We start from the raw sequence: 64,192 nt of genomic DNA on the forward strand, positions 1-64,192 counted from the left end.
CCACTCTCCCCTCCACCCCCCTCCGTATTCACCAACAACCCGCGCCTAGTAAAAACATAAACCACCGAATCCACCAGCCCCGACAACGCCATCAAACACCCGGCAACCGCAAAATACGCCCGACTGGGCACCACATGCCGCGCCGTACTCATCCGCCCCGCCGCAAGCGGCAGCGACAGCACCACATACGACAGCGGATACACGACCATGTAGACGACGACGCGGTTGAGGCGGCGCAGGGCCTGCGCTTCGCGCGGCGAGCGGTTGTAGGCGTGCGTTTTGGTTTTGAGTTTCGCCTGCCTCATCCGGCGGCGTAGGTAGAGGGTTATCGTCGCGTAGAGGAGGAGCGTGAGGAGTTCGGAGAGGAAGATCCAGATGTAGTGGGCCCAGAGGCGGGTGGATTCGTGGGTCGGGCTTAGCCAGCACTGTTTTGATAGAACCTCGTTAGTTGTAAAGAGCAGAGAGAGAGAGAGAGAGAGAGAGAGAGAGAGATGGGAAAGGGAAGGGGAAGGGGACAAACCCAGCCGGCTTCGGAGATCACAAAGGTGTCTTTTGTGTATAGTCCTACGGGGATGAATCCTAGGATCAGGATGAAGATCCAGAGGGCGATGACACAGGCGACGAAAGTGTGGTAGGGGAGTTGGCGGCCGCGGAGGACGACCGCGCCGGTGTGGATTGCGATTGCGATGACGAAGAGCCCGCTGCCTGGGTCGGCGGTTTGGATCCACCAGCCTTGGAGCACGCATGCTGCGCTCGGGTACCAGATCTCTTTCTTGACGGCCCAGTGCAGGCAGAGCATGAAGGCGGTTGCTTGCTGCATGTCGACGAGGAGGAGGTTGTAGATGAGGACGACGTATTGGTTGCGCCAGAGCGGGCGGGAGTAGTAGCGGGAGCTGAAGAGGAGGCGGTGGGTGAGGAAGAGGAAGAGGGTTGCGGTTGTGAGGAGGGAGAGCAGGCCGCAGATGCCCATGGCGATGAAGCCGGCTCTCTCGCTGCCTGTTACGGGCTCGTGCGGTGGTGGTGGTGGGTGGTCATCGCGGGTTTGGAGGTGTGAATGTGGCCCTGGGTGTGGTGGGTTGGAGAGGAAGTAGAGGGTTCGAATCAGAGCGGCCATGGTCCGTCTCTTCTCTCACCCCGGCCTTTGTTGAGCCATGTGGCAGTTCGGATTGAGGGACAAGCTTTGTGCGGAGATGGCGAGGGGCTGGCTCTTATTCTTAAAGAGAGTTCAGCCTCGATCTGCGGGAGACTGCGAGATTTAACGCCGTTCTAGCTGTGTTCCATGAATCTAAAAAGATTAAAAATTGGGGGCGATTGGGCAAGGAGCTCCACAATTGGATTAGTGGATGCACTTGGCTGGGTCCGGCCAATTTTGCTGTGGCGAGAGACTCGAGAGAATGGCCTGGGCTATTACCGCTTCATCGCGTAGAAATATCTCTATTTCCTGTAGTTATATCGGTCTATGGCTTTCGTATCATGGTTATCTGTACGATGCATGCACCTGCACCACCCCAAGGAATACAGGAACTGCCTGCATCGACGATCGAGATCGAAGTGATCGTATGATATCCCGAAATAGGAAAACAGACTGGCACCAATGCAGCTAGCTCGGAGCTTAATCGACTCCACATGGCTCTTCTCTTACGTACTAGTAGTCTAGTAATCTACTAGGAAAGTGAGGCACTGGCAGGCTGCAGCTAACTGTTCGGTGGGTACACCGTCAGCTGCTGCTTCCTAGAAATACTGAGCTGGATGGCCACTCCTCCCGCCGTGGCCGCCTTCCGGTTGTCCTGAACGGAAGCGTACAGGCTCGCCGCGAGATTGTCAACAAGCAGAGTCCGAGTATCCTCCAGACCAGGCTCTGTTCCCCAAAGATATACAACTCCCGGGCCAGAGAGAGTGTCGGGTGACGAATCATGCTGCTTGGTACGAGTCCAGCGATATGTCCTAGTGGGCTCATCAGAGTCTGGAACAGAGCCATCGCCTGGCTTGAACGAGATGGTAACCTGGTTCTCGTCAAGCCTCTCGCCCACGCTAAAGGATCGTTGGTATCCAGGCTGCGTGAAGGTCACTCGATAGGAATCCGAGCTAGGCGGCTCACTCAACAGACAGAGCAGTATTCCTGGGCCGATAACTTCATGCCGGACAACTGCACACGTTGGCGTTTCGGTCGCAGACTCAATAGTAACATTCATATCGGGGGACTGCTCTACCACAGTGGATCGCAGGAGGAAACCGTATGCAGGGACTTTGGACTCTCCATGCTGCGTCCGAGCATACTGTTGAATAGCCTTATGCAGGATATCTCGCGCACGATCAAAATCCCTCTCAACGTGGTTTGCAAGACTAAGAGCGCCATCTATCAGAGCATGCGTCCAGTTTCTATCAACGTGGAAAAAGCGCAGGCTCTCCTGTGGTAGTGCTGACGGGTCTGTCAAGAGGTAATGCGCAGGGACTGGACGGAGGGAAAGCAGGTTGAAGACGAATTGACGCACAGTTGTCCAGTCTTCTGACTCGGGTAATATATCTCTTTCCTCGCCCGCTTCGTCTGTGATAGAGTGAGAGGCAGTATGGTCCAACTGAGTCGAGAGAGTACTGTCCTTGATATCATCAGACGGTTTCCAACGGTTTCTCGAAGGCAGGTCAGCAACACCTGGCATCTTTCCCAACCGCTGCATAAGATCGTCCAGGCTCGATTCCCGCTCGCGCATCCTCTGAGTTTGCGGTTGCAAGATTCTCCTGCGCAGCCGGGACAGCGCCGCCGTAAATGCTGGATCAGCTATAGCTAAGCTTCTACCTAGATCCCACGCAGCCGAATATGAGATATCTACCAGGCCAAGCTTCTCGTCCAGTCTCTGCAGCGACGAGCCGTAGTTGGCTTGCGTATTCTCCAGCGTGTACTCGACAGCAACCGGGGCCAGCGGTCCTCTCGTGAAAGCGGCGGTTTCCTCGCCGGTTATTGTGCGCAACCTCACCATTGAGTAACCGTCTTTTAGTCGCTGAATCATCTCAGCAGGCATTGTGCCGTCTGGCAGAGCTCGTCGCAGCATCCCACTTTCGTTCCCGAGATGGTCCATCGATCGGCTGTCATTCTCGCAAGGCACACACCAATGAGCCCAACTGTACAAACTCGGCAGGATGACCCTCTTCTCTGGATCTAGTGGGTACGGCATACCAGCTACGCCCTCGATCGACAGGAGATGCGACACCAGCATAGATGGTGCCTTGCAGTTTGGAGGTCCTGTCCGGTGGGAGATAACAATTCCAAGATCGCGATCAGACATTTCACTCCGTGTACTGCTTTTGCTTTCCCGATCACGCCTCACATGCGCAAGAAGGGCGTAGCGCGAAGGGTCGCAGAATTGCTGACCCTGTTTTGGGGCCCCGTTGAGGTCGTATGCTGTAACGAGGCTTGTGAATAGGGCGCCCGGAATAGCGATCACGCTGGTTTTTGGTTCGGTGGTGTCGTCCGTGCCAACATGTCTCAATACTGGAGCTATCGCTTGAGAGGAGTTTATCCGGAGCATGTCGTCGATATTAATCTCGACTGCCATTGTCGGAGACTGCATACGCTTTTCGGAGGGATTTGAAGGCGCCGGGAAGATGCTTTTAGGCCCGTTGAGTGCTGCCTCCGTAAGGCGTAATTCCTCTAACTCAAAGGTAAGGCATATCAGCCATGGTACGCGATTGAGCAGCGCAGTAGACTCAATGCTAGCTGCATACTCCCAAAGTAGAGCGGCATCGTTCAAGACAACATGCGGTAAACAGGTAACAGGCGCGCTCGCACCGTCGGCGGGAAAGGTGGAGTGGATGGAATCAGGCGGCAGGGTGAATCTGGGGGTAAGGACATTGATTCTTTGCGTTTCTGTGTCGGAACTATCCATGCTCGTAGAGGTGGAGAGTGCACTCTGCTGGATTGGCACGTCGTACGTGCCTGCTTTCTGCATCGCTCGTCGGTAGCTAGAGTTGTTACTCTGCGACTCGACAGCTGAACAGTTGGAGACTGTGGAGAATAAGTACTCGTTGGAGTGCAGCGCAACCCAATCGGCTGATATGCCCTAATTCATGCGGAGCTCCATGTTTCCTTGCCCTGCACTGCAGCATGGCAGCTGAAAAGGATGGTAGGTAATATTAGGCGACAAGTGGCAAATGTTTTCCTACTGGTTATTGAAGCGGCTGTTCTAGATAGAGGTAGCTGTATAGTGGCGATTCCTTCTTTGACCAGTCTCTTTCCTCGCTCTCGCCTATTATGAACGTAAATAAGGCTTACTACACCTTTTCCTAGGTCTGACACTTGCACCTCAGCCATATCATCAGGTACAGGGACACAGGCCTATATAGCGGTCTGTATGCTATCAATAGGGCCTTGAGAGACTATCAGACAGCATGTTGCACTCGAAAAGACGGTCTAAGAGGTGCCGTAAACCAACTGATATAAGACATTGGTGGTCGGTTTAGAGAGTGCTCGCACGGCAAGATGGCGCATTACTTGGAGTGATCTCGCTATAACAGCGCTTGCCAATTGCTACCGCTCAAGAATTAATAGCAGACCTGCCTGGTTGCTATGCATGAACTACCAAGTACACCATTCGATCAACACCACTCATAAACTCCATCCTACTTCGACCCCCCCACCTCAACAGCCACAACATCCTCCTCATCCCCCTTCTTCCCTCCCCCCCTCTCCTCCTCCTTGACAACAACCCCCTGGATCTCCGTAATCCTCGCCCCCACACCAACAGTCCTATACCCCTCAAACCTCCAAGCCTTAACCCCCGCCTGAAACATCTCATCCAGCTCCTCAAAGCTCCTCCCCGACGCCTCCGGCAAACAAAACCAGATAAACGCCACCGCAATCACCGAGAACGACCCATACACAAACCCAACTTTACTCCCGAGATTCCCCGGCTCATTCTGCACAAACGGATTCACGTAGCTGATCACCAGCACCGCGAGGAAACTGCACGACGTCGCGATGCTGATTGTGCGCTCGCGCAGCTGCAGCGTCGGCATCTCCGAGGTTACGATCCATACGCACGCGCCCCACCCCAGCGAATTGAAGACCATCCACAGCAGCACACACGCAAGATTCACCTGCACGACAGACTGGGTATCTGGTCCCCAAGCCGACAACCCGGAACTCAACCAGAGGGTAACCCAGTTCCCGATCGAGCAGGCGAGCATGAGCGGGCGGCGGCCAAGCCGGTCTATGAGAACCAGCCCGATCAGCACGCCACCCAGCCCGCACGCCACGCGGCCCATCTGCGCCTGTAGCGGATCCTGAATGCCCAGCTGCGCCATGTAGATGACCGAGTAGCCCGAGAAGAAGGAGTTCCCCTGCAGCTGCTGCAGGACCTGGGTGGTGGCGGCGATGAAGGTGCGGCGGCCGTTGGAGCCGACGAAGCAGTCCCTGTAGCTTGTTGCGCGGTGGTGGGTGCGCTGTTCGTCGATGGCGGATTCGAGGAGGGAGAGCTCGGTTTCGACGTCAAGGGTGCTTGTTGCGCCGGCGCGGATGTAGAGGAGGGCGGTGCGGGCTTCGTCGCGCTTCCCGCGCTGCAGGAGCCAGCGCGGAGACTCGGGGAAGAAGAAGACGGCGCCGAGGAGGAGGAGCGGGATGAAAACTTGCACGAGCATGACGACGCGGAAGGCCCATTGGCTGTCCGGGGTGTTGGTGAAGGTGTTGCGGCTGCCGAAGACGGTGCATGTTGCGAGCAGGACGCCGATGAATTGCCAGAATTGGTAGAAGCCGACGAGGGTGCCGCGGATGGCTGGGGGGGCGAGCTCGGCCATGTATGCTGGGATCACGTTTGCTTCGATGCCCTGGGTGGAGTTAGTGGTGGTGTCTTGAGGGGAGTGTGGGTGGCATACCATGGAGATGGCGTTGACCATGCGTCCGGCCATGACGGCCCAGTAACTCTTGATGGCGTTCTGGATGACCATGCCCACGAGGGCGATGGCGACGAGGAGGACGATACTCCATTTCCGGCCGAGCTTGTTGCCGCATGCTCCGGCGATCATGCAGCCGATGACGAGGCCGGCATTGGCGGTGCCTGTTCCTGCGGACTGCCAGGTCGAGGGGATGGATTCAGAGCCGGGAGGAGCGTAGTAGCTGATGAAGGCTTCCAATGGGAGAACGCAGGCCCACCAGCCATTATCGAAACCGAAGTTGAGAGCTCCAAGCTGACTTGTTAGAGTAGATCTGACTGAAACAGGAGGGACTTACCGAGATAAAGATGTACAGGGTCAAAAGACGAGGGGTGAAGGGGAGAGCCCCCACCTCTTTCTTGAACTTCTTGATCGTGGCAAGCATGATTCCGCAGTTGTGTATAGAGAGAAGAAGGGGAGGAGTCAACGAGCTTTAAGAGCCACCTTATCAATATGCTTTATCTTTGGCATGATTGGTATCTCTACCCCAGTCTCCACTGCTACCCCGGAGTAGTTTAACCTCGATAGCTGCTGATAGTCATCTTCTCCAACTACTTGCGCCGCGGCCAGCTTGCGCCGCGCGGTCTTTGCGCCGCAGATCGTCGTCTCCAACTCCAAGAATCCGCGGCGAAAACAGTGTCAGGTCTTGCCACTACGAGGAGCTCGATATAAGAAGGTAAACAGTAATGACTGAGGCAGCTGCTGTGTAACAAACTCATTCAGTATGTCTACCACTACAACGACCTTCACCGAGATCAAGGCCGCACGCGATGTCCCTCAGCCCGTGCGTCTAGACGAGCGCTTCGCGGCACTAAAGAAGGAGATCATCAAGCCAGAGCACAGGGCCGCCGTTGAAGCCTCCTACAAGCGTCTCAAAGCAGCGCTCGCCGAGGAAGTCGAGCGCATCGACCGTCTCCAGCAAGATGCCATCCCAGAAATTCCCTGGGCAGAGATCAAAGCCAATGGTACGACCCTCACCAGACTGTCTCATCCCAACTAACCCTCTAGGCGGCCGCATCCCAACCGAAATGGCCACCCGCGCCAAAGAAGCCGGCTGCCTCCTCATTCGCAACGTCGTCTCGCGCGAGCAAGCCCTCTCCTGGAAAGAAGAACTGCGCCAATACACCATCGACCACCGCAAAACCGGCGGCAAGCCCCTCCACAACCCAACCTTCTGGCTAATGTATTGGACGCGCCCACAAGTACAAGCCCGCTCACACCCGGAGATCCTCGCCGCCATGAACGCCGTCACGCACCTCTGGCACGTCTCCGACGCCTCCCTCCCCATCGACCTCGACAGCCAAGTCAACTACGCCGACCGGTTCCGCATCCGCGCCCCAGGCGACACAGAATACACCCTAAAGGCCCACCTCGACTCCTCCGCCATCGAACGCTGGGAAGACCCCGTCTACCGCTCCTGCTACAGGGAGGTCTTCGAAGGCCGCTGGGAAGACTGGGACCCCTGGACCATCGACGCCCGCCCAATGGCCAACGTCGACCTGTACAGGCAGCAGGGCTCGTGCAGTGCCTTTCGCGCTCTGCAGGGGTGGCTCTCCCTGTCCACCTGTTCCCCAGGTGAGGGAACTCTCCGGTTGTTACCGAATCTGAAACTCTCCGTCGCGTACCTCCTCCTCCGCCCGTTCTTCGTGGATAACGACGACGACGTCGTCAACACAGACCACCCGACCTTCCCCGGCGCAACACCGGGAAAGGGCCAGCTGTTCCCAACGACGAAATTCCACCCCCACTTACAACAAGACCGCTCCATCATCTCCGTGCCTACCGTCTACCCGGGAGACTACATGTACTGGCACTGCGACCTGGCGCACGAAGTCGAAGATAAGCATAAAGGGGCGGAAGATAGTTCCGTCTTCTATAACGCGTCTACGCCGCTGTGTCCGTATAACATCGAGAACATGCTGCGCATGCGCGCGAGTTTCCGGGAGAAAGAGCCGCCGCAGGATTTCTTCCTGGATTGCGGGGGACCGTATGAGATGGAGAAGCACCATGCTGATACGGGGGCGAGGGAGGAGAATATTCTTTCAGTGGCTGGGAGGCAGGCATTGGGGTTGCAGGCGTTTGATGTGGAGGGCGAGGGGTTGAGTGAGGGGCAGAGGGTTGTTAGGGAGATGGCGAATGAGGCGATGAAGAGGAGCGATGAGCGCTATACGGCGAGGGCGGTTTTGGGGGATGCATATAGGTCTTGAGCCTAAGGCTGTTGTATGCTTTGTATATAGTTTAGGTCTTCCTACATTGATTTGTTCGTTCTGGCTGCTTTCTGATGATATCTCCAAGAATGCCATAAGCTCACAGAACTCCATACTCGAAGGACTGAAAGTCGACAAACAGATCTAGTCCCTCGCCGCCGCCGAAGAGCTCTGATAGACTCCCAATCCCCATCCCCATTCCCATCCCCATCCCCAGCTCCGTGCCCATTTCAGGCGATCTCGGCCTCGGTGGCACCGCTTCACCACCAGTACCCTCTCCTCCATCTCCCACACCAGCCCTCCCCTCGATAACACTCGCAATCAGCCCCAGCCGCTTCACCGCAAGCTTCGTAACATCGAATGTAACCGAATGCATCTCCAACAGCCCCCGATAGCGGGCGATCTTCTCCGTCCAGAAGACAATCTCCTCGTTATCCGTCGACGAGAGCAACATGCTCACCATGAAACTACCGGCTATCGCGAAATTCGTTCTTGAAAGTGGCGCCCACCAGAACGCACGGAGGTGCGAGACACGCAGATTCGCAATGAAGGAAATCAGCTCCGTGCAGAGCGTCTGTGCTTCCTGCCGGAGAGAAATCAAGCGTGGATCAGCAGGGTCGGAGGTAGAGTGAGTGTTTGTTCGGCGCAGAACAGCCCGGTAGAGAATTATACGCAAGGTCGAGAGGGCGAGGGTTAGAGTTCCTTTGCAGTCAGCATATTTTCATATCCCCATCCAGATACAACAAGGGGAATACCAGTCGGATCTCGTATATGCTCATCCACCTCCTTCATAAACCCCATATCCCTCTCCACCACCTCCTCAATCCTCTTCAGATACCCCTCCAACCGCCCAAAGCCAGCATCAGTATCCCTACCATCTCGACCAACCCCCCTCATAGCCCTCAACGAATAAAACTCCCCCAACAGCTCCCCCAGAATCACCGTAACCCGACACATAGCCACAAACACCGCCCCTCCCACCCCCCCTCCATCTCCCTCAAAATCCCCTACCTCAGGAACCGGAACATCCCACTCCCCCTCAACAACATAACTCGGCCGTCCTCCACCAAGCGCATTCCACTTATCCGCCATATAAACGCCCCACCAAATCCTGACTCTCCGCTTCCTCTCGGATTCTGAAATCGGCCACCCCGTCGGGTCAACGTTTAAGCCTAGTTCGTGCGCCATGCCGACCATCGACCCGATCTGCGGCCAGAGACCCGGGAGGTTCGGCGCGCGGTGCGTTTCCAACGGCCGGTTCGTGAAGAGGAGGGCTGTTTCGAGCGTTGAGAGGCGCGGGGAGCGGGATTGCGCGGTTAGGGTTTGGTGCAGGTAGGTGCGCCAGGGGGGCCAGGAGTATTGGTTTTTCGCAGGCGGTTCAGTTTCAGACGTCGAGGTGATGGTTATGGGCGAGGAAGGAGAAGGCTCGGTAAAGTAGAATGGGGCGGCGAGGCGGCAGATGATGCCTATTAATGCTGGGTTTTCGCGAGCGAGGTGGAGGGGGTCACCGTGGAAGGCGCCTGGGTCAAGGAGTGGGTATGAGGCGTGTACGACTTCGAAGAAGGTTTTTAGGAGGTTCTGCATCGTTTCGCGGGGGTAGTTGGCTGCTGGGACAACGGGTAACCCGTCGTGTCGCGTGTCGAGGTGCGAGTCGGGGACTTCGGAGAAATGCATTGGGATATCGGTTCCGCCGTACATGCGTTTGCATTTCCAGTCCGGGCGGTTGAAGTAGTCACCGGTGAAGTGGCAGTGGCGCAGGATATAAGGGTCTTGGTCGCTGCTGAAGCCGATGAAGAGGGGGGTCCATTCTTCGGCAGTGGGTTCGGATGCTTGGCTCTGGGTTGAGGAGGGGGATTCAGCTGGAGGCTGCGGCTGTGGCTGGCGCCGTCGGATGTTTGGCTTTGAGTTGTAGGTGCAGGTTGTTGAGCGCAGGGTGCAGAGGGAGCATGCTGGGCTGTTGGCTTCACGCACGCAGCAGATCTTGCGCCGGCGGCAGGCGTCGCAGCTGGGCGTATCAGTATCTTGCCGGAGGTAAAGTGAGAGACTTACGGGCGCTGCTTCCGTGATCTGTAGACTCTTCTTGGGGATGAGGCGTCCATTTCGACTCTGGATTGTGGTTATCTTGTCGGACTGCGGGGGCAGGGGTTTAATAGGGTTGGTCCTCCGGTTACTCCAACTACCCCGCTTGATAGCATATATAGCCTTTATTATTGGAGAATGAGGTGCTCTATCTGAAGGATCATCGACCTGCGAAATAGGTTAGAGTGTTGGAGTTGGGTTCCAGTTAGGGTCCAAGCTGGAAGATCTGCTATATAGAAGCAACTCTGCTGATACTGAGGTTTTTCCGAGATAGTGTATATTCCAACCATATTCCCAGGGTATGGGAGACGCATTGTAGTGTCTGCTTGCTTGCGAGGAGCTTTGTAAAGGGAGGATTGCCGCTCAGTAAGTGCTTGTTGCAACAGAGAGAACCTGCAGCTGCACCTTTGATGCAGAGACTCTCTGAGTAAAACTGGAGTGTTACTGTTTGCATGACTCTGTAGTCACCACAGAAACATTCCGAATATGAATACAATCCTTCTCCTCTCTCTTTCTTTCTTTCTTTCTTTCTTTCACTACCCATCATCTGGAACTCGCCAGGTATCTCTACTGTCAACCGTCACCTCCAGTGTACTTACCTCCCGCACAGGTACCCTCCTCATCAGATCAATACATACTCATTCGAAAACACTAACAGTTCCAAGACTCGCCCCTCAAGATGGCGCGCAAGAAAACTTTCTCAATGCAGCCCTATCTCCACGCTGACGTCGCCGACCTCCTGGAATCCACACACCCGGAGCTCGACTTTACTTTCTATCCCCACGATAGCGATGCCGATTGCATCAAGGCCTGCGTCACAAACATCATGGGTTCCTTCGGCTGCTACAACCCCTCTTGTTTTTCCACCGGCTGGGGGAGCAAGAAAATTGCCGTTACCATCCGCCTGTACGAGGGAGAGGAATACAATGTCCGGGTTTACCACCAGCGCTGCATGAAGTGCAACTTTCTCGGCAGGCCAAAGTTGGACGCTGAGTGTTATGCTGAGCGTGTGGTGTACTGGTTGAAGAAGTGGAGTGGAGTGCATGTCAAGCATCCTGGCGGTCATGGAAAGAGCAAGAAGCCTCATCAGAAGAGGTTTTGTGAGGGGTGCAAGGTCGGTTGTTGTATTGGATAGACATGTATCTAATAGAGATAGACAGACTTGTTTTCTTGGAGGGCATATCTATGTCGCCTGCTGAGTTCTTGACTGCATGACTTGTTAGACACCAAGACAAATAGAAACAAGACTTCACAATCCAGTGTGCCTTGTGTTTACTGTGAAACTTGCTCATCTGCTGCGTTAAGCCCTCCCACAGTCTGCTCTTCCTCTACCTTTCCTGCTTTCTCTCTCCTTTCTTTCTTTCTTTCTTTCTTTCTTTCCTCTACCACCACCACCACCACAAATCTATCACAACCAACACCAACCGCAACCATGACTCTCAATCTCCTCCTCCTCACCCTGCTACTCGCAGTAATCTTCTGGCTCGCCATCAGCGCCAAACAGAACACCCCCAAAACCTCCTCCATGCACCCGGACCACCACGCCTCCATCTCCACCGGCCTCGCCAGCAACACCCCGACCCTAAACTTCACCTTCCACCCCATCGACACCGACACCGACTGCATCCACACCTACGACACCTCCATCATGGGCCTCTTCGTCTGCCTGAACCCGGACTGCGGCTGGCGCTGGTCCAGCAGGAAAGTTACCATCACCATCCGCATGTATCCCGGGATGAAGTACAACGCGAGGGTTTATCACCAGCGGTGCAGGATCTGTCGCTGGGTGGCGCAGCCTAGGCTCGACCGGTCGTATACGCAGCGGGTGGTTTATCGGCTGAGGAAGTGGAGTGGCATTAGGGATGTGGCGGTGCCGGATTATGAGGAGTGCTTTGATGGGCATCCGGTTGGAAAGGGAGAGCATGATAGGGAGTTGTGTGAGGGGTGCAAGGCTGGTCGTTGTGACTGAGAAACGCCGATGCTGAGCTATGGACGGTGTGATGTATTTCTGGAGACAACAGTGCTTTATTTGGTAAGATCCTCGTTTGCAATATCTACAAAGCTCATATCTTCCTGCTGCAGTCATCTCAGAGTACGCGAAGATACGACCTCGGATCTCCAACACATTCTTGTTTCAATTGCGGGTATTTGGCATACGCTGGTCTATCTGTCTAGGTTCTTTTCAAGATTCAGATATTGAATGCTACAAGAGCTATCGCTCCATTATCCAAGACTACATTTACTACTTCTCTCCCAGCAACGCCTCGACCTCCTTCAGAATGCCCACACACTTCTCCTCCCTCAGCCTTCTACAAACCAGCTGCACCCCCACCGGCGCATTCGCAAACACCTCCGGCCCCGTATAGACCTCCTTCATCTCCTTATCCCCCCAATCGTATGGAAACCGCTCCTCTTCAATCCTCTCATATACCTCCCCCTCGTACCACTCCCTACTCGCAACATCCTTCTCCAAATCCACCGTAGTGACCGGCACACTCCCCGTGACATAATCCAGCATGTTATAGATCCCCGCATACGCATTTGAGATGTATTTCCCATGCGGCGGTGCCGGATGCGCCACCGCCGGTGCAAGGATTGTGTCGAGACCATACCTCGTCCAGAGCGAGTTATACTCCCGCGCAATCGCCGCGCGCTCTTTATGGTTCGCAAAGACCTCATGCGTCGTCAGCAACGACGCCGCACTCCCCGTCGCCGTCCGCGGAACAACCGGCTCGCCAGAAGCATCAATATGCCTCATAATCCCAACCCCACCACCCTGCACATTCGCCTTCATCACACACGACGTCCCCCTCCGATGCAACCTCTTAATCTCCTCCGCAGGCAAGTCAACAACCGTATGTCCAGCCCTCCGCAACACCTCCACCACGACCCCCACAGCCCTCGTCACCGGCGGCGTCGGCTTCACCACCCCATCATCCCAAACAACCCCAACCACCAACCGCCCCTTCACCCTCTCCGCGGCCTCCCCATCCCAAGCCATCGGCACAACATTGAAATCCCACTCCCAAACCCTCCCCTCCAACTGCGCCGCAATCCACATCTCACACCCGGACACACTCCGACCCACCGGCCCCAACCCAGCATTCGTACTCTCATTCCCATCCCCCGGACTCTCAATCCCCATCGTCCCAATCCGTCCCTTCGAACACTTCACCCCCCACAGCCCACAGAAAGCAGCCGGAAACCGAATACTCCCGCCCCCATCCGTCGCAGACCCAATGATCGACCCCAGCGCACCGACAAGCGCCGCCTCCCCGCCAGACGACCCACCAGCCGATAAAGAAGCGTTAAACGGGTTCCCCGTCGTCCCGAAGACATTGTTTATCGACTCGACCATCAGATGACCCTGCGAGACATTCGTCTTCGCGTAGAGCACCCCGCCGGCAGAGAGGATGTTCTTGACAACACTCGAGTCTTCAGTTGAGATATTCGGGATCCATGAGACGAGCCCCGCTGTCGCGTGCACGCCCTTCACGGCGAAGAGATCTTTAAGCGAGATTGGGATGCCGTGGAGACTGCCGATTGTTTTTCCTGTTCTTTCGAGGTACTCATCCAAATACCGGGCTCGTTCGAGCCCCTCGTCATACAGGATCTCCGTAAGGCAGTTTATTGTTTGCTGGGCTATCGATGCGCGTTTCGTGTATGCCGTTAAAACGTCGACGGCGGTGTATGTTCTCTCTGCGATTCGATCGCGTAATACGGCTGCGTCGTTGATGGAGGTGATTTCGATGTCGAGATCCGTTAGGATTCCGCATTCCAGAACCTCGGGGGAAGAAGGCAGGAGGGTGCCCTCTGCTGCTCGTTTGGCGAGGTGAGGCGGGAGGAGGTGGGATTGGGGGATCTTGGAGTCGCGGGTTTGGCGCTTCGTGGTTGCCGCGGAGTGCCAGTCTGGGATTGCGTAGGGGGGTGGCATTTTCTTTCTCGATTTGATTCGGTGCTGGGTAGCGTTGGATGGGGTAAAGTGAAGTAGGCGTGTGAGGGGTGTTTTGTCCTTATACGTTTTGGGGATTTGGAGGTGGAGATGTTGGAGGTGGATATGCGCTGCGGCGCAAGTTGCCCGCGGGTTAAGCACGGGCAGATTGGTATAAGTTGGTCGAGAGAACTGCAGGGTGGGTCGAGAGATAGGGCAACTTATTTGTTTGATAGTCTGGGCTAGTTTAGGGCTCTAGGTTGGATTAGAATGTCTCCAATCTTTGTAGCCACCGGATAAAGACGGATTTTCAGGTCTTATGCTCCTGGAGATAGACAGATGGCTTCAATTGACGCATGCAAGATTGGTCTATTCATGATCATATCATATATACTCATACCTCATATACAGCCCAGCTCTACTAGCTCCTCCACGGTACGTCCACGCCTAACATATCAGCAACCCTGATCGCCGAGACAATGCACCCCTCCAGCATGACCATTCCATCCCAGCACCACCCGCCAACAAGGTACACGCCACCATCGCCGTTCTTCCAGCTATCCTTCTCACTCCCACTATCCTCCAGCTGCCTCTGAGAGCCGAAAATCCCATTCACAACCCCCCGACTCGCGACACTCCTCAGCACCCTAACAAACCGCGACCTATGCAGCACATTCCCCTCCTCAATCCCCCCCTCAGCCAACGGATACGTCGTGATCAGCATCCCTGATGGATGTTCATGAATCGACTCCGTCCTCGCCGTCCGCGTATCCGTAACCATGTGAATCGCCGCTGAAATCCCACCCACACCATCATACGACTCTGTCTTCGCTCTCCTCCGGAAGCGCGACTGCGCATGCAGATGCGCACTGGTCGTTGAAATCCGCGAGTAATCCCTATGCACGATTGACGACACGCTCGTCGTAGGTATCCCGTTCATTTCCTCCTTCAACGGCGCGAAGATCTTGCCTACCACATCAGGCGTCACGGCGATGATCACCTTGTCGAACTCCTCCTCTCCTTCATTGTCGCCAGTCCATGAAACTTTTACCTTCCCGCCCTCCATGCTCGATACGTCCGTTACCCTCGTCCCGAACCACACGTCAACCCCCTTCGCTAGCTTACTCTCTGCCTGTCGCACGCCGCCCTTGATCGTGTAATGCGGTCTTCGGAACGTCCGTCTCGCGTACGTGACTACATCGACGGCAGGAAAATCCAGCAGCTCGGCGTGCGTGCACGTCGTCACGGCGGACATGAGCGGGAGGAAGTAGCGGGATGTGTAGTAAGTCGGAACCCGGAGACGGGTGAAATACTGGCGGAGCGTTTCGTCAGCGGGAGCAGCACGCAGCAGAGGCGTTTTCTCAGTAGCATTCGACGCTGTCGGTTCTAATGTGGCCGTCGCCGTCCTCGGCGCAACCCAGAAACACGCCATCGTAAAGACCGTATACCAGAATAACAGATACGCGACCTCGACAACCCACCGGATCACACTCATCCCGGGCGGTCGGATCGGCGGGAGAATATGGTTGTTGGAGCTGTGGATGAAATAGACGTCTCCCTCCTCCTTGCCTTTCCCACTCTCTTTCTCCCCAGCAGCTCGAGACGAGTCAGTCGTAGAAAGACTATACACAAACCGCGGCTCCTCGAACCGCACACCGAGATAGCTGTACATCTTCCGCAGGTTATCGTAGTACCCCGCCGCGAACGCGCGCATAGGCAGGTCGACTCGCCGTTCCTCTTCCGCCTCAAACTCATCGCCCTGCTGCTCTTCTTGTTGTTGAGAGAGTTTCTCGTCGGCTGAGCCACCTGTGCTTTCTCCACTGGAATCGTAGCCCGAGTCATCTTTTCGTCTTTGACTTTGACTGTGCCGTCGCTGTCGCTGATTCCGGCGCGGAAGCGTGTAACTCGCCGAGTCAAGCGAAAGGCGTTGTTGCTACCTCTAATCAACCCCATCCTCTGCAGAAGGTAAAAAGAGAGAACAGACATACCATCTCCAAAAGCACAACCTCGAACCGGCCCCCATTCCCATTCCCATTTCCATCTCCATCTGCATTTCCATCCCCATCCTGCTGGCTCTGACTCTGACTCTGACTCTCCCTCTTATCATTCGCCAGCAAATAAGCCGTCACCAGCCCCGCCATCCCAGAGCCCACGATCGCGACGCGCTCTTTCTGTTCATCTTTCCTGCGGTGTTTCGAGGCCATCATCTCTCTCTCTCTTGTCCACAGCGTCGCCGTGTTATAGACAGGAAAAAGAAGGAAAGAAAAGGAAAGAGAACAGAAGTGACGTCCGTCCTCAACACGAACACGACCTCAACGAAAAAGCTCAGATCACCCGCCGATCACGAGTCAGGCCAGCCCAGCAGGCGCAGGCAAAAAAAAAAGCTGGGCGTTTCTTGGAAAGATTGGAAACTGCATAATTCCCTCTACGCTGATTGGTGGCGAGTCAGGGACAGTGCATAAAACTGAATTTTATGAAGATGTGCCACACAGCAGGAAAGGGCTGGACCGCGGTTCGAGAGCGGCAAGGATCCTGCTCGGATTGGGTCGAGCATGTGGCTAGGTAAGGTTCAACTGTCAAGGTCCCTGTATTCACTATCCAATGTTGTGTTCGTCAGAGAGGGGCAGTCAGTTTTAGAGCTGGGATTATTGAGAGGAGAGACGACATCATCAGAATGGAATAAGAATGAATGCAGAGGCAGGGCAGGGAAATGTGGAATGATCTCATCGGGTTGCTTTTGCTTTTTCAGGGAGCACAACTGGAAGCCATCACCCCTTACATACTTGCCTGAGGCATCGAGCTGGGACCGAGAAAGCCGCCAATTCCAGCTCACTCTCTGTCACTTGCTGGTAAGAGTTGAATTCAATTTACAATGTACATCATGGTGGTATTAATAAGAATCGAAAGGATAGAATAGATCGGAGACGAGAAGGGCTGAAGAAACTAGACTCCACCACTGCACTGTGGATCGACCGCTAGAATCAAACTACGCCAGGGTCCTGCTCAACTACGCGAGTACGGCAAGTCTACAGGAAACAAAAGACTATTGTAATCCATCGGATTCAGCTATATACAGTATACACGCTAAGCCTAGCTCAGTTCAATAACTCCTCCCAAGGTCCTCCCAATTCCATCCAGGTATCCCAAAGCCAATTCCAACCCAAACAATTATATCCAGTCCAATAACAAACAGATGCAAGGCAGACAGGGTCATCAGGCATCCCTCATGACCGCTGCCTATATGTAACACAAAAGGCGAGCCGCGAGGCTATAGACCATATATGTATGTCCCATCCATACTTTTCAGACCCAAGGAAATCCCTTTTTCCCGCTGACAGTCAAGGAAAGCGCATCGCAAAGAGGGTAATAAAATAGAGACAGAGAAATGGTATCCACAATGACGGACTGGCAAATATATCCAAGAAGGTAAACGCGCCGTTAAAACATGAGTAGAAAGCAGGTCATTAAATCATAAGAAAGGTGTTGTAAAGAGTGGTTCAACCATTGGTCGCGACCGACTTGGCCTTCGAGGTGTTGGTCCACGATAAGAAATCGAATTTGTCTTTGGCGTTCTCCAGGAGCGACGACGAGCTCGACTCCACTTGCACCACAGGGCGCGGTTGCGCCGTTTCGCGCGGCTCGAGCACGAGCGAGCGCCGGTAGAAGGTCTGCAGGCTCTTTTCGCCGTTCGACCGGACGCGCACCAGCTCGCTCTGCATCCACGCTTGCAGCTCCGGAACCTCCGTCAGACGGTAGGGGATCTGGAAGCGCTGAAGCTCGCTGATAATGCGCGCCGTTTTGACATGCTTGTCAAAGTTAATGACTGCCATCTCGCCATCTTCGGTGGGGAGACTGCGGAGGGCCTGGTTGCCGTGATCCACAAAGGTGAGGTCGGTGAGGTAGGTTCCGACAAACGGCAGGCAGGGGGGGACATGACCCTGCAGGCGCTGGCGGAGGACGGCATAGTTGCGGGAGACGTCGACGATGCCACGGAGATACTCCAGGGTGGTCTTGGTCTTTTGCGACACTATCTCCCAGGTGCGTCGAAGTCGCGAGATCATCGACGAGTTGAGGGAGCAGATGATGGCCATGAGGGAGTCGTAGTTGTTGAGCTCAAGGCACTTGTTGGCAATCTTGACCCAGTGCTTGATGATCGCCGCGCGCTTCTTTGGCTCCTCAAGCTGCAGGATGGAGTCCGCGACGAGGTGAGCAAGATCGGTGGACAGAGTGGACATCGCGCGCACATTGACCGCGAGGGAGCCCGTCTTCTTCATCCACTCGGTCGCAAGCAGTTCTTCAGGGAGAATCGCACAGAAAATACGCGACTCCTTGATAGTGAACTGCCGCGCAAGCTCAAGCGGGTCGAAGTCGAGGATGGTAATGACACCTTCACCATTCTTCCACCGACCAAGTAGGGCACTCTCCTTCTTGCCAAGCACTGGTGCTGGGAGAGGAGTGTCAGGGTGGATGTATTGGGCAGTCGCAGTGTTGGTCTTGCCCATGGAGGAGACAAGACGAGGAACCACGGGTCCTTGAAGCTTGGAGACCTTGTCGGTCAGCTCCAACAAACGCTTGGCCGCACTTGGCAGGCTTTGCATGAGGAGGCTGTTGGAGAAGTCGGTAATGAAGTCCAAAGCAGTATTGTCGCAGTCGTGGCGCCAATGAGACTCGAGCCATCCCTTCATCACATTATACACGCGAAGGCGGACAGGCGATGCAGCGTGAGGAGTGTCACCGATGTAAATGAATCGGTCGACCAAAGCCTCGGCAAACTCAATTGGCGAAGCAAACAGACGGAAGGTGAGATAGAAAGTGGAGACGAACATGGCGTCGGGGGTTGATTGATGGGCAGTCAGTTTCTCAACTAGCGCCCGGAGGCTGCCACCCATCACTTGGCCATCCTTGAAGATGAGCTCATGGGCATATGTTTTTTCCAAAACATTCGCTTCAAGCTCCTCGTTCTCCTCGGCGAGGGTGGAGTGGCTGACACTGCCCTTGAGCGATGGCACCATGCCGATATCAGGTGAGGTCGCCCGAGTGGAGGTCTGGGAAACGCCGCTCATCTCCGAGTCCCTGAGGTTGTTGTAGGTAAAGCTGCTAGCGTTGCTAGTCACGCCACGGCTGTAAGAGTCGCTGATCTCAGACTTGGCCTGGCTGTCGCGACGGAAGGAGTCTTCGCAAATGGCATATTGCGGAGAAGAGGGGAAGGAAAGCTTGTCAAAGCTGGGGGAGAGGATGGAGGATTGGAAGGAGGAAGAAGGTTCGGTGTTTGCAGGGGTGGTAGCGCCCGCACGAGATTGGAAGGAACAGGGGGTGTTGTCTTCAGTGAGACCGGGAGTAGAGGGTGAGGACGTAGATTGGGGGATCAGCAGGGGAGGTGGGGGCAGTCGTGCCATTTCCTGAGGACGCTCTTCGCCCACGTCAGCCGTCCGCTGCGGCTGTGGGGTAGAGTTCTCCTCGGGTAGCGCGGTTGGAAAGATTTCATTGCCAGCATCTTCATTGCAAGCCATGAGCTCGAAGTCGCCGCTCTGCTCGAGCACCAGGCGAGCTTTGGCCATGCAGTTGCCTGCAGCTCGGACGCAATCGGTTGCTGCATCGACGAGGCGCTTGCCTTCGTCGGGCATGAACACGAGTTCGTCGTCTGGTTGGGCTGGGCGGAATGCGTCGCGAGCAGCAAAGACTAGTTCAGACAGGCGCTCGTACATGGTATCCTTGGCCTGTTCCAACATAGCGCTTCCTTGCGGGTCATGCTCACACACAGCTTCGATCACCGTCAGAAGCCCACGACACGACCGAACGGCCTGTTCGGTTGTAACGACGAGCTCTGTTGATGATCGAGACTGCAAATGCAGACCAATGAACGAACCCAAAACTCCAAGGAAAGCATCGTAGGTAGCAGTCAGACGTTCGGAAGCAAGGTTCGGGTTTCGGGCGGCGGCCGCAGCTGGGCCAGTGTAAGAAACCCGGTGCGAGACAGAGATGCGTTTGGTGCTGACGGAAATTGGCCGCGGCTGCGAGTCAAACGCATCCATCCGATTGGAAGCGCGACTCATCTCCAGCCGACTTTCCAATCGGCTCTCCAGCCGGCTCTCTAACCGGCTGCCCATTCGACTGCGGCTTAGCAGTCTCGACTCGTTTCGCTCGGTTCCAAGATCGGAGTTGTCTGAACGGGAGAATGTATCGGATGTCGGTGTCGGAGGGATATCGTGAATGGACTGCTGCTGCTCCAGCTCCGCAATCGCACGGCTGAGACCAACCTCTTCGTTCCACACGTCGAGGAAGCGCACACCCCGAGTCACGATGCGGAAGGCTTTCAGCAGCATCTCATCCACAATGTACTCCACCTCATCTTCCATTGGCTGCCCACCGGAGAGTTCCTGAAACTTCTTGGTCACGCGCACCAATGATGAGAGATCTGCAAGCAGTGCCTTGCGGTTTCGTCGAAGACCTTCTTGGCTCTTTACGAGCGCCGAATCACGCGTCAGGCATTCCGACTTTTCCAGCAGAAACCGAACACCAGCGATCAAGCCACGGACGAGATCTTGGTTCCCAAAGTCAACCAGAGATGAGCCACATCCACCGCGAATGATATCCCAAAAGTCAGTCAACGCCTTCAGCAAAGGACGCATGGGAACCTGGTCGTATGCTTCGCAGTAGTTAGTGGGTAACCAGCCCCGGGCGCCTGAGTCCAGAAGCGTTCCATCGGCCCAGCCATTGGTGTGAACGGAGTGTACAAGAATGATGTCGCCTTGATCTAGTGGGAGTGTGACAGTTGACGGAGAAACGTCTCCAGCCGGGTGGAAAGGGTAAAAGGCGCGAAGGTAGTTGTGGAAGACGGTCCTCGGTTCTGAGCGATCCATGACGCTGTCTTCTGTCGTATGAGGTGTAGCTGGGGGAGTGATCTGGCGATCCTCCCTCTGAGGATAGAAGCGAGTGGCAGCGGGGCGAAAGTTGGAGTGTCCCTTTTCAATCTTCAAAGGCGCAATGTGAGGCTTCATTTGGTCCATTTCGTAAAATCCAGTATAAACACGTATATATGCAGGTCGAGGTCGCCAAGGACCAGTATTCAAGACGCGATGCAATCAATGAGCATTCTCACAATCGAGTCGAGCGTAGAGAACTGTGCGAACGTAGGCAAAGAGAGGTTGAGGTTGGGATATCGAACCGGGTATCATGCGACACTGTAAACCATTTCGTCAATAACGACGTTGTTTCTTCTTTCAGGCGGCTGGGCAAGTGTTTGGAAAGGGGTGGAAATGTTTTGGTAGGATCCAGCACGGATCACCGGGGGGAATGCCGGAATGGATCCTAGAGAGAAAGGAGTGGAAGGAATGCTGGTAGGGCAACCGGTTGCTAACGCACCTAAAATAGATCAAAATAGAAGAGAGAAGCTCAAGCCCACCTGCAGTGTTCTGGTACTTCGAGAAAGAAGCACGTTCCTTGATGCCGGATCGAACGAGGCAGCAAAGTCGTCGACGGGCACGAGGACGGTAAACTGGCGGAGGATAGGAGAGCGGGAGGTAAACAAGCAACCCGAATCGTAGAATAGCCTCCAATGATAGAGTGTAACAAGTATGGCCTGCCCCGGGGGTTGTGTGTTCCGACGCAAGGACCGAGCTCTTGAATCAACCAACAACCGGCTTTCTGTCGATTATCCGATCTCGATCGACGAGGGTGCAGACACAATGACCGAACGAAGGAGTAAAGGGCGGACTCGAGGTCGAGAGCGAAGCTAAAGTGCAGCGGTTGCAGGGTCGAAAGCAAGGGCCACCGATCGGCCCAAGACACAACGTCTGTCGCAACGGCGAGCGAAGGAATGCGGAGGGGGCGGATTGTGAGAACTGGCTCGCAATTGGCAAAATGCTACCAGCAGCAACGAAGGAATGACTCGAAAGGGCGATGATAGTGAAGTGATGTCACTAGGTGCTGGGGAGGGAAGGGAGGGGGGGAGGGGGAAGAAGTCAAAGGGAAGGGAAGGAGAAGCAGCGAGGTGAGGTGATTCTCCGGGGCAGCAGGGAGGATATACTCGAGTCTCCAAGAGTCAGTCAACTAAGAGTCTAAGAGTAGCCACCCGCTCCACTCCCTGTCCCTATTTCCCTCCTCTTGTCGCTGTCGCCTGCTCGTCCTGTTGTTTTCCTTAGCAATTCTTCTAATAATAATACCTCAATCAGATGATGACTGTGGCAAGATCTATTTACTTTCTCTCTCTCTCTCTCTCTCTCTCATTTTTCTACTTCCATCGCACAATACCCAATCTTGAAGAATAACTCTTCTCCAGAGACCGAGCTGGGGCTTGTGTTCAGCGAGAGCATCTCTGCCGTTGGTTAGCGTAGCCCGAACGGTAGATGATCTGCCATCACATCCTCGAAGGCTCAAACTATCCTCCTTTTCCTTTTTCTGATTTTCGTATTTTGGGATTTCTTTTTTACTTTTATTCGCGCGGAAGCTGGAAAGTGGCCGCTGAAGAACCTTTGCTTTTTCTGTCATCTCTTACTCTCCCACCGCAATGCTCTCTCTTCTCAATACTCTGCACTGCTACCTCAATTCCAGATACACCCTCCTATCTTCAACGGTAGAATATTAATTAATTAATATAATTGAATAAAAAAAAATGTGCCCAACCCGCAGCTGCGGCAGCAAACAACAGGGGTTCATGAGCCAGTCTAGAAGCACCAAATCCTCCATTAATGAGTCGTGTTATTATTTTAGCGTGGTTCGCTAGTGCAGTGGAGACGGGAAAATCCACCATATCACAACGCTTTTATATTGTTTTTTATAAGGGCAATTTATTTTTCCCTCTTTTCCGGCCAAGACACTATCACCTGTTGGTGGCAAAGCCACTGAAGCCACTCACCTTACACTGCAGCCTCTTCTCTTTCATTTCACGACGCGGGAGACGACTTTACTGTTGATAGGAGTAAACGTGCTTGATAAAGCAGCCTGGTTCCGCGGCCAAAATATGGGCGATCGGCGGAACAACCAAGGTTGACAGGAGCCCGAGCCAAAGGTTAAGTCCATCAGGCTGTCATTTTGATATTGATTTTAGCATGTTCGCGAGCGACGCAGAAAACTTCTGTTTGGTGTGTCTCGATTCGTGATTCTCGACTCTGTCAGACTTTCGGGATTTCGCACTGTCTCCAGCCGTCTCCGTAGATCCAGTACAGGCTTACCTATTATGTTCTAGTGCACTGGAAAATAGAGCTTTCGAGCCAGTCGGAAAACATCCCACTTAATCCAAAAGTCCGTCTCTCTGGTAACTGGGTGGATGGGGGATATAGCTCAAAATTTAGGCCACCTTGCTCCCCAGTCGTTCTGAAGGACGGATGCGGGCTGAATGAACTGTGGACACTGACAGTCTTTCTGGGTCCGGGAGAACGTGATCAGACAGCATGGCTTGTGCCACGAAGGAGTTCCATGTCTTCGAGGAGAGCATCATGATAACCCGGAACATGGAACTGCTCTGGGTGTCGACTGCATGAGCGAGCGAGCGAGCGATCTTGTTGTTGTCTTCGGCCACGCGAATGAGCTTGAGCCAAGATTCCCAGTAGACGGTACAGATATATATCTCGAATCGAGATCGTGTGCTTCATGTCCGTTCAACTCCGGTGTTGTACAGCCGCTTGCCACTCGAGTCATCGAATCTATCGAGTTCAGCCACCCTGCTTACAATTTACCAAGACTCAGACAGCTTCATAGCTCGAATGCTATCTCACTTCATGTGAGCTCGTCAGTCCCATACTGATGGTTCGGCAGATCGTAATCCATGACGCAAGGAACAGTCCCGCCGGTCAATGCTCTGCATGAAGGACAGCACATCCCGACCCCTTGATCGCTGGCGTCGCTCTTCATGCTCCTCATTCTCCTACTTGGGTATATCATCCGGCCACTCTTGATAAGCTTGGAGACGATGGTGGGGACCGACCCCAATTTCACAGTTCACGACTCGCCCTTTAACCCACTGGAACCCGGCATCAGGGTCCCGGGGCCCTAAGGATCACGGTTTACGGAGTATACGCGTGAGCAGGTTACATTGCAGTATTCGATTGTGGAGGCTAGGATGGGAGCTCCAGCCTCCATTCCGGAAGGGCTCTCCAGACATTGAGGAGTGTCGAAACTTGATAGAGATTGACAGCAGTCTCTTACAGGCCGCTTCGTTCCTGCAGAAATCGTATCGCCGGAGTACGCCGCGAGACGAGATTGGATCTCAGAAGACGGGGGTCGTTCCAGAGGACTAAAGGAGACTTAAGTTCCGAAACCCGTCGTCTTCTCCGAGAAACCTGGAGAGTACGGAGTACATGTCCTCCCTCAAAACAAGGAATGATTTCATAGCTGGAAACATATTTCACAGCGCTCGTCATGCTTTGTTGATTCAAGATTGCCACCGCAAGATGTCGTTGTCCCAGGTTTATCAGTCATCATCATTCATGGACCGAAGTCGGAATTCAGGGGGCCACTGGTCAGGATCGAGGCCCACCGTCCCAGAGTTCTGGCTCTGATCGGCGATGCAGATTGGAGTTCGAACTTGGCGGCAAAACGATGGCTTCATGACAGGCTAAACCTGCAGTAGTACGACGTAGAGTTGTACCGGCACAGAAAGTAAGCAGGTTTGGGGTCGTGGATGCGTAATGCCACTTTGAGCAAGCGTGAGGCCAAAGGATTCACCAAGATCCACCAGAGCTCGACCATTACCGATGGAGGAAGGTACATAAGCTTCAAATAAGTCCCCACCTGCCTGCGTTAGAGCGAAACGCGACGGACAACGACGGACAAAGAGACTACTTAAAGTCTGGAGCCTCGACCGGCTTGACGCCAGAGTGGCAGAGTCAGACAGACTGAGTGGACGATAATATCAAGCCCGAAGTCTTGTTTTCAAGACTTTTTTTCTCCCAGCACCGCCTCCGAAAGATGCGGCAAATCGCGGAAGTCGCGGGTCGTGCTGTGGCGTCTAAGGCGGCACGCCAACCGCTTCATGTTCAGTTAAGATTCGAGGCCTGAGAGCTGTCAAGCGTTAACAAAGGACGGGATTCGACTGATCGTCGACTTGTCCCGCTATCGCTGGTTAATTGAAGCATATGTCGGCTCGTCAAAAGAACAAGGCCCCGGCTGTTATGTTCTTTGTTGCTCATGCAGCTAGGAAAAAGTCTGTGAGGGGAAGGTTCGCGAAGCCGATAATCGCTCAACTAGCGAAGCTAATGACACCGTTGGATCTGTCAACAAAGAGACTGCTGCCGAGTCAATCGGTGATAGGAATCCAGACACCGTCTCCATATCTCGACAATGTTGGGGACAATGGCACGTGCTTGAAGGTATCTGCGGGCTGCTGTAGGAACCCCGGCTTAGCCTGACAGGCTGCAGGAGTAGTGCTTGGCTAAAGAGGTAGTGCCGTAAGGGGCAGATAATGGCCTGTGTGCTTTTAGCAAGTCGTGAAGAGTTGATAGGCCATGGTCCTTGTCCAACTTCAGATTCCAACAATGACAATCCTGGAGAGTCGATAAGAGCATTGAGAAGGCTCCCGTTATGGAATCCAGAGCGAGCAGCCAAGAAATCATAACCTTCCATAAAAGGGATAACGGTGGATCGGAGGATGACTAGTAGTGGACGACAGCTCCTTCGGTACCAGACTCTGGGTGAGGATATATCACGCTCTTGGGCAAATCACAGCGGCAACGCCTCGGAAAGAATCCTCCAGGTCAGCATTCTCACACGGGACGGCACGGTACGAATTGGCCTCAGCGCCGTGTGCCGTGTCTGCTCCAGATGAAAACGATGAATGGCCGTGCTCCAACGGTCGCAGGGATTGTTGTTGGTCGGCGACCAGTCGGGATTCACTCTCTTGGCTCAGGCACTCAGGCTACCAGGCAACCCGTGACTCGGGGACACGTGGTGCACCATCCTTTTTAGGAAGGTCGTGGCCTGCGCGGGCATCATCATCAAGCATCATCTTCGCCGTCGTCAATTGTCGTCATTCGGCCTGCAAGTCGTGCTTTAGACTGCAGTCCAGATGCGATCTTCCATTCCCTCCTTCGAATCAAGATCAATTGATCTCCCTCCCAAGCACGAGGATCGAGTTACGACGGCGCGTTTCATTCCTTCTCCATGAGGTCCACAAAAGGGAGGAACAACGCCACTAAGGTCCTCGCATCATTGTTATTATTGGACTGAACTTTGGCCTTCTTCCGATCGGAGCAGGAACAGTTTTATGAACGGTGGGCTCCAGAGTCCTAAGTCCAGACTCCAGACTCCAGGAGTCCAGAGGGATGGTTCCCGGGAATTGTCCAAATGACTATGCACTACCCACTTGAAAGTTGATGATGCTTTTGATCGTCGGCCTCCGGAGATGATATCTTGTTCTATGGGCACTGAGAGCTCCGGTACTGCACTATCGACTCTCGAGGAATGTTCAAACAACAGCCTACGGAGTACTTACTCCGTACAGTTTGCTCTTTCATCGACCCTTCTGAAGCTAGTCCATGACTGACTTTGCGCTCAAACTCCAGATCCAGTTCATTCCATCGTGCTCCGGAAATCTCTGCAAGTTGATAGATCGAATTCTTTCCACCCTTGAAGTGGGTGCTGTGCTCGAGTGGATCTCCTGCAAGCTGCCTAGCACGAGCCAGTAGTGCAGCCGTGATGCCCAAGAATAATCCATCAGGCGGGATTTGCGCGAGTATCCGACTAGCCGTCCGATCAGGAACCACCAACTGCTGAGTAACTGCGTTGGATATGCACTTGCCACTGACAAATTCTCCGGTGTATGGAGCACTTTCTCGAGCTTTCTGAAGACGCAAAAATACCTTGTCACCGTGAGAACCAGGACCAACAAGCGTTCAGCGGCTTTCTTCCTATTGGACCCCGATGCTCCAATCAGGACTTTCTGCACGCCAACCACTGCAGCCCGGAAATCCTGCGGAATTATACACACTAGTCGCTGTCACAGACCGTGCTGTGCGCCGTGGTCTACCTCTGCGCGAACTGGAGGTCTGGATAACATGACAGGAGGATTGCGGTCTGACAGAGTGTGATGTGTTATCTGATCAACTCACTCGCTTTTCCAAGTGCTCGTAATCTTTCCTCTTCCAAGAACCTGTGTTCGAGCCATGACATGACCCATCTCCTCTTCCAAAGTCCCTCTCGCACATTAACACTTGTCGTTGAGTTTAAGCGCTTTGCCATGCACTCCTTGTCGCTTCATGCCGGTAGTCAGATTTTTCCTGTTCCACGCGCCAATCACCGACGATGGTAGAGGTGATGACAGAGATCCATTCCGCATCTGTTACACGATCCAGGCCAGGAGGGCAATGCCAGATTGCCGGATGTAGTCCTTGTGGCTGTTCAAGTACACCCAGATTCCCGCCAATATACATCGCTGCCTTCCGCCAGGCCTTACAGAACTGACGAACGTGGATGTTTTCCTGCTCATGTAGTCTCGCAAACAATCGACTTGTCCTCTGCAATGCAGAGTACATATTGCAGTTGCAGCTGCAGGCGCAGATGCAGGCGCATGCAAATGAGAATCTCCTCCACTGCGAGTCCTCGAGCTCGACTGGCAGCTCCGCCGTCAGCATGACGGAGTCGGCAGCCTGAACTCCGTAGATTTTATCCCGCAAGGCAACGAACCGTCCCGTGCCCACGAGGTAGTTGTCTCCGCCTTTCCTCCAGGGAAACACGAATCAGTTACTCCGGCATCGTCAACATACGGAGGAAGCAAAAAGCAAGGTGAACATTGAAGCACACGAGTTTCGTGCGATCAGCTTCGGTCTTCTTACCAAGGACCGACCCCCTCCCCCGCACGCCTCACTGACAAATACTCGCAAATCCCCAATCGCATCAGGCCACACTCACAGCTCCGCTACGAAGCCCACAGGGATTTGAAGTACCTGCAGTCTGCATCCGTCTCAGGGATGACAACCTGCCCAAAGTCGGTATGTGCAGGCGGAGCGATCAAAATCAAATCCTGCAGAAATGTTTGCTTTTTCTTTTCTCGCTTCCGCTCTAGACTCCGATCCGTGACTCGTGGAATCGAGATCTGGTTTCACCGCGTTTTCCCCTACCCGCAGCCAATGGGGATCGCAAGCTGCACGTTCCTGCTGACATGGGCTACCCTCTTAACGATTGGTCGCACGTGCAATGTGACTGACCTGCATTCCGAGCAATCACAAGCCCGGCACGCGATATCGGCCGCCGTGGGTGAATCCTCCTTTCTTCAATCAACCGGACGATGTCGTTGTTGGATGCATGAATGCTCTCAGTGGACAATGAAGAGAACAATGGCGCAGGCATCGGTCTTCTGACCATAACGGGAGCTCTCTGCATTGTGCGTCCAACCCCTGGGGAACAGGCGCATGATGCATGTTTGCTCGACGGGAGACCACCTCTACCGCGGGCAGCGCGAGCACAGCCCTGCGGCTTTTGCTTCACGATGGCCAATCGATCCGGTAGGGCTTTGCTCGGCATGGGGGTTCAGCCGGGGTGGAAGCAGTCGGGATCTGGGCTCGGCCAGTAAGCGTATGCGTACGAGTTGTGTCGAGGGGGATGCATTGACTCAAGGTGTTCGTGGCGGCGTTGGTTGTGCGTTTTGTCAGGCAGACGTCGGTATACAATCGTAGTGACCTTCCCCAGAGCTATTTATAGTGCAGGTATAGATGTAACCCTCGCTTTTCGCTACTTCGCCTTTGTCCCGGAGTAACGTCCATGGCCGCTCAAGGAGAGGTTGGGAAGGTGGACGAGAAAGATTCTTCCTAACTTTCTAGGGCCTCTGGCAATATGCTATGTGTGTATTACACTGGGAGCTATATTGCAGTTATTTGATGTGCAGGAATTCCAGTTCATCAGGATAGATCCGAACAGCACTTTGATAATATAGCTGTGCAAGAGTAGTGGTGTGTACTCATGATATATATATCTCTTGTCTATCAACATCACCAAGCATCTGACCTACATTTGACATGATCGCCAAATAGCTATGACTGGTGAGACAGCTCGTATCCTCACGAATATATATTCTTGCTTGGAGAGGTATATACAGTCACCTACTTTAGACAAACAACAGCCCCGGCGTAGATCTATTTGCTTCCCTCAGGCATTATTTGCCAGTGACTCTGTATCCCCCAGACCACAGTGACCAAGCCATTCTCTATCTTATTTACAACCAAGAATAGCTTGTTGTCATGATGGTGGATGGAAGTTGTCTAGGTCCGCCAACGAGCCTCAGGTAAACAGAACATCTCAACCACAGTCTGTTGAAATTAAGGAAAGCCAATTGGTTATCATCAAATTAGATAACAATCGACCAGTTGTTATATGAGCCTTGCGAGTGAGTATCTACACTTTATATGGTATGAGGTCAAATAATTACTGAGTTACGAAGCAAGCCGATGGCTGAGCTCTATATCATAATGAATGAACACCAAGTATGGCGAGAATAGGATCCGGGGCGCGTACAAAATATGAACTTGCTCTCGGGAATACAAAACTGACTACTATACTCTGAGGAATTGACTGAAGGAAGTACTAGTTGATAGGTACTTGAGGTCGTTCAGTCCGCTCACGCGACGCGTCTACCCCCGCCCCCTGGATAGGAATTCTCAGGAGGGGTTAAGGAGGGACATTCCACCTGTGTACATTCCAGTCATGCTCAAACGCATCTACCTATCGAAAAACGACAATAGAAACGCGTTGAAACGCGTCCAGCCAATTCCTCCTCTGTGTCAAGTATGCCTTGCGTGTAACAAGGCAGATGTATATCTGTAGCCCTCATCCTCCACCTCCACAACCACCCCTCCCTACTATTCCAACTATCCAGTCCCAATCTCCGTCTCGCACAGAGCTACTAGTATATACCTGCCTATACAAGAAGCCAGATCAAGCCAAGCCAGACCCAAAATGAACCTCACCCTCACCTCCCTCTCCCCCTCCACCACAATCCTCTTTCTCCTCCTCTCGACTTTCCTAGCACTATCTACCGTCATCGCCGCCCCGATCCCATTCCCACTTCATACGGTTACTAGATACTACACTCACGCGCCGCGACAACTCGAAGCCCTCAAGCTGCTGAACACGGTTCTACCTGGGAATGGCGTGCCCGAGAGTGTGGGCCGGTTGACGGGGGATTTGGCGAAGCAGAAGGCTGGTGGGTTGTAAGGGATATTGTATTTGATTGGTTTGTATTTGTATCTCTTTGAGGGCTGAAGATGGGGCTGATGATTTCTTTAGACTTGGGTACATCGCGCTGGGTGGGTTGGTATGTTGTTGGCGGATTAGGGGAGTTGATCGAGTTTGACTATGAATGGGCATGTTACGACTTAATGGATTAGAAGGAGATGTTTTTTTTCTTATCAACTGGATTGAGATTCAGAGAGAATTGGCGTGGGGTGACGGTGGATGCTGGCTGTTTTTGAAGAATGACCATGATTTTGATGTTGATGTTGATATCCCAAAAAGAACCCCGAAAATAACAATAGCAATGACAACCTACAACACGGACACATCCAAGAATAAACAAAACCATTAACTCTAGACCGAGAGGCTAGAACATCCCCTCCATATCCAGATCCAAAAACTCCGGATTCATCTCCGCCGCATTCAACACATCGTCAATACTCTGATCCAACCCCCCTCCCACACCAACACCGACTCCCTCCCCCAACCCTAGTCCCCCAATCCCGCCCATCCCCTGCTCCCCACCCATATCCACATCCATCCCCACGGCCGCCGCTGCATTATCCATGATCTGATTCAGGTTCGCTTGCTGCTCGTTTCCTCCGTCGCCAACAACACCAGCTCCCGACGAAAGATCCATCCCGCCTTGCGCGTCGACGACGCCAAGCTGCATGTCCTCGATGATGTTGTTCATGTTCATATTCATGCCCATGTCAAGGTTGGCGACTTGCGCGGGGGGCTGGAGGAGGACGTTCACGCGTCTGTAGAGACGGACGAGGAGTGAGGCGCGGATGGGGTCCTTCTCTGACATTTTGGGGACGGATTCATGGTGTAGATTCAGTGCGTCGCGGAGGGTTAGGATCGAACAGCGAGGGATCGGTTCCTTGGATGGGTCGACGGGCGGGTGGTGGGTGTGTTGGTCGACGGCGTAGGACTCTGACAGCGGGGCAGCGATGAATGTAGCTGCGATATCGAGGGCAAGGTCGATGCTTGATCCGTTTGCTGACTCGGACTGGAGTTTCAGCTCGTCGAGGAGCGCGGAGACGACGCGGGGCGCACCGAGAATGCGGATTGCGGCGAGGAGTTGGCGGTGCGTGTAGCTTGGCGGCGCCATGCTCACGTCTGCTGTTGTGCTCCACATCACTAGCGATTGGAATGTACTCCGGAGGCTTCCTAGGTAGGCGCCTGGGTTGTGGCTTGTCCAGCTCTCGAGCTCGGATTTGTGCGCGCTGCCCGTCCGCTGGAAGCTGAGGCAGGGATCTAGTGCGTCGAGGATGGGTTTGATGTCTGGGCGGTTGGGGTGCCGGGCGCGGATGTCTTTGAGTTGTTCTTCGAGAGAGCGCGCGGTGATGTTGAGGACTGTGAGGTGGATTTCACGTGCTTCGCCGGAGATGGAGGTTGGCGAGACGAGGGACTGGAGGGTTTTGAGGGCGATGGTCGGGTCTTGTTCATTTTCCCAGATGTGGTTGCCCAGCCAGGTCAGGGCGACGATGAGAGAGGGGAGGAGGAAGGGTTCCAAGAGGTCTGTATTCTTAGCTGGGTTGCGATAATAGGAATGGTTGTGACTTACATTCAAAACCTCCTTTCAAGGTGTCGAATTCGAGCTTGCCGGATTCGCAGGCGCCGAGGCTTTGGTGGAAGAGGGTTGAGACGAGAAGATAAAATTCCTGCGGGCTGCATGCTGACATGGTTTCTTCGCTAATGCCTTCGGCGATGAAGAGCGCTGCGATCCATTCGCCTAGATTTTTGTTTTGTTTCTCGCTCAGTTCGTCGAGCTTCTGGCTGGATGAGCCTCGTTCGATCAACTTCGTGATGAAAGAGTTGTTGCTCGTAATCCCAAGATCGTACGGTCGGAGATCATAGCGGTATTTGAAGGTCAGCACCAGCAGTAGGATGCTACCGAACTCATCGTAGACCGGCTGACTCTCGCCTTGATCTTCGTCCCAGTGCCATGAGTCGAGCAACGTGCAGAGCGGTTGTAGAATCTGCTTCGGGCTGCGGAAGAGGAGCATCACGTCAAGAGCTTGCGGTCGGCGGGAGAGCGATATACAAATGTTCTTCAATGTCATCGTCTCTTTTTGAATACAAAGATTGTGCATAACCTACATCATTAGCACCGTTGCTGTTTTAAAAGGTGGAACATACCTCTGTGATAGCACCGACAATAGCACCCGCATTACCCTCCGTCAACTCAATCCCACCGATCAACTGCTCCGCCCGTTCATGATTAGCGCTAATTTGCGCGACAAGGTCGTCCTTGATGTATCCGACAGGCAGCGCCTGCATGGGGTTCTCGCCGAGCAACCGCTCGATACTAGATTCAGGGATCAATTTGTGCGACGCGCACGAGAAGAGAAACTCCTGCCGCACGTCCGATAAGGCTGTATTGTTCTGCATCGAGAACATCTGCGAGAATGACGGGAACGTATTGGGGTCGATTCGGCTGAGAGCATGGCTGATGCACACTTCCATCGGCAGCGTAACCATCGAGACGGACAACATGGCCGCGAAGAAGGGCGGGAGCTTGTTAACCAGGAATGATCGGAACAGCAGCATCGACCAACTTGATTCATTTCGATACATCGCGTTCGATAGCACATCAAAAGACGCGGTAATGATCTCCTCGATAAGCACCTCGTAATGCCCTGCGTAGCGATTGAGAAGATAATTTAACAAGATACTATCGTCAACCAAAGGACGTCCAACAAGCTATAACCGGTCAGCGCGAGCTTCTAAAAGGGCATACAACATACCATCGCATTGAGATAAACATAGAGCCCAGCTCTCGAGTTAATCGTCGGCCCATCAATCACCGACGCCTCAAACTGCAGCGCATTGACATTGACATTGACATTACCCATCATGGCAACCTCCAACCCCTTCGACGGCGGCTGCCCATAAAGATTAAACTCCTTCTGCAGCCCATCCAGCCTATTCCTCAGCGGCAGCGAAACGTCCACACAAAGAGGCATATACGCCGAGAGCGCCTGCCCAAGCCGTATCTTCAGCGCTGCAAAGCATCAGCAAACTCATAAACAACATACAGCACATAGCACCTCGAGTCCATGGTGAAAAAGACAAAGATAAAAACACATACCCTCATGAAACCCGCCCGAAAGAACATCCACCCCCCTCCCCGTCCCGGCCAACGCCGCCAGCAAAATCCCCACACTCTCAAACAACAACACCGCATCAGGACTCCCCATCACGCCCACCGGCTGATCCACATCCAAGAGACTATTATGCCACGCAATAATCGCCTGGATCCAATCCGCAACGACCGAAAACGTCCGCACAACCTCCTTGCCCGTCTTCACAGTCACGCCCGCAGAAATCGAAAGCATCGCATCCTGCACGACCCGGATATCCGTCATGAGCGTGTAAGCCTTGTTTTTCTGTTTCTGTTTCTGCTTCTGCTTCAGGGCTGCAACATCAGACGTAGAGTCCGAGCCTGCCCCCGAGCCTGCCCCCGGCGAGGGTTTCTCATGCACACTCGAATGCCTCAGCAAAACACCCAACACAGTCGGCACAGCCACCCGGCCACTCTTGCTTAGCGTGTCGATATAAAGCGGCAAGAGCGGATCCCACTTCACGGCTGACTCGAGCCTAGTCCCAAGCAAGATCTCCAGCAGGGCGGATTCAGATATTGGCGCGCGCCGGAAGAGCAGGGTTGCCAGATCCTGGAATTCGGCGGCGTCGATGCGCCGCTGGAGGGCTTGGTGGAGGAAGGTCCGCCATTGGTCTTGGGGACCTGTGGGGGCGCCCATGGTTGTGGGTTTTAGCTTTTGGAGTTAGGTGCGCGTGGAGTATATACGTGTGTGGTCTCTAGAGAGGGTATATGGTGGTTTGGTCCAGTGATTGGGCATTTTGCCCTGTTGTTGGGAGGGTTTGGGTGATGGAGATCAGATGAGAGTCGATAACATTGGATGTCATGTGATCTTTAATTATGTCATGTGATTTTTGCGTATTCTGGCCAATTAGAGGGGATTAAGTATACAGCTGGGAAACTACAGAATTCGAGATGTATTTGATCGTCAAACTGGCTTGATTCATTCTTAGAATCGTATGTTAGGTTATGAGAGCTCCTTGGTGTACGTAGCACATTGTCGGATTGGAATAGTCAGATGCATTCTAACCACGGAGTTGCTACCTTCTATAACAAAATAAAGCCACTGTTAATCATTACTCTCTATAGATCCAAGCCAGCCTTAAACAAACCAGCCCTCCTGCCCCAGCAAGCCCCAGGAATACCCCCTCCACGCCAGCAAACCCAGTAAGTGTCTCCACAACAGCCAACGGAAGCGGCACAACCGCCGTCGCGATATTGATCAGGCTTGTCATGATGCCAATGCCGAGGGTGCGGATTGTTTCGCCGGGTATAGAATCTGGACCGGTGTTTGCTTCCTCGTCTTCGGTAAAGAGATATCTGGGGGAAGTGGGTTCGGGAGCTGATGGGATGCTTTGATAGCCGTCCATGGATAGAGCATCTTTTGATGAGAGAAGAGGTCTATGTGCTGGTGAGGATAATATGAGGAGACAGCGGGCTACACTGGCCCAGAATGCGACAGTTAGGAGAGCATCTGCGGCGCCGAGGAGGGAGAGTGGTGGAAGGGGGCTGTCCGTCGCACTGCTCAGAAGTGTAAAATGGCCGAGGAGTAAAAGAATATTGCTGACAACCAACGCGCGGGGAAGATTCATGGGATGGAGGTTATCAAGTAGGAATCCAAAGGTCGGCACAAGGAGGCCGGAGAATATGAAAAGGATACTGATCAACGTTAGGAGTGATGATGGTGGAATCAGGGTGGTGCGTACCTCATAGCCGACCCGGCGGCCCTCTGATCGTCCTCATAGAACCTTGTCGCAAGGAATCGTTGCGCTGAGTTGGTGAACGCGTTGAGGCACCCATAACCTAGTAAGCAAATGACGGCAAGGTACCAGAAAACCGGCGGAAAGGCGCGAAACGGGAATGAAGGGACGGCATCCTCATCCTCCGCCTCGTCTTCTCTTTTCGCCGATGCCGATGCCTGGTGTTCTGTACCCGTAACAGCGAATAGCGAAACCAGGCCCACGATACAGACACCCAGAGTTAGCACGGTCGCAATCCACGTAACAGCCACAACACCGTATGGATCGATCAATCGCGGAACGATGACAGTGTTCGCGACACTCCCGAGTCGACCGGCGCCGAGATTCAGCGCAAGAGCGAGAGAGAGACGCCTGTCTCTATTACCACCATGTCAGCCTTTCTCCCTCCTTGTTATATGGCGGAGGCTTACTGGAACCAACGCGTGACAATCTCCACCCCGAGAACACCTACTACCTCCCCTCCAAGCCCAAGAAGCGCCCGACCGATGACCAGACCGAGCTGGAATCTAGCATGAACTGCTAGAGCGAAGAGTAACTGGCCAAAGACTATAGCTGACACAATGACGATCAGTAGCCTCCTCTCCCCGAACCGCTGCACCGCGGCGCTCGAGAAAAAGGGAAGAACGGTATTCGGCGCTGCATAAACAGTATAGAGGAGCGATATCAAGTAGGCAAACTGATGATCTGAAAGAGATAGGTGTTCCGATAATGGTGTCGAAAGGGCTGCGGGGATATCGTATACTACCGGTAGTATTAGCATAGTAGCAGTAAACCACACAGGAAGGTTCATACTAAAATAAGTCCCCCAGTTTATCGACCCCACAGCCGCGAGCACGACCCAGTGTTTCATGCTTAGCTCGGTTGAAGTTCGAGTTCAACCCGATCATTGCTTAGTTTGAGCTCTAGCTCGATCCGACATGATGAACGGGATATAAAAGGAAGAGCTAGAGGATTCCCCCGTGAGTCCATCACACGTACCATATCGACCTGACCACCCCCCAAAAGCAAATAGCGGACCCTCTGCATTGCGAGTTGATCTCTATCCCTCGAGTTTCAAGGGTGTCCCTGGCGAAAAAAGCAGACGGATGAAACGGGGATCAGCAGATAAGCGAGCACTGATCATGTTCTGTATGGGGATCACAAGAGGATTCGATCTCGAGTCCATATATAGTATATAGACGACCGATGAGCAACGGTCATGTTTGAGATTCCGAGCTTCTGAGTGGAGCAAAATGTCCGCGCCAGGATGCTGTGTCGGGTGGTTATCTCGACCACCAGGTGTGGCACAGGTCTCGTGATAGGATCATTGGCAGGGTACCTGCGATTTGTATGGGGTATTGCGCGGGTCAGAGGTACCATCGGCACGCCTGACCAAGTGTATCAGGAGCTGACATGGACAGAGACTAGCTCGGCAAGGCCCACGAGACTCAGACAGCTATCACAGCATGAACGCGGGTATATCAAGTCATCGTTCGCATTCCGACACCATCACCCGGACGCCTTTGAGGTTGACGAAACTCAAGCTAGGGCTGCTAAAGATTCGCGCATGAGGAGATGCATCCGTGGAGATATTTTTGTCGCGTTGAAGGAGGGAAAGCCGAGCGGATATCGTCCATCGCTCAGCCCGAGAAGTGACAGATGGGTTGACCAGTGGTAGAAGGCGACGAATGTAGGACAACGCTGTCGCTCACAGCAATCAAAGTGTTCAGAGTGTCGTGCTTGTATAGCAGCGTTTTCACTCATTGCAGTTGGTTGGGTCGATGATGCAAACGTTGGTTGTTGGTTCCATCCGGGAGTCCCAATCTGGAAATTGCTCGCGCTGGCCCCGGCGGGGAAGGAGCGACCGACACAGGGGTCCCGGCACTGGCAGCACGCTGTGGACAGTTCAACAGGAGCGATCGTAAAATATATTAATTAATCAATCTCAGATCCGGGGTAAAGATGAAACCGATATCCAGATCAATTAAACCCAGCCACAATATCAAAGAGGATGAACTTGAGCAGCGGTGGTGATGAACTCGGGGGAAACTTGGCGATTGAATCGGCCGAGATCGACACTCCATGTGTTTCTTACCGCGTAATCTTGTGACGATCGGCACTGGTATCGATGCGGTATGGTATCAACTGGTACATATCGGTATTTCTAGTACAATAGAGGTACTTCGACTCAGTAATGTAGGGGGTAGTCCACGGGTCGAGGTAGCGACAACTTGTACAATTCTGATAGACACAGGACGTGCATATGATAAAGTTCAAGGGTCAGAGTTGGCTTCCATGTATTTCCTGCGGCGCGGTCACACGGAGAGATCTATCCATCGAGATATATATGTACATGCAGCAAGCACCCACCATGAGTCCAATTGTTAGACAGGCATAAGATATATCCGGTGTATAACTATACAGCAGACACTATTACTATTGAGCCGGCAAAATCACGGAGATACATATCCGATCGATCAAGCCGCGCCAGCTTCGTCCCCCAAAGAACTCACTGAACCATGGATCAACTCATGATTGACATATCGAAACCTCGTCCAACGAACTCTCACTGGTTCGTCCGCGAAATTGCAGGTTCCGCCGTTCAGCAGCGCCACCGGCTGTCGAATTCTCCAAAAACGGTTAAACCCTAGGGCAATCGTCTTTAGCCTTATTCATAGGTGTGCGACCGGGGTTCGTTCGTTCAGGGGAGAACGGCTAGGCGATCGAAGAAGTATACTCCTGAGCCTTCCTATTCGTGGCCTGAGCAAATAGACGAGCCGATCGCGATATACACTACCAGATGGAAGCGAGCTTGCCAGGTCGAACACTGCAATTGCAGCGCTGTCAGGAATCAGGATTCAGTTAAATCTCCGAAAAACATGACGGTTGAGACTCCACCGTGAGTGTCGCGGCAGACACCGCCGTGCAGATTTCCAGTCTTATAGGTTCAGATCCGGTGGACTTGAGAGAAAGAGGCCCACAGCCACAAACCAGTGGGGTTTCGCAATCGCGGCCGGACTACTGACTCGTTTTGGACGTGGCAGCAGGTTTGCTCGTCGGATAGAGATTATTCTTTCCATCCTCCTGCCCAAGGGGTAAACTTGGGCTGACAGGATCTACAAGGTCACTGGTTGGAAAAGGGGAGAGCGGAACATTCCGCGTTTCTCTCTGTACTGCATTGAAAGCTGTAGAGAAACCGAGGATTGTTGTCTCCAGGAAAAGTCGCTCCGCTAGTAGATGATGAAGTCATTGAACCGTAGTATTGCTCCCGCAAAATGCATATCAAGGCTAAAGTCAAGGGACCGGAAAGAGAAATCCGGAAAGAGAAATATGGGTTTCCGCATCACCCCCGTGCGCTTCGTGGTCTTGAAGATTGAGATGATGAATCATGGAGGGCTTCTGGCGCTCGCGAACCGACCATCCAGTCTTCCATGGCAAGCCACTCACTCCATTTCTGTTCGGCGGCCTCGATCTCCGAGTCCAGGGGACTGTGTAACGGGCGTAAGAAGGGGATTGTCTCGAACGGAAGGATGTCGTAGTCTCTTTTCACAGCAGCCCATCCGCCACTTTTCGCCGCGAAGAGGTAGTTGCAGCGCTCTTTCTCGTGGAGAGGCCCTACCCCGGATCGCCAGTCGTCGCCGAAGAATCCGTGCAGCACCCCGGGATTGTCCATTCCTGTTGCCACGAGGCGGCGGACATACGGGACAAGGGAGACTGGCGGAGACGTATTTGACGCTGATAAATGCGCAGTCGCCATCCCATCACCGCTTGACGGATTGGAGTTGAGCACCGAACTCTGTCGTTGGAACGGAAGTCGGATGTTCAAAAAAGCGGAGAGCGCCTGGACCGGACTACTGTGTTGCGCATGATCTAAAAAGTAGCGCTGACAGCTTTGATAGTGGGGATGCCAGTCGAAGATGTCAAGATTGTCGCCTTTGGCAGTCTGTGACGCTTCGGAGAGTCCTAACATGGCCGTCGAATCAGAATCGGAAGCGGCGCTTCGGGACCCGGATGGACGAACGGGTTGCTCTGTCGGGGTCCTGTTTCAAACACATTTTAGTGACTGTCTTGCATCCACGCTTGTCCCCGGCCAATTCTCGGTCTGGATTCGAGCGATGAAGCAGCGGTGCGTGGGGTGGGTGGAAGGAACCGGGCACAGTGCGGCGCAGCATCGACTCTGAAACACCATCAATGCACTTGGGCAGCCACGAGGGAAATTGAGGGCGAGGAATTGAGCGACGGGGAGGAATTACTTGGTGGAAAGCACCGTCCGACTGCGACGCAACAAACGCGATACTCGGCGTCGAGGAGGTGACGAGGAGGAGGCGCGGAACAAGTTTCGGATCGCGGAACCTAGTCCTTTGCCCGGGTGAGACTCGTACTCGGACATCTGCTGGGTGCTGCCCATGGACAGGATAGACAATCACGGCTCATGACAGGGAAGAGAAGGGCAGGAAGGAAACGAGAGAAGAGGGTGCAGAAGAGCTTGCTGATGCGAGGGGCCCATGAGGATATGAAACGGGGCGCATGGACGTACTCGGAGATGAAGGACGATGCTTGCAACAGACGAAGAGATCAGGGTATTAGTATTGTGGGAGGGAGAGATTATTATTGAGTCAAGAGTCAATTGAACAACAGTCTAGATAGGAAGAAATCTGGAACGAGTGAAACGAGATCGATCAATTTTGTTTCGGTACCCAATGAAGTGGTTTTAACATGGAAGGCTGTCGGTATAAATACTCCTTTGGTTCAATTGGTCATTGGCTTCGCGCGCTCCCTTGTTCTTTGGGTTTTTAGTCTTTTAATTTTTATTTTTAGTTTGCTTTTCCCTCATTGATCAGCGCCATATTGATCTTCCAGAATCCTCTCAGCCGCCAGACTCGCTATACTCGGTTAATCGGGTTGAGACCGGGATGGTACTATGTATGTTGAATTACTCCCTTCACCAATGGGTACTTTGCTGACTGCGAAGTGAGAACAGTTCAATGCCAAAATCAAAGACCGTCAGATCGAGCCTCAGCAGAAAAAGAAATGGAGTCATCGCGTGTCCTTCTGTCGAGCTGTGGATCCAGGAAACGGCGTCGCCAGATCGAGATGCACTTGCAGCCATGGATGAATCCAATTCCAACCTCTCGAGTCCGCATCAAGCCGGGGCTGAAATCAGCTCTGGGAAAGCAGGAAAAAGAGCCATTATTGGCGATCCTCGAAGCGCCCTACTACTTCGGCAATGGGTCGGCCCAAGACTCCAAGCAAGTTAGCAACCTCATGCATCGCGCTGGCTGGAAACTTCCTCGATCGCAGATTCCGATTAGGCCCAGCGCCTTTCCCATGGGTGCAGGATGCGCCCTGGATTCCACCCAAGGATCCAGGTTGGTGGGACGGGCCACGGAACGGTGGGAGCGTTCTATTTTCTTCTGGACCGTGCAAACCTTACTGATCGCAGTCGCCTGTGATTCAATATTGCAGGGAAAAGGAGATAGTGTGGGTGGCGTTCATAGTCGAGCGAAAGGCTGTCGCTTTCCGGCCCGGTGGCCGGCTATCAGGAGCTATGAGGGTTGAGAGTTGAGAGTTGAGACCAACCTTGATACTACAATACGTTGGGATTTCAAGTTTCAACAACTCTCGACGGGACAAGATGAAGTAGCTGCGAGAAACCCGAGGATATTCCTGATTCCATGATTCCCTGGCTGCTCAGTATGGCGGGGTAAGGCGAGCTGGAGCTAAGCAAGGGGCACCGTTTCCCCTTTCTCTCCCTTTCTGGTAATATCAGGTCGTCGGGTAGCCATGATCACCAAATCCCGACCAGGTGCCCAATATTGTTCCTAGAACAATGGAAGATTCGATAGACGAGACGAGCTGAGGGATGACCCATCATCTGCCAACCACGCTGCCGGCCCGCCCCAACAACCAAGTCACAAGTCACATTGGATTCTGCATCATCAAAGTCAGTTGGTTCTGGAATTACGAAGTTCAGGAGTTCAAAACTTTCAGGTCTTACGGAAAGGACTGCCGCGGCGTATCATCATTGAGCAGTGAGCAGTGTCAAGGAGGAGTACAGGTCTTTCGGTAACAGCACATCTCGACCGGTAAATTACGGTATCATACCATACCCTCATCGGATGTGAGCAGTCATCACACCTGCCCAAGGTTCTCTACGCCTTCTTCTTCTACCTTTTTGATCATCTGCCATCCTGCTTATTTCAATGCATAGCCTGGAGTACTCTCAAATCAGCAGGAATCGATCGTGGCTGCTTCTGATCTGCCTAACTGCCTCGACAATGCAGATGCGACCTTCCCAGAGTGAGTCTGCAAATTCGCCACCCTGACTCGCAGTGACGCCAGGGCCACCGCTCTATCCATCATACTCGTTTGATGCAAACTGGCGAGTACAAACAGATGCATCGAGAGTTCACTGGTGATTCGAACATTTATGAATTGATGACGTCGAACGAGCGTTTAGAGCATGCATGCTTGATGCCTCCAGCGGTAACACCCTCTTTCTCACTTCGACTTGGTCCTTGCCTCAGCAGGGTCGGTTCTGGAGCAAGGAGTATCTACTGCGACGACTGCATGGTTTCCTTGGCAGCCCTGTAGCTTAAGCAGCTCAATGCCGCCTTGAGTTATCCTGCATGGCTTGCACTCCCTCGCGTTGGCTTCGAAGTGACAGATTATCGATCTTGGCTTGTGCGCGACAATTGGACCCCATTTACGCAGTCCACCTCACCGACAACATATTGCTGTTGGCCCGGCCCGGAGTTGCTCGGTATCAACTCCATCGGATCAAACCTGGAAGAAACGTTGAGATGGCGGGCATCCTATCATGAGGCCTGACTACTAAGATCCAGCAAAGTGCGACCGAAGTCAGCATGGCTTGCTGTACCTTGTCCTCCAAAAGCACGACGACTGGCTGAAGGATGCATCTGAAGCATGAATTGGAAGAGCCGGAATGCGGGACGAGAATGGGGTCGAAATCTGGCTTGACTTTCATGCATCGCCATCTATCCTTCTGGTGAATCGTCGACATGCTTGAACTAATCATGCCGCTGGCTGGAAAGAGCAGTGCTGTTAGCCAGTTCTAACCGCGACTTTTGCGGCGGCTACGACGTGTTCATCCTGCTCCTGCCCGCGAGTATAGCTGGGATTCCTCACGCCGGCACTTCCAACACCATCCACCCACGAAAAATCTCGTTCGCTGCCGAAAAACATGAGCTGGCCATTATCGATTGCGCCACTAAGAGACTTCCTCCCTTGAAGAATACTGATCAAGATGCTCTTGCACATAGAGGCGTCTTGATCTCTCATTGCCGGGGCTGCTGGCGTCATATTCCCTGAGGTAGTACTCTTGCCAGCACCGAGCTATCCTTATCGTCACTCGAAAACGTTCTGGACAAGCAATTTTCCCATCTGTCATGTCAGTGAGAATCAACGCCACAAATTGACCAGCCACTACTGGGACAGACTCGCATGTGATTCGCCATCTTCGTCAGTCGTCCAATCAGCGCCCACAAAGCTCTTCCAGCCACGGGCACTAGGCCTTCAGAAGTTCAGCCCCCGGGTTGTATGGTAGTACAAGACGAATCCCTCCCCCGCTGGAGACCCTAGTCAACTGCTTGACTCACCTATTAGTGCAGCTTTCAGCAGATGAGACGATGTCTCCTGCTGGATTGGGCATTCGTACATATGTTCGACCCTGCGACACCTCAAGACAACGTGCCCAAGGCCGGATGGAAACGGTGAGCCGACCAGACGCAAGCACGAGTGACGGATGCCTTGATGCCTAATGCCTAAGATTGGCGGCACGACCGTGTGACTCTGATGGGAAACCCTTCGGCCGGGACGGAGCGTAGCCGTACTACAATTGCATGCATGATGACGACGGATGGTCCAGCCAGGTGCGTCGACTGCGGTGTATCATCGCGCCTCACTTCTGGTCTTGCTGCAACCCATATACGGCAGTTATATTCGGTAATACGTGCGTCCCCGTGCTGTGCTACGGCCCGGAGCGTCGGGTGACCTGTTCTCAAAGTAACGGCAGCATCACGCCGGAGGGTATATATACCACCCTGCTCTACTGTGGTATCTCACAACCAAGGATATCCACTCTTCACGTTCTCGCGTTATTGCTTGATACACGTGTTATTCTGCCTTCCAACGCTTTACACGCACCACGCTCTCGACCTCCAGAGACGAATCCTATTTCTGCGATTGAACTGGTGCCAACTGAGCATAACCCGCTGCTTGAGCTGCTCCAGTGGCACTGAGCCTAGGTGATATCTTCTGTGTGTCCGTCTTGTTACTTACCTAGTTGCCCGAACAGACATCGTAGCTACCATCAATGTTGCCGGTCGTTGCATCCAGCTTTTTGCTCCGTGGAAAAGGGATAGAAAATCCCCAAGACGAACGAGTGACTGCTGTGTCGCATATTAGATCACATCGCGATTAACCCACCAGTTTTGTATTACTGCCCACCCGTACCGTGACTATTCCGATCGAAGTAAGTATAGATTCGTATAGAGTCTTTATAGCTAATATGTAGTACGAACCTTGGTCTTGACAATCGGCGACTTTCGGCGCTTTATCACGGTTGTCAATCTTTCACCCTGAGTTCCATCGAAGTTCAAAATAGTGTAACTCCTCTCGCCATATATTCTACTGACGGGTGCGACACGGTAATAACATGCAGGTTTGCGACGGACTACGGCCGCCCAGTATATATTTCCACCGCTGCCTGAAACTGTCCGGTGAGCAGAAGTTGCTCCCGAATAATGCAGTTCTACAAGTGTCGGACAGGATGGAATAGTAACAACAAATACTGAATGGTATACTTTATCTTTGTCTCTTGCGCGCGTGCTATTCATAAGAAGTGCACCAGGAATAAGCTGGAGCTTATATTAGATTGCCAATCTAGATAGCATCTCGGGTGATAAAAACTAGATATACGTCCAACAAGATAGGGTTGAGACGATTCCTAGTATAAAACTTTATCCATATCCACACTTCATTCAGGTCTCATAAGGGCTTTATATTGGGGTTTGCTTTGATAGGGAGGTACAAGAACGGCAGACTGCATAGTTGTACTCAAGACGGGTAGTTAGGGACACCTCTGATGATGAACAGTCGCAAAGGCTCACCCGAGATTGAACAGGAGCAGGCGGTTTATGAAATACTACTATTGGACAAATAGGTGTCCTCATGTCACCTCCTCAGTTGTCACCATCCCAACCTCCATCGCCCAGCAAGATGATCACACCAAAGCAGACGAAAAAAATACCAGCAGCTGAAGTCCAAACAAAGCAAACATGCAGCTTACAAGAGGAATTTACATCACCGATAAGACTCTCGCTCGCGATTAGCCCAAGGCCCAGCAGCCCAGCAGCAAGCATCGCAGCGGGCGGGCGTGGTTCTCGCGCGAAGCGCACCAATAGAAAAGACTAGGTTGCATTAGTGAGAGCTTGGCAGGCGATCGCAGCAAGCTTAAGAGGGAGATGCAGCGAGTTGCGTAAACCGGCGGATTCCTGTGCGCTTACGGCTTACCCCGGTGAGCTGTTTGAGGTGGTCATGGTCATGCCATGCCGAATTACCGGCATTTCCCCACGTCTGTGGCTGCGGTGTGCAGGGCGCTGAATGGTCCCTGCTTTCGGGTGGTTGGATCATCTTATTATGTACGGGGTATTGGGTGTTGGGGATGATAAGGAGGGTTGTCTGGGGTTGGTCTGGTTTGTCATGGTGATGGATCTGATGATTGATGGGAGGGTTGATAGTGTTTTGTATAGAGTCTCATGCTACTCCATGCTCCCTTCACTGCTACACATCTGCCACAGTAGCAGATGAAGAGTATAGCAGTGGGAGGATCAGATAAAAGGATTGAGGGAGAGAGTACTGACTAGTACTGACGAGAAGGTGGGGCTCAGGCACAAAGGCTTGGCATCACGGTCGGCTTCCCCTCCATTTTGCCTCTCCGGAGCACTCTTCTCCTATACATATTCTTCTTTTCTTCGCTTGCTGAGAGGAGTACGGACGGAATACCGTCTTCTTTTCCGGGTTGGAGACGGTGCTGCAAGATTTTACCTAATTGCACGAGAATAGATCGGATGCCGCAAACGGGGAGCAGCCTGCCCAGAGATAAGGGTTGAAAGTGTGACCTTAATCGATCGACTAACACCCCGAACTTCGGACCCGGTCGCTTTTAGCCTGCTTCTTATTTCGGTCTGACCACTCACAGAGTCATCACTACTGTACGGAGTAACAGATTCCCTCGCCTCCCGTTGCCGTTCCCTGGGATCGTCTCGTCCGACTCCGGCCCTATACTCATTCGCTGCCCTCCGCCAGAGCCCTTTCCGCCTCCACCCCACCGGGGGGTTTCTGTCATACTTAAACCCGCTCGTGTGCCTCTCTTTGCCTTCCTCTTCATCACCTCTGACAGTCTGACTGAGTCTCTCAATTCCTGTCTTGCAGTCTTCAGCGCATTCTTATTACACTTCGTACTCAAGACTCAAATCATGTCTAACCTTCCCACCGAGCCCGAGTTCGAGCAGGCCTACAATGGTAAGCCACCTACATCCACTCCAACCAAACCAACCATCCTAACTCTCTAGAACTCGCCTCTACCCTCGAGAACTCCACCCTCTTCCAGCAGCACCCCGAGTACCGCAAGGCCTTGAAGGTCGTCTCCATCCCCGAGCGTGTTGTCCAGTTCCGCGTCGTCTGGGAGGATGACAAGGGCGAGCTCCAGGTCAACCGTGGTTTCCGTGTGCAGTTCAACTCTGCCCTCGGCCCCTACAAGGGCGGTCTCCGCTTCCACCCCTCCGTCAACCTCTCCATCCTCAAGTTCCTCGGCTTCGAGCAGATCTTCAAGAATGCTCTGACTGGTTTGAGCATGGGCGGTGGCAAGGGTGGTTCCGACTTCGACCCCAAGGGCAAGTCCGACAACGAGATCCGCCGCTTCTGCGTTTCCTTCATGACCGAGCTCTCTCGCCACATTGGTGCGGACACCGATGTCCCCGCCGGCGATATCGGCGTGACCGGCCGGGAGATCGGTTTCCTCTTCGGGCAGTACCGCAAGATCCGCAACCAATGGGAGGGCGTCCTGACCGGCAAGGGCGGCAGCTGGGGTGGCAGCTTGATCCGCCCCGAGGCCACCGGCTACGGTGTCGTTTACTACGTCGAGCACATGATCAAGCACGTCTCTGGCGGCAAGGAGTCCTTCGCCGGCAAGCGCGTCGCCATCTCGGGCTCCGGCAACGTCGCCCAGTACGCCGCCCTCAAGGTCATTGAGCTCGGCGGTTACGTCGTCTCTCTCTCCGACAGCCAGGGCTCCCTCATCGTCAAGGACGAGTCCGCCTCCTTCACCCCCGAGGAGATCAACCTCATTGCCGACATCAAGGTCGCTCGCAAGCAACTCTCCGAGATTGCCGAGTCCTCCACCTTCTCCTCCAAGTTCTCCTACATCCCCGGCGCCCGCCCCTGGACCCACATCCCCGGCACCTTCCACGTTGCCCTCCCCTCCGCCACCCAAAACGAGGTCTCCGGCGAGGAAGCCTCCTCTCTCATCAAGTCCGGCGTGCGCTTCATCGCCGAGGGCTCCAACATGGGCTGTACCCAGGCCGCCATCGACATCTTCGAGGAGCACCGCAACGCCAACCCCGGCGACGCCATCTGGTACGCCCCCGGTAAGGCCGCCAACGCCGGTGGTGTCGCCGTCTCTGGTCTCGAGATGGCCCAGAACTCCGCCCGCCTCACCTGGACCTCCGAGGAGGTCGACTCCCGCCTCAAGGGCATCATGGAGGCCTGCTTCCAGAACGGCCTGCAGACCGCCCAGAAGTTCGCCACTCCCAAGGAGGGTGTCCTTCCTTCTCTCGTGACCGGATCCAACATTGCTGGCTTCACCAAGGTCGTCGAGGCCATGAAGGACCAGGGTGACTGGTACTAGACCCGCTACCGTCCGGATCTCCTGTCTCCTTTGAATGATGATGATGATGCACGTTTTCTTTGTTCCAGCCTTTCGGTTTTGGTTTCGGGTTCGATTCTCCCTTTGCAGCGTGGATAGAGGCGCCGGATTCGTTTCTCTCCATGCTTTTTAACTTCCCTGTATAGACCTTTGCATTGTTATACCATAGCTAGACAATTTATCTCTTTTATATCACTTCCTCTTCTTTACATTATAACATAACATAATATCCTGAACCCTCATTCACACCCTCCCGTCCCCTCCATTCTCCAAGACCTCCGTAACCTCCACCTCCGGCACAGCCAACCGAAACACCCCCTCCGGATCAACCCTCCCCTTCAACCTCCTCACAACGTCTACATTCTCCCCAAACACCATCCCCAACAACCCCTCCCTTGTCACTCTCCTCGAATCAAACAAACTCACATAAACGTTCTCCAGCAACGTCCCCTCCCGCCCCGCAACCTCAGCCACAGCCCCCGCCATACCCCCCGCCCACGCCTCCGCGCCCCCACGCACATCCTCAGAGTCAATCGTCGCAAAGCCCAGAATCTCAAGCATGTAGTGATTTCGGCGCGCGCGGGGATCAAAGACTGAATTGAATCTAGATCCAGATCCAGATCCACCCTCCGAGCTCGAGGATGATACAGAAGGCGAGACCGAGCGAAGCTCGTGGATCGAAACCATCGTCACCGGGTCACTAGGCATGTTTTTAACCCCCTGCGCAAAAACATCTAGAACCCCGCCCTCGATCGCTGTCACGTTCATCGTCCATGCAGACCCGAAGACGTTCTCCGGGACAAGAGAGGCGTTACCCGCGAACCAGTTCGGGATGGTTGTTTCCGAGACGAGATTGACTGCCACCGGGGCGAGGGATTCGATCTTCTTGCTCCATTCTAGGCCCTCGGTTAGAGATGAGTCAGAGGGAGAGGAGGAGCTCCAGACGAAGATCACGGCGAAGGTGCGCCCCGTTGGCGCATTGAAGATGATTTGCTGCAGGCTTAGATCTGGCGGCGGCGGGGTTTCTTGTAGCAGGGCGGCGTAAGCATTATTGAATGTTTTGAGCGATGCAGGGATGTCAAGCGAGTCGAAGATGATCGGGCCGGCGAGGAGCTGCAGTTTAGCTCGTTAGCACCAGTTTCTATACCGAGGGCCTTTAAAATTGAGATATATGGAATGCATCGCATCGCATCGCATCTACTCCGTATAGATCTGTTGCGATGGGTTGTGCTGTGATGGGCCGGGGATGGATATGACATACCGTCGTCAGCGGATACACCTTGATCGTAACGTCAACAATCACCCCAAATAGCCCGCCCCCGCCCTTGATCCCCGCTAGCAGCTCGTCGCCTTCAGAGAGCGAGACGATGGCGCCGTCCGCCGTGACGACCGTCGCGCCGACGATCTGGTCTACGCCTAGCCCCCATTTCGAGGAGAAAGGCCCGTACCCGCCGTACATGGCCCAGCCTACATACCCGACGCCGGGAACCGCGCCCGTCGGGGTCGCGAGACCCTCATCCCAGAGTTTAGAGGCAAGTTCAGCCTGCAGGATGCCGCCGCCGACGGTTGCTGTTTTCCGGTCTGGGGAGATCGAGACGGCGGTGAAGGCGCGGAGGTCGATGAGGAGGGCGCCGTTGACGAGGGCGCGGCCTTCGAGGTTGTGCCCGCCGGCGCGGATGGTGATTGGGATGTTGTGGGCTCTAGTGAATGTTATGAGGGCTGAGATGTCGGTGGCGGAGTGTGGGGAGACGACGGCGAGGGGCGTGTGGGCTGCTAGGCGGGAGTTGTTCCAGACGCGCTTTGCGGAGGGGAAGGAGGGGGAGGTTGGTGGGGTGTATTCTATTGAGGGGTGGGTTTCTAGGAAGGTTTCTAGGGTGGAGAGGGGGGTGTTTGTGGTTGCCATTGTGGTGGGATGGAGAGAGGATGGGATGAGGTGCGGTCAGATGGGGTTGCTTCTAGATGATTTTATAGCTGTACTTTGCCCCGGAGTTAACAGATCCCGCATGATCCGGTCCGAAGGTAGGGTTTATAGGCAGCGGATTGGCTTTAACAGCTTCAGCCGCAGATTTGGCCCCCATGATGGTAGCTATACGCGTACGGACTATGGAGTAGACGGAGCTCAGCCGCAGTCGTACCGAGCTGCTTCAGCTTGGGGTAGGTACCCACTACCCACGGGATGGTTTGATGTGAGACAATCATAAATTTACGAAGGCTCCAGTCTGCGTCTACTAGCGGGCGCTAGTAGAGCGGATGCAGCTCAGCGAGGCCACGAAATAGTCGCTCGTAGATAGCCTCGAGCTTGGGGATAGTCCCTAGGAGTTGAGGTCTTGGATACCTGACTATCAGCACCGCCATCTCGTTCAACAAGATGTGCCCTTAAAGAATCTTATTCAGTTCTCGTGGAAGTGAATCTCATTGGTGTATTTCAACTTCTGTTAGAACAAAGCTCGCTAAGATGTAGAGAGTCTATACAGTCTTGTCGAGACGGAGAGAGTGATCAACGCATTCGATGCATTCTTGGGTGTGCTTCAGCATGGATCGAGGGTCTGACCCTGGAATAAGACAGGTATCATAGTCCACACTTTGGGATTCGGCCCAGAAGGTTTAAGAGAATGAGATCTTTCGTTCTATCATTGACCCCAGAAGAAATCCCACAAGAAAGAGTCGACCATGGACTGAGACTGCATCCAAACCTGGAGGTATATCAATACGCATACGCATACGGGGATATGGCAGTTTCCGAGCTCGAGAGGTAGAGAAGCCAAACCATGCAATCGAGAATACTGTCTTGTACTTAACAGCCTGGCGCAGTGCTAGCCTAGCAGGTGACAGACTCTGGCTGTTACTCTTACTATCCGCACCAGGTTGTGCTTGATTGTTCCCTTTTGCAGCGAATCTAACTCCCGATCAATGCTCGAACACAGCGAGTCAGGACATCTGAGGTATCAGTCTCAGCAGGATAAGTGACGCCCCCGCAAACCTGGGGTTCGGTGCCGACATGTGTACCACGTGCAAAGGCCAGTGACCAGCCAGTTTTAAACCAGGCCAGACCCTGGCCCTATCAACCTCTCGGTAGCCACACCCTCACAGTCGGCATCGGAGGAGCGCCACCTATTGAAAGGCCAGCTACGTGCCGAGCCCCGAAAACCGGCCGAACCTTGTGTAACAATGGCTGCAGTGGTGTGATGAGATGGAATGAATATGTGATCGCTGCTGCCCACCGCCATTTGATCGTATCTTCTCAGAAATGCTCAAGATTTATTGCGTTCAGAAACCGTGGTACTGACAATGATCTCACCAGCTAGAGCAGCTATGTCCAGCGAGAAGCCACCACTGACTGGCCATCTTAACTGCCACTATGCAGGCCAACGGTTTCTGGCCACGCGCAGGTCGCACATCGAGTGGGACTCAGAATCAGACCACAAGATACAGCAACAACAGGAAGCGAATGTGGCTGTAACCAGATCGAAATTGGGTGCTTCCTTTCAGAAAGACACAAACTCTTGCCCGCAACCAAGCACAGCCCTGAGAGCGCTCCAAACCCCTGAAATCCTAGAGCAAATCCTCCTCCACCTCCCCCTGACCCCCCTCCTTCTCTCCCAGCGCGTCAGCAAATACTGGAAAACCGTCCTCGCTACATCGCCAAAGCTCCAACAAGCACTCTACCTCCGACCAGCACCCACCAGCCTACCGCCCCCAACCCACCACGCAAACCCCTTCAACCCACTCCTCCAAGAAGTCTTCCCCGAGTGGTTCGACTCCTCAAGCTACATCAGCCCCACAAGCAGAGACAACCGAGAATACATCGCCTACATCCCCATGCAACGATCCGATCCAGCGAGATTCACCCGCCCAGAGGCCTCCTGGCGCAGAATGTACTTCCAGCACCCGTACCACACAAAGCAGGAAACAACAATCTGCATCAAACAGGGTGATGGCTCGGACCCGTACAGCGTCATATCGCTTCCCAGCGACTATATCATGGGCCAAGTCTACGACTCCATCACACAATGCGCGCAAATCCCGCTAGGCGATGATCTACCCTGGCTCTTCCTCATGCCGCCGGGGAGGTCTCAGGAACCGCATTTCGGGCCTCGCGCGGAAGAGCTTGTTCAGAAGCGATGGAGGGATCGACGGCGTTGGCGAGAGAAGTATTTTGGTCGCGTGGAGGAGTCGGAGTTGGATATGGCGTGGGAGGATGAGTGGGCTGTGAGGAATCCAAGACGCACGAGGCAGAAGGTGGAGTGGGTGCATTTGGAGGTTTATCAGGTTACGCCGGCCTTTCGCTGGCCGAGGGACTGGGTTACGCTGTTTCTACCGGGGTATACCCTTGAGCAGTTGGGGGTTTGATGGCTTTGATTGCTGTTTTGGGTTTGAGCTGGGCTGCGCTTTTTATGGTGGGGGGTGATCTAGAAAGGGTGAGCTCACCCTCTACTGGTGGTCATTAGCTGCATAGGTATGGTCTCAGTCTCGTACATCCTTTCACTGCAGGCTGCGGGGGCTGGGGTCGTCGAATATGCACACCAGCTACACCGGACAACATGGAATCGACACATGTGCTGTTATCTGTGCGCGTAGTTGAGAGGTAAACCTCACCTTGACGTCTATTATATCATTTGGATTGTTGTTCCCAGAACAAAGTACAAAGACAGGGATCCACACCACGTATCAGCTAGAGGCCTCTGATGATCAATCCGGCTGGCGGAGATAGATCCTCCGACAGTTACCAACACCGATGAGTTTAGTGGCTTTCAAAGATCTCGGAAATTGCTGGGGTGCCACGGTTGGGGCAGCGCAAGGCTAGGCTTTTACCACAGCTCGGCAGCCAGGCTACGAGTCCACTAATTCTTCACATGGAAACGCGGTATCTAAGGCCCTGCAACCATTCCTCAGTCGATATATACAGCCTGCCTGCTAAGGAGTATCCATAAGTGTACGTTGCACTGTTTTTGACGAGTATATGGCACACCCAAAGCAGGATCTTGCCAATAAACTGACACTGAGTATTAGCATGTGTAATGTAGGCAACGATGCCTAAAATACTGCTATCGAAGCTCGAATAAAGATGCTGTCTTTTCCCTTTCTGTCGTCATTAGTAGGTGCGACTATTAAATGTGCGCTTCCTCTCGAAATCCAAAATACCAATGGCAAGACTCTTGACATAACGGCGTAGTCATAAGCGACCTAGGACTTGCAGGTCAAGTCTATCCTACCCAGCTGCTATCTCAGAATTGAATACTTCAGAGTGGACCTCTAACAGGAGAGTCATAGATAACGCTGGACAGCGTGCGCACTACCTCCACTATGAAACGATCTATTCAACCCTAAATCACATTGACGGTCTTCCGTCACGGGATTTCCACCGGCAGGCGAACCTTGTGTGAGAAGTTTACGCAACTAGCCAGGCTGCTTCTCTTCTCGACAGGGCCTATAGGCTTAGAAGGATACACGCCTCAGGTTGCAAAGGTGGTACCTGTGAAGGTCCATCGTACCTTTCTAAAGAAGTGATATCTCAAGAGGAAGGAAGAGTGCGCAAGGAAGGCGCGACGATCGACAAGGTCTATCGCAACTTCCCTGTTGCTCACACCAGAGATATAAGACAGGAAGGAACAACCCTGGCCGACCCCGGGTATAAGAAGGAGCGATCAACAACTCGCACCTTCCTCACAACAATAGTCCCCAATTGGAGGCATAGCACATCGTTACCTAGATAGCCAAAATGTGTGATATATTCACCGACCATTGCCATCCCCCATCACTCCAAGTACACCACTATCGTCCGTAATGATCTACACCAACGCCTTATAAATCTCCGCCTCCACAGCCCCCCACAACCCCAACACCTTCAAATCCACAAACGGGAGAATCTGCGTACACACAATCCCCGCAACGCCCCTCTCCCGATCAACCCACCACCAACAATTCGCCAACCCGGCCCAATTCCCCGTCGTAGTCGACCGCCCTGTCGCACCCCCATTCGTCAACATGAACGTCAGCCCCCACCCCTGCGGCGGATCGCCAGGGACCGGATACAACTCCGGGATCGGGTTCGTCAGGTCCGGCTTCGCCGCGGGGATCCCCTGCCGGCTGTAATTCGGGAACTGCGGGATCTGGTTGCGGAACATCTCGTCGATGGTGTGCGGGGCGAGGATCTCGACGCCGGTTTGCGGGTCTGTGCCGTTGTTGAGTAGGACGGAGAAGATGCGTGCGTAGTCTTGGGGTTTGGCGAAGATGCCGGCGCCGCCGCTGTGGAAGAGGTTGGATGTTTCTGTTTCGTTGGAGAGGTCGATGACGAGTGGGAGGCGGAGGAGGTGGTCTCTTGTGCGGAGGGTGCCGTCGGGGTTCCGGTGGTGCATGTATGCTACGCGGCGACGAAGGTCGTCGTCTGGCAGCATGGACATGTCTTTGATGCCGAGGGGGTCGAAGAGGTGTTTCTGCAGGTAGGTGTTGAGCTTTAGGCCTGTTGCGCGCTCGAGGGCGATGCCGGCCCAGTCGATTCCGACCTGGTGTTGTCAGCTTAGCTTTCTATAGCGTGTGTTGTATGGAGGGAGGACTTACGCCGTACTCCCACCCCTCGCCAGGCTGGAACAGCAAAGGCAAAGTAACATCTTTCACGCGGCCTGAAAACTCATCAATGCCGGCTGGTTGTGACCAGTTTCGCAGCCGCTCGTTGAAGAAGGTATATCCGAAGCCAGATGTATGAGTGAGGAGCATCCGTAGAGTGATTGCATTCTTCTTTTCCTCGAACCCTCCGTCAGGACGTAGGACCTTGAGCTCCTTGAGTTCCGGGCACAGATGCTCAGTCTGCTCGCCGTTATCCAGCTCGAGAATACCCTGCTCAACGAGCTGCATACACGCAACGCCAACAAGCATCTTTGTGCAGGATGCGATCCAGAAGATCGTGTCCAGAGTCATGGGCTCGGGTGAGCCTTTCCCGCGCTGTCCGGCGGAATGCGCGAAGAGTTCATCGCCGTCTTTGTTCACGACGACGACAGTAGTCCCTGGTATACCAGATTCCTGATCCGCGCAGGCATCATCTAGAATACCGCGAAGACGCGAAAGTGTTTCATCATTGAGAGCCATGCTTTCTGATCCAACGGAGGTTGAGATCCAGAGCAAGATGTTTGCTACAGCTGATTCAAGAGCGGGGTATTTAAGACAACTGACTACCCCTCTCTGACTCTACCCCTGTGCTGATTGAAGTGAGGAGACCCTCGGCTCGAGTCAGCATTGGCTATACAGCTCCTATTATAGCTGCGGGCCGTCGCGGAACCGCAACGGTGCAGATCAGGATGCGACCCCGCAATGGAAGCTCCACTAACAGATCGAGATATGGACTCAAGTGCTCTAGAGAGCTGTCTAGATCTTGAAGGATATGATGAACGCGGGGGTCGGTGACGTGGCGCTGAGGGGAACCTTGGAAGGAGACAGGGGTGTGCATTGCCTAGGTAGTACATGCACGACGACTGTGGCATTGTAAGAGGGTACGAACATAAATAGACCGACGTTCAGGCACAAACATCTGCAAATAGTCCACGACTTCAGAAACCTCTAAGATCGATTTAGAATCCACTCGAACCAAAATGGGAGAGCCATCGTCTAGCCCTACCTCTGGGGCCAAGAAGTTCAACACTTCCCTCACGGACTACTCAGCCACCCATGAGGACAAGTCCGGACCATACGCCGACGACCTCGAGGTCGATGCCCTAGTCGTCGGTGCCGGCTTCGGTATGTTTAACCTACCCCCGGGACCCAGCCCCTCACAACCCCTCCGCCCTCCAAGCTAACAACTACCCCCACAGCCGGAATCTTCATGCTCAAAACCCTCCGAGACCGAGGCCTCAAGACCGTCATCTTCGAAGCCGGCAACGACCTCGGCGGCACCTGGCGCTGGAACTGCTACCCCGGCGCAGGCGTCGACTCCGAAGTCCCCGAGTACGAGTTCTCCTGGCCAGAGGTCTACAAGACGTGGAACTGGCCAAACAACTACCCAGACTACAAAGACCTGCGCGCATACTTCGATCACGTCGACAGAGTAATCGGCGTCAAGAAAGACTGCGCCTTCAACACCGTCGTCGTGGGCGGGCAGTTCGACACGGAGACCGGGAAATGGGCTATCAATACCGAGGATGGTAGAGTCACAAGGGCAAAGTATCTCGTTCTTGGGACTGGCTTCGTAAGATACTCACCCTCCCTACACACACATTTCATGATACAACAAACAGAACTAACAACCCAGGCCGCGAAACGCTACATCCCCCCCTGGCCAGGCATGGACAAATTCCGCGGCACGCTCCACCACTCCTCCTTCTGGCCCGAGTCCCCCATCCCCGTGAAGGACAAACGCTGCGCGATCATCGGCACGGGCGCCTCCGGCGTCCAAATAACCCAAGCCTGGGGCCCCGAAGCAGGCTCCCTGAAAGTCTTCCAGCGCACACCGAACCTCGCCGTCCCCATGCGCAAGCGCGATCTCAGCATCGAAGAGCAGGAAAACTCAAAAACCTTCTACCCGGAGCTCTTCCGGTACCGCGAGGCAAACTTCGCCGGATTCCTATATGACTGGTGCGAGCGGGATACCTTCGACGATACACCCTCGCAACGGGAGGAATTCTACGAGAAGGTCTGGAAAGACGGCGGGTTTCGGTACTGGGTTGCGCTGTATAAAGATAACCTGTTCAGCGCGGAGGCGAATCGGGAGTCGTATAAGTTCTGGGCGAAGAAGACGCGGGCGCGGATTGGGGATCCCGTGGCGAGGGAGCTGCTTGCGCCGAATGTGGAGGACATGCCGCATTTCTTTGGGATCAAGAGGCCTTGTTTGGAGCGGGATTATTATGAGCAGTTTAATCGCGAGAGTGTGTCTTTGGTGGATATTCGGGAGAATCCGATTGTGGGGTTTACGGAGACGGGGATTTTGTTGCAAGATGGCACGGTGCATGAGGTTGATGTTGTCGCTGTTGCGACGGGGTTCGTATGTTTCTGTCTACTATCACCGAGTGATGGGCAGATGCTGATACTTATAGGATGTTGTCACCGGAGTCATGACACAGCTTGGGCTGAAGAGCATCGACGGCGCCAAGCTCGAACAGGAATGGATCCCTGGCGCAAAGACGTATCTGGGTACGACTGTCAGCGGGTATCCTAATATGTTCCACATTTATGGTCCTCATGGTCCGACATTGCTCAGCAATGGCCCTACGTCTGTTGCCGTGCAGGGACGGTGGATCTCCGACGCGATCACCAAGATCGAGGCCAATGGCGTCAAGTATATCAACCCGAAGATCGAAGCCGCGGATAAGTGGAAGGAGCACATTCTTGAGCTGAACGAGAAGACTCTCTTCCCTACTACGAGGTCGACGTACATGGGAGGCAGTATCCCGGGGAAGGTCTATGAGCCGGTGTGCTATACTGGAGGTATTCCAGCATACGCAATTGAGATCCGAAAGGCGTTGGATAAATGGGAGGAGGGATTCGATGTTGTCAGGCAAGAGTAAGCTTGAGGCGACTCTTGCAAGGAATACTATGAATATAGCCGCATATTGTAAAGGAAGGTCGGTGCTATCGTCCAGTCAACCAGGGTTGATATATAATTGGGCATGCAAACTGTTGCGGCTCTATGGAGTTGTTCTACTTCAACCTCGCAGCCTGTGCCCTCATGAGAAAGTCCCAGCATATCGTTTCCCTAGCATGCGTCGAGGGAAAAGCAGGCCGTAGGTATGCTGGTGCGATATAGTTTTGCCTGTATGGTCGGTATGGTCGATACAGCCAGTCTGCTGTCAGTACAGTCAGGTCGGTATGGTCGGTTACGGCTGGTCTGTTTGTCAGTTTGGTCAGTCGGTATGGTCGGTACATCAGTTTCGGTACTGAATTATGAAGATATGCCATAATGCCCTGCTCAACAGCAAGCTACAAAGCCCTTTGGTGTCTTCGCAGACGATAACTCTCCAGAATGTGAAAGCAGAGCTAGTCTTGGTATAAGTATTGCTCTTATCAAGCTGCGGTGACGTCTGCAAGACCGATAACTCCATTCCTAGGCAACAACAGCCTCGCATAGTATCAGCAGGAACCCTTTAACTATTAGTGGTTGCATGCAACAGCTCCCAAGTAGGGGCCTCAGGCGTGTCGAGGTTACGTCCTTTGCGTTGATTTCGCCGGTGGCGAACACCCTCGAGATTCCCGTTGCATAGTAACAGATTTAGCTGCTTTAATGTGTACTGTGCTGGCATATGTATCTGTCAGGCACCGTTGTCTGTAATTGTTCGAGCGAAGTTTCCACATTCTGAACTTCGGTAGCGAGTGCGTTGGTGTCTTGACGGAGCGTGAAAACGGCGGACTCGAGGTTGGGGTTGATCTGTTTCTAGATACTTACATGTCAGCAGGCCTCACGACAAATCAATTGTAAGTACATCATCAAGATGTGCAGACTTAGACTCGAGTTTGCTCGGCGCGCTGGAGCTTATGTGAAGGACAGCAACTCTGCCATGAACGAATTGCGCACTAGAATTTTGAAAATAGCCCAGAGCAGGAGGCACTCTAAAGCTCTCTGGACCAACCGCTTCGTCAAGAAACAGTGTAATCGCCTTGTTGAACTCAGGGACCAGATCTCCATCTATTGAGGTTCCAGTGTGTTCTTGAAGCAAGAGAAGCTGCCGCATTTGAGACTGGACAATCGAAACTCGGAGGGCAATGCCCTGTATCTCTCGTGGGTTCGATTCTGCCCGCAGAGAGCCTCGCAAAGTCTACGAATCATGCTCGAACACGTCCCCAAGGGTTACACCAAGGTTTCGGGCGAGTCTTAGTGGTAACGACGAGCTCCGAGATGGTCCAGCTAAGGCAAATGGTATCATTTGGAAACCCCCGGAAAGCATTCGACTTAGGCACCGAGTTTATTTGGTCACGATGGTTGACCTATCCTCTAGACTCGCCTTCGCCCGGAAACGTATAAGACCCCGAGCTTCCCAGTGGTCATCTTCATTGATGATACAAGCCTCCGTTCCTCAAAATCCATATACCTTTGCCCGCGCCGAGTTGCTCGACAGTCTATGGTCGACTGGGTCATGTCGTCAAATGCTCTGCTATAATTGACTTGGCTACAGCAACACTCAATCACACTTGCAAGATCAGCTTGCAGTGTCTGTCCACCATCTGAAACACAGAACGATGCCTTTCTTCCCAGATCTCAGCTAGCGAAAATGTCTCCAAGGCCTCGGCCACGGCGCGCGACAGACGCACGTACCATCAGCCAAGGAGCCTATCGAGCTGAATGAACGATTAGCAATCTTGGCTACCTGATCTGGAACCAAGATGCGCATCCTTCCATCAAGAAATCACTTCCCAGCTGGCATACTCCGTCACTATACTCTTGCCAGCCCCATTATAAAACGCATCACCCAACCGGAATCCCCCTTCCTCTCATCCCCACCACCACTGACCAAACTCTAACAGAACACCTAGATCTACTTCTCAAAATGACCACAATCCGCAAAGTCCTAATCCCGCACTACGGCGACCCCTCCGTCCTCCAAGTCGTCACCACCGTCCTCCCCCCACCCCCACCCCACCACATACAAATCGAAGTCTTCTACTCCGGCTTCGGCGGCTCCGACATCTCCATACGCCTAGGCCTCTACTTCATGCAGAACCCGGCCCCGCTAACACCCGGCTACTGCCTCATCGGCCGGATCGCACACAAAGGCCCAAACTGCACCTCCCACCTCAACGAAGGCGACATCGTCGCAAGCCTCACAAAACACGACGCACAATCGGAGCGCGTCAACCTCGAGGAGAAATACCTGATCCCACTCCCGAAACAACCGGGGTTGGATCTCTGCGCGGCGACGGCGCTGGTGCTGGATTGGAATACGGCGTGGGGGATGGTGATGGGGACTGCGAAGGTCGGGGATGGACAGGTCCAGCGGGTGTTTGTGCATGGGATCTCTGGTGCGGTGGGGTATGCGGTCTTCAAACTGTGTCAGCTTGCGGCGGTGCGGGAGGTGTATGGGACTGCTTCGGAGAAGAACCACGATGTTATCCGCGCGCAGGGCGGGGTGCCTTTTGTTTATAGCAACAAGGACTGGGTGTATGAGATGAAGCGGATCGGCGGGGTTGATGCTGTGTTTGATCCGCTAGGTTTTGAGAGCTTTGATGAGTCTTATTCCATTCTTAGTGAGAATGCGGGGATGTTGGTTGGGCATGGGACGAATGCGCAATTTCTGGAAGGTGGAAGGAATGCTCGGGCTGGGAGCATGTCAATTGCAAAGATGCTGGCGAGGAATCTGGACTGGCGGAGTAAGAAGCGGACAAGGTTCTATGGGATTACGAAGGAGAGTAAGGGATGTGAGGAGGGGATGAGGGAGTTGTTCCGGTTGTTTGCGCAGGGGACGATTCGGCCGGCGATCAAGGAGGTCTGGGAGTTGGATCAGATCCAGGAGGCGCATAGGTCTTGGGGGAAGGCGAGGGGGGTTGGGTCCGCGGTGGTGAGGGTTGGACGTGGGTATTAGTTCTGGTATAGCGGGATGGGTAGTAGCCTTGTTGAATGAGACAGAGTGCTCGCAGATCATCGCTTCTTATTCGTATTTTCTTGTCATTATTGGTCCGTCTGCGTTGGCTACCAGTACAAGTACTCATCATATCTGAGGTTCCCCGCGTAGCACCAAGACTTGTTCTCAAATGTTGCTGCTTATTTTCTCAGTAGTACATCTGACTCTGCATAGCACTGCCGCGGTATCTAGTTTGTTGCCAATGAGAAAGATCTAGCTTGATATATCATCAGTCTCCTAGCCATTCTATAGCAATCATTCTTAGACAAAGATCTATAATCCCCTCTACTCTATTTGACGGTCCAGGGAGGAGCATACCCGTTCTTTTAGGCTGGTAGCTAGATTACAGTCGGGGTTAATGAATATTATACCAATATATCCTCCTGTTAGAGACGGTATTGGCATTAATGTAACGAAGGCATATTCCATATCTATTCTTAGTGGAGAAAATCACCGAGGAGACACGGTTTCATGATTTACAGATAGGCCGTCCCAGACATAGCGAGATCGAGTATCGAAAGTAGCTACATCAATTCATGGTCAATGCGCAAATTTCGGTCGTAGACCATTTGACCAGTGGGGTCTAGTGGCAGATTCAATGACAAGGATGTCGGAAAGACATATCAGAGAGCTGCTGTGGGCGGAAACCATATCCATTGCCCCTGCTGTCAAAAATCCACTATGTCGGCTTTTGTGAGACACAATCCCCCCACATGGACGTGTAGTACAGACCAAGCAGATCCAGGGACGGGGCTTGTGCTCTCATCGCAGCGCTCATTCCCTCCACCATATGTCCGATCACGAACCCCGTGCTTGCCCACGCCCATCCTCTTGCCTTGGACATTACGGCCCAACGCGCGCCTTACTCGCGAGGTTCAGACGTTGAGGACGAAAGACGAAAAATCTGCTCCGCTACCCCAAACTCTATTCCAGGGCAATACAAAGCTACTTCCAACGCAGCACATCATGCCCCATTGAGCATGACAGCTTGCATTTGGTTGCACAGTCGCCGACGCTAACCCTCCGGTCGTTCCCATTGGCGATGATCATTAGTCTTATTGTCAACAAGGCGCTTCTGTCACTGCACGTGCTAGGTATACGTCAGTCCCGAGTACCAGGTCAGCGCTGAGAAGACCCTCGAATGATTTACCCCACCAGTACTTCTCCACCGTATAAGGTTGGGCCCGACAACAAGGTCCCACATGTGTACATTGTGATAGTGAGGGTCTATCTCTTCACGATTCCCATCCTCCCAACTCCCTCCAACTGGAGACTCATGGTCAACGCACTCGAATCAAGCCTCATGCGCCTTGAAAGAAGCGGTGGGTGAAGAGGGACAGCGAGGTCCCTTGTTCGTCAGTCACCTGCACGGGTCAGCGTAAGCCGTTCTCTCTCACCCATTGCCGTCATCGCCTGCACCATGGCCGCGCCTTTTTTCCCTGTCATTTTGATCTTGTGTCACCATGCCCGTCCGCCAAACCACTCCCGTTTGCGAAGTTGATTCTGTCGAAATTCTCGAATCTGATAGTCGATCGACTCGAGCCAAACGCCTTGCGCAAGCGCATCCTTGTGGCGCTGCTTGTCTGCAATTCTTTTCGGCGCCTCCGATTGATGTCCGTTTGGTCATGCCGGCCATAGCTGTGGGCATATTCCTCCCAATCTGCCGGAGACCGTCCACTTTTGGGCAACCCACACCCATGGTCCATCGATGGAGATAGCCCTAAAGTGCCTCGCGGCCTTAAACTTTCGCGGGGTGCGCCTTTTTCTGGCTCAGACCACCAAAACATTGCACATCTATCGGCGTCTCAAGATGTACCAGCTATCATGAGACTCGTCAAGGTCTGATTAAGGTGTAGTGCTCACCCTATTGGGCTCCCAACGTTTTGTATCTGACACTTTCCACCCATTTACGCGGATAGTGTGCGCGAGACAAAAAAAGGCGTGTCGACCCGACGATCGTCGCTCTTGGATGGCTCACCCTCTCCCTACACCTCCATACACCCCTCATTTGGTGGACGCCTCGCGAAAAAGATATGCCACTGGTGATGGACCCTTGATCTACCGAACTGCCAATTCCTCACTGCAACTGGTCAATCCTATCTCACTCCTGCCCGATGCTTGAGCGTGGAGCTGGCCATGCGGGACACCACCGTCATTGCTACCGCATGAAGCATTGCCAGTGTCATAGAAGGGATGGAGATAAATTGGCCAACATACCGGCAAGACCTGCCCCTAATGCAACACCCCTACTTCCTCAAGCATCTTCTATCACCATCTCATCTGACTTGATAGTCATTGAACCACTTAGTCTCTGTTGATCTACCAGCCACAATGTCTTCTCAATCCAGCCCAGGCCCCGCAGAAGAGCAGATAGTCCTCCCCACTTGCCCTATCTGTCTATTCTGCTTGGGATACTACATCCCAGTCGATCGGGTATTTGTTATGCCCTGGTGTGGACCACACCTCTCCCAGCTTTGGGATAGCTCTGCAGTCTCCATTGACGGACTTACATCCGACGAGCCGAAGCTCATCGACTTCTGGAATATGGATCCTGCAAACACAGCGGTGTCCGACAGCCTAGAGCCCTTCACTAGTCCCTACAGCAGCTTTTCCAGTGGAGACATGGCCATGTCCATGAACAGCTCTTCCTTTATCGACCTCGTACACGACGTGTCCACCCCGAGCTCAACCGACTCAACCGAAGATCTCGACATGATTGGAACTGAATTTGAACCGAGTGATAGTGCCGATGACTCGTCCGAGTAAGTGATCCACACCACCTGCACCACTCTGCTACAGTATCTAACATCAACCCGACAATCTAGACCACATAAACAGGATCAACTCTTCGTCTGTGAGTGGAAGGGCTGTACCAAGAAGGGCCAGTTTACGCGCCTCACCGATCTCATGCGCCACATAAGAACGGTCCACGTATTCCCGCATAGGTTTGGCTGCCCTGCCGAGGGATGTGACAGGAGGTTCGGCAGGAAGGACCACTGCAAGGCACATATCAAGCGGCGACACCTTGACATCGACTTGAATACGCCGCCGGTTGACCTGAACCCCGGTGCGGAAATGAGTGCGGAATGATTGTCCTGTACCTTTCTGGGGTTGTTAGTGCATATAGTACCTAGTTCATGATTAATTTACATGTGATGCTAATTAGCCCTAACCTTCGGAAGCCCCCACTAGCCCCGTCCAACCGTAGCTTGTTATTCGTCACTCTTCCAACCTAATTTATGCTTATTTACTCCAGTCCTACGGTGTAGACATGATGGCTGTCGCTCGAGGGCAATCTTCGCTTGTAGACGGAATGGCGAAGAAACACACTATCTTGGATTTGAACTCCCCAGGTACCTATGGTCCTCCTTTACGTTGGGCTTCAGCGAGCGAAACCCAACACCTTGCCCGGAGAATGAGGAACTCTTACCAACTCCGAGGTAAGTTACGAAAGCTGTCGCAAGGTCTCCTGGCTCTGTTACTACGCGTCGGTCGATAGTGTCCTTTCTACACACAAAAGCCGCACCGTAGGCCAACACCATGGATGCCAGAACATCGATGCCTAACCCCATCCCTAACCAAAACACACCATCCCATCCCCATCATCCGGGCACGGAACAGTATGACTCAATTCCAAATTACCGAATATACGGCAAGCCACAGTCGCATCGGGCCTCCTGCGACACCTGAAAGATCTCTTCCGTCCGGAGATCGACGATCCATCACCTTCAGTCTCGGTACACTCCAATATCAAAAACTTTCTATTGGCAACCGAGTTTCGACTGACAGACTTTGGCTTGCAGATACGAGCGGGCGCAGCCCATCTCTCCAATCAGCCGTCAGCACTGCATAATCCCGAAGGGCCTTTTGTCCGGGTCTGGCTGGCTTCTGGACCGCGCCGTTCGAGTTTCTTCAGCCATGCAAGTGGTTTTTACTTCGTCATCAGCCCCTCGTCTTGTCTGGTCACTGTCTCACGCGGACGGATGCGCTCAAGCTCGGTCGGGACTTTGGGCATTGACCGCGCGCGTTGCGTTGCCTGATGATCCGGTCTAGACAGGTCGCGGCCTGAAGAGCCGCATCGCATCGAATCGTTCGTCTAGAGTGCCGGCCACAGCAGTTCAATCGTCTGATTCCGGTATAATATTCCACTCTGGTATAGAAGCTCTCGAAGCCATGTTACCTGTTCGTGGGCGCAGTGGCCAGTCTCCGAGTGCGATTCATGTTGTGCTACATTACCTACTCGGCCGATTTCGGCGCGGGGCTGGTTCGCTGACGAAAGCCGGCGTAATGTGAGCGAGGATGTGAGTGGGTTGAGGTATCGCTGTTGCTCAATCCGCTGTTGGCGTGTCTTCGGCGGTACGGCTTTAGGTCTTGTGTCGGTGGGCCTACGTCGCTGGTTCAGCCTCATGCCTGTCGACCGCTGTGCGATGTAGGTTGCAGCGGTACCGCTAAATGGCAGTACACCACTCAGTGCAGAGGTGGTATTGCGAGTATGGTAGGGTCAATCAATCCCAATTCACTGTAGACGCAGAAGGGTATCGGCCGCTCAATGCCTCTGATCCTGGGG

The 64,192-nt window shown here is 53.5% G+C and overlaps 21 protein-coding genes across 21 annotated transcripts; 9 read left to right on the forward strand and 12 right to left on the reverse strand.

The window, feature by feature from the left end:
- On the reverse strand, positions 1 to 1,278 carry BJY04DRAFT_192756 (uncharacterized protein). Its single transcript, XM_073711819.1, has one exon. The coding sequence runs from the start codon at positions 1,112 to 1,114 to the stop codon at positions 416 to 418; it is 699 nt and encodes a 232-aa protein (XP_073569518.1). The 5' UTR covers positions 1,115 to 1,278; the 3' UTR covers positions 1 to 415.
- Positions 1,279 to 1,693: 415 nt separating this feature from the next.
- Positions 1,694 to 4,479, reverse strand: BJY04DRAFT_192759 (uncharacterized protein; the record flags this gene model as incomplete). Its single annotated transcript, XM_073711820.1, has 1 exon — positions 1,694 to 4,479. Exon 1 carries the CDS (start codon positions 3,942 to 3,944, stop codon positions 1,695 to 1,697), a length of 2,250 nt encoding a protein of 749 aa, XP_073569519.1. The 5' UTR covers positions 3,945 to 4,479.
- A 135-nt stretch (positions 4,480 to 4,614) lies between these two features.
- BJY04DRAFT_228890 (general substrate transporter) lies at positions 4,615 to 6,307 on the reverse strand (the record flags this gene model as incomplete). Its single annotated transcript, XM_073718943.1, has 3 exons — positions 4,615 to 5,817; positions 5,866 to 6,177; positions 6,221 to 6,307. The coding sequence occupies 3 exons, from the start codon at positions 6,305 to 6,307 to the stop codon at positions 4,615 to 4,617; spliced, it is 1,602 nt and encodes a 533-aa protein (XP_073569520.1).
- Positions 6,308 to 6,646: 339 nt separating this feature from the next.
- BJY04DRAFT_228891 (uncharacterized protein) lies at positions 6,647 to 8,129 on the forward strand (the record flags this gene model as incomplete). The annotated part of the gene is made up of 2 exons (XM_073718944.1): positions 6,647 to 6,887; positions 6,931 to 8,129. The coding sequence occupies 2 exons, from the start codon at positions 6,647 to 6,649 to the stop codon at positions 8,127 to 8,129; spliced, it is 1,440 nt and encodes a 479-aa protein (XP_073569521.1).
- Positions 8,130 to 8,229: 100 nt separating this feature from the next.
- BJY04DRAFT_219795 (Zn(II)2Cys6 transcription factor) lies at positions 8,230 to 10,228 on the reverse strand (the record flags this gene model as incomplete). The annotated part of the gene is made up of 3 exons (XM_073716689.1): positions 8,230 to 8,831; positions 8,885 to 10,134; positions 10,179 to 10,228. The coding sequence occupies 3 exons, from the start codon at positions 10,226 to 10,228 to the stop codon at positions 8,230 to 8,232; spliced, it is 1,902 nt and encodes a 633-aa protein (XP_073569522.1).
- A 659-nt stretch (positions 10,229 to 10,887) lies between these two features.
- Positions 10,888 to 11,343, forward strand: BJY04DRAFT_219796 (3CxxC-type zinc finger protein; the record flags this gene model as incomplete). Its single annotated transcript, XM_073716690.1, has 1 exon — positions 10,888 to 11,343. The coding sequence occupies one exon, from the start codon at positions 10,888 to 10,890 to the stop codon at positions 11,341 to 11,343; it is 456 nt and encodes a 151-aa protein (XP_073569523.1).
- A 297-nt stretch (positions 11,344 to 11,640) lies between these two features.
- Positions 11,641 to 12,177, forward strand: BJY04DRAFT_219797 (3CxxC-type zinc finger protein; the record flags this gene model as incomplete). Its single annotated transcript, XM_073716691.1, has 1 exon — positions 11,641 to 12,177. One exon carries the CDS (start codon positions 11,641 to 11,643, stop codon positions 12,175 to 12,177), a length of 537 nt encoding a protein of 178 aa, XP_073569524.1.
- Positions 12,178 to 12,450: 273 nt separating this feature from the next.
- BJY04DRAFT_228892 (amidase signature domain-containing protein) lies at positions 12,451 to 14,142 on the reverse strand (the record flags this gene model as incomplete). Its single annotated transcript, XM_073718945.1, has 1 exon — positions 12,451 to 14,142. One exon carries the CDS (start codon positions 14,140 to 14,142, stop codon positions 12,451 to 12,453), a length of 1,692 nt encoding a protein of 563 aa, XP_073569525.1.
- Positions 14,143 to 14,497: 355 nt separating this feature from the next.
- On the reverse strand, positions 14,498 to 16,439 carry BJY04DRAFT_192761 (uncharacterized protein). The gene is made up of 2 exons (XM_073711821.1): positions 16,128 to 16,439; positions 14,498 to 16,072 (listed from the first exon to the last, which is right to left on the reverse strand). Exons 1-2 carry the CDS (start codon positions 16,344 to 16,346, stop codon positions 14,561 to 14,563), a joined length of 1,731 nt encoding a protein of 576 aa, XP_073569526.1. The 5' UTR covers positions 16,347 to 16,439; the 3' UTR covers positions 14,498 to 14,560.
- Positions 16,440 to 17,636: 1,197 nt separating this feature from the next.
- On the reverse strand, positions 17,637 to 21,146 carry BJY04DRAFT_219800 (guanine nucleotide exchange factor; the record flags this gene model as incomplete). Its single annotated transcript, XM_073716692.1, has 1 exon — positions 17,637 to 21,146. The coding sequence occupies one exon, from the start codon at positions 21,144 to 21,146 to the stop codon at positions 17,637 to 17,639; it is 3,510 nt and encodes a 1,169-aa protein (XP_073569527.1).
- Positions 21,147 to 30,477: 9,331 nt separating this feature from the next.
- nut1 (putative RNA polymerase II mediator complex subunit Nut1) lies at positions 30,478 to 34,177 on the reverse strand. The gene is made up of 5 exons (XM_073718946.1): positions 33,395 to 34,177; positions 33,051 to 33,307; positions 32,443 to 33,006; positions 31,868 to 32,399; positions 30,478 to 31,821 (listed from the first exon to the last, which is right to left on the reverse strand). The coding sequence occupies exons 1-5, from the start codon at positions 34,062 to 34,064 to the stop codon at positions 30,665 to 30,667; spliced, it is 3,180 nt and encodes a 1,059-aa protein (XP_073569528.1). The 5' UTR covers positions 34,065 to 34,177; the 3' UTR covers positions 30,478 to 30,664.
- Positions 34,178 to 34,417: 240 nt separating this feature from the next.
- On the reverse strand, positions 34,418 to 36,211 carry BJY04DRAFT_88647 (major facilitator superfamily domain-containing protein). Its single transcript, XM_073721236.1, has 4 exons — positions 35,956 to 36,211; positions 35,574 to 35,904; positions 35,110 to 35,520; positions 34,418 to 35,062 (listed from the first exon to the last, which is right to left on the reverse strand). Exons 1-4 carry the CDS (start codon positions 36,011 to 36,013, stop codon positions 34,480 to 34,482), a joined length of 1,383 nt encoding a protein of 460 aa, XP_073569529.1. The 5' UTR covers positions 36,014 to 36,211; the 3' UTR covers positions 34,418 to 34,479.
- Positions 36,212 to 38,384: 2,173 nt separating this feature from the next.
- Positions 38,385 to 39,343, reverse strand: BJY04DRAFT_88670 (uncharacterized protein). The gene has a single exon (XM_073721237.1). It carries the CDS (start codon positions 39,110 to 39,112, stop codon positions 38,486 to 38,488), a length of 627 nt encoding a protein of 208 aa, XP_073569530.1. The 5' UTR covers positions 39,113 to 39,343; the 3' UTR covers positions 38,385 to 38,485.
- Positions 39,344 to 39,860: 517 nt separating this feature from the next.
- On the forward strand, positions 39,861 to 41,078 carry BJY04DRAFT_192779 (uncharacterized protein). Its single transcript, XM_073711822.1, has 2 exons — positions 39,861 to 40,065; positions 40,124 to 41,078. Exons 1-2 carry the CDS (start codon positions 40,056 to 40,058, stop codon positions 40,699 to 40,701), a joined length of 588 nt encoding a protein of 195 aa, XP_073569531.1. The 5' UTR covers positions 39,861 to 40,055; the 3' UTR covers positions 40,702 to 41,078.
- Positions 41,079 to 45,169: 4,091 nt separating this feature from the next.
- On the forward strand, positions 45,170 to 47,264 carry BJY04DRAFT_192782 (glutamate dehydrogenase). The gene is made up of 2 exons (XM_073711823.1): positions 45,170 to 45,687; positions 45,738 to 47,264. Exons 1-2 carry the CDS (start codon positions 45,642 to 45,644, stop codon positions 47,069 to 47,071), a joined length of 1,380 nt encoding a protein of 459 aa, XP_073569532.1. The 5' UTR covers positions 45,170 to 45,641; the 3' UTR covers positions 47,072 to 47,264.
- A 68-nt stretch (positions 47,265 to 47,332) lies between these two features.
- BJY04DRAFT_219805 (FAD-binding oxidoreductase) lies at positions 47,333 to 48,992 on the reverse strand (the record flags this gene model as incomplete). The annotated part of the gene is made up of 2 exons (XM_073716693.1): positions 47,333 to 48,202; positions 48,351 to 48,992. The coding sequence occupies 2 exons, from the start codon at positions 48,990 to 48,992 to the stop codon at positions 47,333 to 47,335; spliced, it is 1,512 nt and encodes a 503-aa protein (XP_073569533.1).
- Positions 48,993 to 50,309: 1,317 nt separating this feature from the next.
- On the forward strand, positions 50,310 to 52,055 carry BJY04DRAFT_88756 (uncharacterized protein). Its single transcript, XM_073721238.1, has one exon. It carries the CDS (start codon positions 50,378 to 50,380, stop codon positions 51,437 to 51,439), a length of 1,062 nt encoding a protein of 353 aa, XP_073569534.1. The 5' UTR covers positions 50,310 to 50,377; the 3' UTR covers positions 51,440 to 52,055.
- Positions 52,056 to 52,878: 823 nt separating this feature from the next.
- Positions 52,879 to 54,223, reverse strand: BJY04DRAFT_228897 (serine hydrolase domain-containing protein; the record flags this gene model as incomplete). The annotated part of the gene is made up of 2 exons (XM_073718947.1): positions 53,648 to 54,223; positions 52,879 to 53,592 (listed from the first exon to the last, which is right to left on the reverse strand). The coding sequence occupies exons 1-2, from the start codon at positions 54,170 to 54,172 to the stop codon at positions 52,879 to 52,881; spliced, it is 1,239 nt and encodes a 412-aa protein (XP_073569535.1). The 5' UTR covers positions 54,173 to 54,223.
- Positions 54,224 to 54,631: 408 nt separating this feature from the next.
- On the forward strand, positions 54,632 to 56,946 carry BJY04DRAFT_228901 (flavin-containing monooxygenase). Its single transcript, XM_073718948.1, has 4 exons — positions 54,632 to 54,817; positions 54,892 to 55,265; positions 55,329 to 56,057; positions 56,110 to 56,946. Exons 1-4 carry the CDS (start codon positions 54,673 to 54,675, stop codon positions 56,578 to 56,580), a joined length of 1,719 nt encoding a protein of 572 aa, XP_073569536.1. The 5' UTR covers positions 54,632 to 54,672; the 3' UTR covers positions 56,581 to 56,946.
- Positions 56,947 to 58,554: 1,608 nt separating this feature from the next.
- BJY04DRAFT_219809 (medium chain dehydrogenase/reductase family protein) lies at positions 58,555 to 59,586 on the forward strand (the record flags this gene model as incomplete). Its single annotated transcript, XM_073716694.1, has 1 exon — positions 58,555 to 59,586. One exon carries the CDS (start codon positions 58,555 to 58,557, stop codon positions 59,584 to 59,586), a length of 1,032 nt encoding a protein of 343 aa, XP_073569537.1.
- Positions 59,587 to 61,956: 2,370 nt separating this feature from the next.
- On the forward strand, positions 61,957 to 62,715 carry BJY04DRAFT_219810 (uncharacterized protein; the record flags this gene model as incomplete). The annotated part of the gene is made up of 2 exons (XM_073716695.1): positions 61,957 to 62,387; positions 62,451 to 62,715. 2 exons carry the CDS (start codon positions 61,957 to 61,959, stop codon positions 62,713 to 62,715), a joined length of 696 nt encoding a protein of 231 aa, XP_073569538.1.
- Between the last annotated feature and the right edge of the window lie 1,477 nt (positions 62,716 to 64,192).

The sequence above is a fragment of the Aspergillus karnatakaensis genome (assembly GCF_047715665.1).
Source record: "Aspergillus karnatakaensis strain CBS 102800 unplaced genomic scaffold BJY04scaffold_35, whole genome shotgun sequence".
In the NCBI taxonomy this organism is placed as follows: Eukaryota; Fungi; Ascomycota; class Eurotiomycetes; order Eurotiales; family Aspergillaceae; genus Aspergillus; species Aspergillus karnatakaensis.

Bases quoted from the DNA above. Each gene is read 5' to 3' on its own strand.
- BJY04DRAFT_192756 (XM_073711819.1), bottom strand. From the start codon at position 1,114: ATGGCCGCTCTGATTCGAACCCTCTACTTCCTCTCCAACCCACCACAC.
- BJY04DRAFT_192761 (XM_073711821.1), bottom strand. From the start codon at position 16,346: ATGATGGCCTCGAAACACCGCAGGAAAGATGAACAGAAAGAGCGCGTC. The intron at 16,073-16,127 runs GTATGTCTGTTC...GATTAGAGGTAG, and splicing joins AGGTTGTGCTTTTGGAGATG to CAACAACGCCTTTCGCTTGA.
- nut1 (XM_073718946.1), bottom strand. From the start codon at position 34,064: ATGGGCGCCCCCACAGGTCCCCAAGACCAATGGCGGACCTTCCTCCAC. The intron at 33,308-33,394 runs GTATGTGTTTTT...GATGCTTTGCAG, and splicing joins TTCGGGCGGGTTTCATGAGG to CGCTGAAGATACGGCTTGGG. The intron at 31,822-31,867 runs GTAAGTCACAAC...CTAAGAATACAG, and splicing joins CTTGAAAGGAGGTTTTGAAT to ACCTCTTGGAACCCTTCCTC.
- BJY04DRAFT_88647 (XM_073721236.1), bottom strand. From the start codon at position 36,013: ATGAAACACTGGGTCGTGCTCGCGGCTGTGGGGTCGATAAACTGGGGG. The intron at 35,521-35,573 runs GTAAGCCTCCGC...TGGTGGTAATAG, and splicing joins ATTGTCACGCGTTGGTTCCA to AGACAGGCGTCTCTCTCTCG. The intron at 35,063-35,109 runs GTACGCACCACC...AACGTTGATCAG, and splicing joins GCCGCCGGGTCGGCTATGAG to TATCCTTTTCATATTCTCCG.
- BJY04DRAFT_88670 (XM_073721237.1), bottom strand. From the start codon at position 39,112: ATGTTAGGACTCTCCGAAGCGTCACAGACTGCCAAAGGCGACAATCTT.
- BJY04DRAFT_192782 (XM_073711823.1), top strand. From the start codon at position 45,642: ATGTCTAACCTTCCCACCGAGCCCGAGTTCGAGCAGGCCTACAATG. The intron at 45,688-45,737 runs GTAAGCCACCTA...CTAACTCTCTAG, and splicing joins GTTCGAGCAGGCCTACAATG to AACTCGCCTCTACCCTCGAG.
- BJY04DRAFT_88756 (XM_073721238.1), top strand. From the start codon at position 50,378: ATGATCTCACCAGCTAGAGCAGCTATGTCCAGCGAGAAGCCACCACTG.
- BJY04DRAFT_228901 (XM_073718948.1), top strand. From the start codon at position 54,673: ATGGGAGAGCCATCGTCTAGCCCTACCTCTGGGGCCAAGAAGTTCAAC. The intron at 54,818-54,891 runs GTATGTTTAACC...CTACCCCCACAG, and splicing joins AGTCGTCGGTGCCGGCTTCG to CCGGAATCTTCATGCTCAAA. The intron at 56,058-56,109 runs GTATGTTTCTGT...TGATACTTATAG, and splicing joins TCGCTGTTGCGACGGGGTTC to GATGTTGTCACCGGAGTCAT.